At 35.5% G+C, this 72,089-nt stretch overlaps 1 protein-coding gene across 1 annotated transcript; it reads right to left on the bottom strand.

Moving 5' to 3' along the window:
* Positions 1-20,644: 20,644 nt before the first annotated feature.
* On the bottom strand, positions 20,645-65,410 carry LOC131039591 (uncharacterized). Its single transcript, XM_057972381.2, has 10 exons — positions 65,021-65,410; positions 64,771-64,934; positions 31,381-31,565; positions 30,416-30,700; positions 30,191-30,249; positions 30,017-30,053; positions 29,830-29,901; positions 21,831-22,155; positions 21,361-21,732; positions 20,645-21,250 (listed from the first exon to the last, which is right to left on the bottom strand). The coding sequence occupies exons 1-10, from the start codon at positions 65,136-65,138 to the stop codon at positions 21,236-21,238; spliced, it is 1,632 nt and encodes a 543-aa protein (XP_057828364.1). The 5' UTR covers positions 65,139-65,410; the 3' UTR covers positions 20,645-21,235.
* Positions 65,411-72,089: the final 6,679 nt, after the last annotated feature.

Below are 72,089 nucleotides of genomic sequence, written 5' to 3'. Positions count from 1 at the left end.
TCTATTTGAGGCTATTTTTTCGTGGTGTGGGAGTCACATTACTTTGTAGCTATGCTTATCCGTTTTTTACTTTCCACATAGCGAGTTGAAATCTATATGAATATTGGTAACTGTGTTCAAATTGAATACTTCACATATGTATGCCCTAGCAGTAGCTCTGATTAGGTCCACATTGATTAAAATATTTGGGACTCTGAGTCTTCCTAGGTCCAAATTCCAGATATTTGAGATTAGTCTAACAAAAGTTCTCTTGTAATTAAAATCAAATAGGTCCCAACCTTGGCAAGGAATGGTTGCATCCCTTTCAAACCTGTCCCTATCAAATAACCTTTTTGATAGAATACCAAACCCATGTACATGCTTCATACTTTTAATATATATTAGCAACCAAGCCAAGATATCTTCCTCTAATCCCAACTTCATTTTTTTAGCTTGAGACAATGTTTGACTCATTTTAAGATTTGTTGAGACAACCAGGGTTTCAACCAATTAACTATGTAGTTGGGGCTCAATTCTATTTTTGAAATCACACAAAACTCAAGAAACCCTAATTTGATCTTTAGATATTAAAAACATTGCCAACAAAAGAAGATAAGAAATTTTTTACCCATTCTTTTATGTGTTGAAACACTAACTTTCAACTCCAATTACCCAATTCCTTTGCATAGATCAATTTTGATGTTATCAAGGAGTGAGTAGAATGCAATTGATAAAAAAAACCTAAAACAATTTGGTAGATATGGATCATTTATTACACTAATTGTGTATATAAGAAAATCGAGTGTTTGTAGATAATCATACTTCATTTAATCTAGACCATCGATCTTGGAGGGTGAGTGCTAATCAATGGTTCTCGTGTCTCCAATTTTACAATGAAAATACATTAAAATCTTGATTGGCCAAATAACGTTGTGTTGAAAATATGCTTTGCAATATAATTTTGTTACCTGTAAAATTCATTCCAGGTCATGGGGGGCACGCTTTCTATCAAGCCTTCAGACGAGGATGCTAAGTTGTCATGTCTTTATATTGTGGATGACAAATGTCAGTAGAGTGCATTAGCATATTTTTGAATGGCTCCTTTTATAACTTGTGTTGCAAAGAATTTTTTTGTTGCAATGAGGGCACAACATGTCACACTTAGTCACTTTTCTACATTCTCCTCAAAAACCCTATAGGATTTCAAGCCCAATCCATGTCATCTCCACATGTCGTAGCATGTAACCTCAAGATTCAATGAAAAAGGTGACCTCAAGACTACCAAATAGACACAATAACTCTTGTCTATATAGCCATTGAAATACACATTTGACTATATTTATTAATAACTAAAAATTAAAAAAAACTATTATTTTTTAATTAATTAATATAATTAAATGTGCAATTTGATGGCTGCATAGACATTGTTAGCGCAATAAACATAAGCATCAAGTATCCTAGGGCGCAAGATAGAGTAGAGTTCCTCTAGGAGGGAGCCAAGCTAGTTGGATGATCTTTCATGAGCCTTAATATATTATTGAAGAAGAAAGATGAGAATTTTGAGTAAGATTTTTTTGAGGAAATAAGTAGATGCTTCCAAAGTAAATATAAGGCACTTAAAGTATAATTATCCACTAGATTCATAATGCCACCAAGAAGTAGGATCCACAAGTTCAAGGTATAGAGAAATATATAACAAAGGCTAAGATAAAGCTTGCCAAGATTAGATTGGATTTCAAAATTTCTAAAGGAGAAAGTGTAACCAAGCAAATTACCATTGAATTTCTATTAAAGATAAAGAGACTAATGAGTAAGTTACTTTCATATATTTAGAAAATGAGTTGGGAGCCATGAAGATAACAAATTGTGCATATTGAAATATACCTTCCACACTCTAAATCCAATGAAATGCAAAAAAACTCAGAGAAAATTTATAACCTAGAGTGGAGTTTAGAGGAAGCTAAATAGGAGTTTAAGCAACTTAATTCCAAAATCAAAGAACTCAACCTTTCCATGGGATCTATTGAGCTCATTCATGTCCTCTAAAGATGTCACTAAAAATAAATTGACTAGAGAGTGCTTATCTTCACTATAGCACTCAATTTCATTAACTATGTTCAAACTTTTCATCCCATGGTGTAGCAGATAGATACAATAGAGTTGACTCTTGCACTAATTCTCAATAACTTGCATATCTTTAACACATGGATCTATAATGTGGACACCATCAAATTGATCATTGTCAATATTTTAAAATAATCTATAGCTACCTAATAAATAAATGATGTCATGGATTAGGACAAAATGTTGTAACAATGCAAGGCAAAGTTAAGAGTCATGGTGAATGCAATAATAGAGATTAATGTATATGTGATGATTCTGATCCAACATAGTCTCCCCTCTCCCATGAATTAAAACAACAAAGTGTTATCTCTAGGCTCCTTATTGGAGAGAATAGTATGCAAGGCCTAAATGAGTTAGAAATAGATGGTTTGTCCCTTACATTAATAATAAACTAGAGAATAGACATGAGCTAGGTAACTCTCAACTTAGGAACCCTTATTCAAGATGTTACCTTATAATCTTAGCAAGTATCCTATAAACATATGTTGATGATGAAGTTAGGTAACTACCCCTAGGAAGCAATTTGCAAAAAAAAAAAAAAAAATTGTTGATAATGAAGTGGGTACTTAGGCTATTCACTAGGATCAACCTTCCTAGTGATGAACAATGGGACAAGCATATGGATTGTTGAATCCATCTCTAGTTAAGTAGCTATCCTATAACTCTTAAAAAAATAAAAGTTTTTGTTTTTGTTTACTAACTCAAACCTAATTGATATCATTTATAGATTTCATTTCTTCTATAAGTTAAAGAATATTTCAATGGATAAGGTAGATAAACCTTGACTTTGTATTTGATCAATAAAGATGTTCTATGAGATTCACAAGCCTCCCCACTGTCTTCTAGTTTCACTATTTCAAGAGCTTGGCTTTTTTGAGAAATTGTCCCAAAAATGTGACTTCTAATGCTCAAACTCATCTTGCAACATGAGGTAGTGCAATATAACTATATAGAAAAACATATGCCTTAATAGACCCCATCTGTTGGTTTTTTTTTATTCAAATTGTAATTTAATCAAATACCATGTGGCACACTCTTAATGGATTCCAAGAAATTGACATCGTATCTTCTAAGTTAGTGTTAGATGGCACAAAGTAACACGATTGAAGCAGAAAGTGTAAAGTAAAGATTATTGATAATGATTGATGGGCCACAATGAGATTAAAATAATCTAATATTATCATTAAACTATTAATTTATTACAATATGCGACATAGCATTTTATTAATTATTATTTGATTCTTATTCTTTTTTCAAAGTTAGTTTGTTGATACTTTCATCTCACATATTTTTTAAGTGTGAAGTACAAACTCTACTAGGGTTGGAGAGACTAACAAGACATTTGATAACATATTTAAATAAATAAAACATATACTTCATAATAGAGACAAAAAATTTAGATTATATAAGGAGCATATCAAATCCATTGTGATATAACAATTAAACATGATGACCACCGCATTTCATATGGCAACCTGTGTTCTAAATCCGAAATAGTGTGTTCTAAAACATGTGCAAGCGTCTCTTAATGATGAAGTGCAAGAAGGGCTGATGAAGGCTCTTTAAAAGATATATAGTGATAAAGAGGCGACTTTACTTTGAACATAGTGAATTGTCTGTTATGGGACTTTTTCAATTGAAAGAATTTGTAATAAAGGAATATATAAATTTCAAAGTAATTAAGAAACATTATTATAATGAAAGGGTGTGACTTTTCTAACCACCCTTGGGGTATTATTAAAAACCCATAAATTAATAGAAATGGGGGATGAGGCACAGGAGAAGAATACATAGAAGGATAAATTGAAAGGAGCACAAGAGAGGGGATAGTTAAGGTCTAGTGGTTGGGCATTGGGCATTGGAGAAGGGGCATACAGTGTGTGTCCAACTCGGGATACAACGTACACTCGAGAGTGTCCTGGCCAAGGCTGTGTGTATTTCATGTCGTGAAGGCATGTGGGGTTCTGTGTAAGAACCGTGTTTATTTCATGTTGTGAAGGCATGTGGGGTTCTATGTAAGAATCGTGTCCTCATGGAGTGCTCCCTTGCCTGAAAACCCTAGGCCTGTAACTAATCTTTTGCATGCCAGAAAGCAGTTTCTCCTTGATTTACAAATATGTATTTATCAATTTTGTTTATAGTCATTGCCCTAATGTTTCACTGTTGCATATTTATATTTTTTAATGTTTTACTATTTGAATTATTGATCTAATTGATGTTTATAAAAGTTCCTTCTTGAATATATTTTTTGCATAAATATATTGTTGTGTTTTTAATGTTTATTTAATATAATTTGTGAGTAACTTATCTATTATTACATTAAGTAAATTAAATGATTAATAAATTACCTTACTTTTAAAACTATTTACATTGGGTGAAAAAGTGAATTACGTTTGGTATCAGAGCCAAACAATGGGATTTACATAAATGATAGGATTAATATATCTTAAAAATTTTACTTATAACCATATGATAAATTTTACCTTGAAGAGAAATCACAATTTAAATTTGCCAAACTTTGTTTTTTTTTTATTAGTAAGGGGCTGAAGCCAAGATTTTTATTAATCATAATTTAAAGCTTACAATACTACACTCGTGCGGGCGCCGGTAGGAAAGAGTGGAGGCGAGAAAACCTCCGACCTTACCCGGGACAATAGTCCATAAAGTTTCTAGAGTTATTACAAATAACAAATTTTGAACAATACAAAAGCACCCCGGGCTGAGAGTGAACATATGGGAAGATATTTTCTTTCCCTTACAAGCCCTTATTACCATTTACAATTGACATTGTTCTCCTTGTGCCCTGAGATTGACCATTGGTTGCATGTTATTTATAGCCTATTTAGTACAATTGTCATCCTTTCACTTGTTAAAGATGGCCTCGCTTCTCTTGCAAGGTTAGTTTTAAAAACACTTGCCAAACTTTGTTAGTACCATTTAATTTTCTATTTCAGAAAAAAAAAAATTGTCTTCCCTACTAGGATTATTCCACAGCAAATGGGACTGTCAATCCGAAACCTCACACAGAGAGATGAAAACAGAAAATGATTTATCGAGAAGACTTAGGCCTCGATGAACTTCAAAAGGGACTAATCGGAAGCACTATTTCCATCAATAGAAGGTATGTCAAAGAAACCAAAGAAGATTTCATCGATGAAGCAAGGTTGTCAAGGGGGCTGCGGTATTGGTAGGACATGTAAAGATTTCACTGAAGGAGATAGTTCTACCGAAATAATGAGATCGAAGAAACTGGGGAAGGTTTCATTGATAGGAATTTTCGAGAGAAGAAGGGTGTTGAAGAGATACTAAAGATATTGAACGACAATGATAGTTTCATCGAAAGACAAAAGGTCGATAAAACATGAGAGATATTTCTTCGAAAACATTCCATCGATAAAAACCATAGTCGAAGGAAGATATTATTCTTTTACCGACATAAGGAATTTCATCAATGTCAATGCAAGAGTTGTATAATGAGGAGCCTGTATCAATAAACTTAAGGATCGATAAGATGGTTGTGAATTCTTATCGAAAATAGGATTTCGATGAACCGATGGAGGATTTCATCGATACGAACACATGAGGAAAATCTTTCGATGAATATAAGGAGATCGATGAAGCCACATAGCTTATTGACGATAACGATGGTTTCATCGAAACAAAGGTAACAAAGGTACACACTAACCTCTCACCAAAATGATTAGTTTTACCGAAATGGTACACGTGTTGTATCGAAGAAGCCTATCGATGTTTCATCGATGAGATGATTTATCAAGGAGACTTAGGCCTCGATGAACTTCAAAAGGGACTTATCAATTTTCATCGATAGAGGGTATGTTGAAGAAACCAAAGCAGGCTTCATCGATGAAGCAAGGTTGTCGAAGAAACTACGGTATTGGTAGGACATGTAAAGAATTCACTAAAGGAGATAGTTCTACTGAAACAATGAGATCGAAGAAACTGGGGAAGGTTTCATCGATAGGATTTTTTGAGAGAAGAATGGTGTCGAAGAGATACTTAAGTTATTGACCGACAGTGATAGTTCCATCGAAAGACAAAAGGTTGATAAAACATAAGAGATTATTCATTGAAAACATACCATCGGTAAAAACAAAAAGTTGAAGGAAGATATTATTCTTTCACCGACATAAGGAATTTCATCGATGCCAATGCAAAAGCTAGATAATGAGGAACCATTATCAATAAACTTAAAGATCGATAAGACGGTTGGGATTCCTATCGAAAAACAGGGTTTCGATGAACCGAAGGAGGATTACATCGAAACGGACACGTAAGGTAAAGCTTTCGATAAAAATAAGGAGATCGATGAAACCACAAAGCTCATTTACGATAACGATGGTTTCATCGAAACAAAGGTAACATCGATGAAACAAAGGTGCACACTAACCTCTCACCGAAATGTCTAATTTTACCGAAATGGTACACCTGTTGTTTCGAAGACATGCCATCAGTAAAAACAAAAGGTCGAAGGAAGATATTCATCTTTCATCGACATAAGGAATTTCATCGACGCTAAAGCAAAATTTGAATAATGAGGATCCATAATCGATAAACTTAAAGATCGAAAGGTGGTTGTGAAACGCAGCAACAAAAGGATATCTATCAAAAACAGGGTTTCGATGAACCGATGGAGCATTACATCAATGAACACGTAAGGTAAAAATTTCGGTGAAAATGAGGAGATCGATGAAACCACAAGGCTCATTGACGAAAACGACGGTTTCATCGAAACAAAGGTAACTTTGATGAAACATGACATTTCGAAGGGAGATAAAGTGACACCATCGAAGTGTATGACTCTAAGAAATTATGAAAATGGGAAAAGGCATATATACCTTCAGGTAAATGAAGAGATGGATAAGTCCCAGATAATCCATGAAGGATCCCGGGCTGCAAGAATGTGGGATAAAGCCTACATATATATATATATATATATATATATATATATATATATATATATATATATATATATATATATATATATATATATATATATATATGTCGATGAGAGGCTGAATATGAGGATGGATGAGTTTTAATGATTATACCTGATAATGGGTTGAGCCTAACTACCCGAGTTAAAGTCTGCGAGACCAAATATATGGGCATATTTAAACTAAATGTTTGTCTGAGTATCTATTCAAAAATACAGGGGCAGGAAGAGGAGAAAATAAGGGGGTTAAAATAGAGTCTTGGTAAGAGAAACATAAGGGGATGAAAGGAGAAACATGCTAATGATCACTCAGGATACAAAAACCAAAGAGGGGATTTCCTTAAGGTGGCACAGACAGGAGATTGATGCCATCGGCTCCCGAGTTGACCAACTCATCCGCTCTTTTATTGCCCTCCCTATAAATATGATTGACTGTGAACCTATCAAAATCTCTGCATAAGTCAAGAGCTTTTGACAACAAAGTATTTAGTCTCTAATGAGGCATACTACCTTTCCTAAGAGCATTGACAATTATAGCCAAATCTCCTTCAATTTCCAAGTTCTTAACTCCTAGTTTCCTACATAAATGCAGACCCTCCACCCGGGCTGTAAGTTCCGCCCAATTGTTGGTGTTGATGCCAACCAGAGAGGCAAGGGTTGCAAGTTCCTTTCCTTCCCAATTATGAACAACGCATCCTATCCCTGCTTGCCTTGGGTTTCCACGGGAAGCCCCATCAAAGTTTAGCTTCACCCAGCCTGCGCCTAGGGGTTGCCATCTACATGCATCCCTTGAATGAAGACTTGCAATAGGACCCTCTCCTACAAAGGGAGGAAAGGACAAGCCTTCCCAACGTCTTTTCATCTTTTCATCCCAATAAGTGATAGAGGCATTCTTCAATGTGCCTAATGACAGTCGGTTGTTCAAGAGCTCAGTGATAGCTGACTCTATCATGTTAATGATTCTGGGAACCTCTAAATTTTCATTCTTAAAGAGATGCCTATTTCTCTCCTTCCATAGTTACCACATAATGGAAGAAGGAACAGTTGTCCATAGACCTTCAAAGAGACAGCCACGCCTAAGGAGAGGCCATGCCTTGAGCATTCCAAAGATGGTGTGGGGGAAGGCCGCAAACCATTCAAGTTTGCTAGTGAACCAGATCCAACATTTGTGAGAAAAGGGGCAGTTAAGGAGGATATGATTGGTGTCTTCCTCGTCTGCCTCGCAAAGAGGACATCTACTAGGGCCCTCATACCCCATTCTTCTAAATTTGTCCGCAGTTAGGAGCTTGTTCTGAACCGCAAGCCAGGAGAAGATACCTGCCTTAGGCAGACAATATTTATCCCAGCAAAGTTTCAAGGGAAGCTCAGTCATAGGTCTTAAAAATGATTTGGAGATGAGAGATTACCCATCCTTGGAGTTGTATTCTCCTCTCAGGGAGCCATCCTAGACGAGCTTGTCCTCATTCTGACCTAAGGCAATGTTCCTTGATTTAAGAAATGCCATAAGTTTTTGTTTATCCCTTACCGGGATATCCTCATCTTCCTTCTCGATCCACTGCCAACCAGCCCCATCCTCTGAAGGGGAGATATAGTTTTTTAATAGGGGTCCTCTATGAGATTCAAGAAGGATACGTGTAGCACCAAAGTCATGGATATTATCAATGGCCTTATATCCACCCCATGAATCTGACCAGAAAAGGGCTTTATCCCTAGACCCCAGGTTCCAAGTAAGTCTGTCTGAGATAATCCTCCTGCAGTCTAACATAAAATTCCATAGGCAGGACCCTCTGGGATGGTTGGTTTCTCTGAAGATTTGGATAGGATTCTCTCCATTAAGGTATTTGTGGTGCAGCAAGCGAGCCCATTTGAGGTGGGGGGTTCTGAACATCCTCCAAACCAACTTGGCACCCAAGGCTTTGCCCTGATCACGAAGGTTTTTAATGCCAATTCCTCCTTCTTTAGGTTTGCATATCTTGCCCTAGGATATTAGTGATATTTTACGATTATCATTAGCACCTTGCCAAATGAAAGTCCTGAGATGCTTATTGAGCTCTGCAAGTTTAGAAGAAGATAAATGTTGACATGAGAGCTGGTAAATGGGCATAGCTGACAAGACCGATCTAACCAAGGTTTCTCTACCTGCAGATGAGAGCCATTTTCCTTTCCAAGTGTTAATCCTAGACTTGATTTTATCCACCAAGTTGTCCAATAATTTTGAGGGTCTTCGACCCTTGTCAAGGGGAATGCCTAGGTATTTGTAAGGAAGAGTTCCTTCACTAATCTCCAGGACATTGTTGATCACTTTCCCTAAGGAGGGATCTATGTTGAACATAACAACTACAGACTTGGCCAGATTCACCTCGTGACCCAAGGCTAGCATATAGGAATTAAGGATACCTTTGAAGGTGCTCGCTTCCCTTACACTTCCCTGCCCAAAAAGCATCGTGTCATCGACAAATTGTTGGTGGGTAAAGGGAGGGAGGCCGCTGGTAATGGGGATTCCTTGGATCCCACCTTCCTCTTTGGCTTTAGAGATGGATCTACCTAGGGCTTCAGCCATGATGATGAAGAGGAAGGGGGACATAGGATCTCCTTGCCTGAGCCCTCTTGAGCTGCTGAAGAAGGCTTCTAGGGAACCATTAACCAAGACCGAGAATTTGGGGGTGGATATACATTCAAAGATTCGGTTGATCCAGGATTTGGAAAATCCAAAGGCCTCCAAGCATTTGCATAGGAAGCGCCAATCAACTTTGTCGTAAGCTTTGCTTATGTCTAATTTGACTAGCATACTTGGGGCCATGTTGAGCTGGACCAAATGAATGGCCTCTTGGGCTATAATAACCCCATCATAGATTGATCTATCTGCTATAAAGCCAGTTTGTTCTTCACTAATGATAATGGGGAGAAGATTCTGGAGTCTAGCTGCTAGGGTTTTGGTTAATAGTTTGTACATAGTGTTGTATAGAGCTATTGGTCTAAAGTCATTAAAGCTTTCAGGATTCTCTTTTTTGGGGATGAGAGCTAAGAAGGTATTGTTGATTTCTTTGAGAATCTTACCAGAGTTCCTAATACTTTCTAAGGTGTTCGTGATCTCTGTCCCCATAAAACCCCAACATTTTTGGAAAAAGCTGGTGGGGAAGCCATCCGGGCCTGGGGCCTTGTCAGGATTCATCTTCATAAGGACAGATTTAACCTCCTCCTCAGAGAATTTCTTTGACAGGATTTTGTTGTGGGCATTGTCAATGAGTTTTGGAAGATTTTTGGTAATATTGAGTTGGCCTCTGAGGTTGGAGCCTTCAATATTATTTAAGATTTTATCAAAAAACCTTGCTGCCTCAGAGGCTACATCATCTGGTTCAGACAAGATGGAACCCTGGCAATTCTTAATTTTAGAAATTCGATTGACCCATCGCCTCTGCTTAGTACTATCGTGGAAAAACTTAGTATTTCTGTCCCCATCACTCAACCAAGTCTCCCTCGATTTTTGTTTCCAAAATATCTCTTCATTTGAGAGTGTCTTTTCATACTCAAAGAGTAGAGCCTTTTCTTTGAGGAAGAGATGTTCATCCATCCCCTTCTCAAGAACCTCAATGTTAACATTCTTAAGATCATTTTCTATTAGGAGTTTTTTATCAAAAATATTTCCAAAATTAGTCCTATTCCATTCTAAGAGCTTCCTTTCGATAAGCTTTAACCTGCTTGTGATAATAAACATCTTCAAACCAGAGAAAATAGAGCTTTTCCACCAGTTCTCAGTTAAGTTTAAAAAGTTATCATCTCTGAACCACATGTTCTCAAATTTGAAGGGACACTTTTTAGGGGAGTGGTCAGGTAATAAGATTAGTTGGAGTGGAAAATGATCGGACCCTGCTAAAGAGAGGAGTTCTGCATTCGGGGTAAAGTTAAGCTCCGAGAGCCCTCCATGGATAAAGAGCCTGTCTAGTTTCTCCGCAATGTTACAGAAACCAGGCCTTTTGTTGTTCCAGGTGAAGGCATTATCTGTCGTCTGGATTTCCAATAGGGAGTTCCTATTAATCCAATGATTGAAATCTACAGCCGCTAGAGGAAGTTTGTTGCTACCTCCTCTTTTTTCTGCTACCTTAGTGATGGCATTGAAATCTCCCCCAATGATGCATACATCATTTGGGAAACTACTGAGGAAAGACTCCAGTTCCACCCACACCCTATCCTTATCCCTATTTTGGATGGGACCGTAAACATTAATCAATTTCAATCTTAGGTTATTTCTATAACTTACTACTTCTCCTCTCATCCAATTTTTCTTAATCTCTAAAGGTGTAAACGAGATGAATCTAGAGTCCCAAATGATGGCTAAGCCCCCTGAGGCCCTTGTTGCAGGGGAGTGCTTTAGCTGTCTTACGCCTAGTTTTTTCTCAAAAAGGGCTATCTCAAAGGAGTTCATTTTGGTTTCTTGGATTAACATTATATCTGGTTTAGAATCAGAGATGCAGAGCTTTAAAATGCGTTGTTTGTTAGGGGCGTTCAGACCCCTACCATTCCAAGTTAAGATTTTCATGGCTCTGTGGGGAGGAACTTCCCCTCCCCTGCATTAAAAAGATTAGATATTTTAGACCGACCCTTGGCTTCTCCATCCTTTGATCTTAGTTCAGCAAGGGATCTCCTACCTCTTCTCTTACTGTGTTTAGCACAATCAGGAGAGTCTTTGCTTCTATCAGAGCTGAGGATGCCTAGAAAATTAGGGTTATCATTTTCTAAGTTATCTAATGCTACAAAGAGTTCATCTATTTCTAAGTCAACTCCAGTTACATCCACTAGATTTTTGACAAAGAGATCCCTTTGTCTTTCCAACTCCTCATCATCATAGATTTCATCAACCAATAGGTCCATGAGGTCGTTTACTATTTCTTCCCCTACAAAATTGGCAATGATATTAACTTTCCTAGCGACTCGATCATTCTCAGATTCTACAATTGGATCAGAAACAACCTTTAGGGATGGAGGGTAAACCTCTGCCTCCTCAAGGCCCTCCATACTTGAGACTAGAGAGATTGGTTGATCCTGTAAGGATGCCAATCCTGGATCCAGGGAAAGCCTAACCAGCTCTGCTGGTTGCTCTGAGGCAATTAGTTCCATTGAAGGGGGAGACCCCAAGGGACCAGCCAATCTGGTGGAATGAGAGAGCTAGATGATGACATATTTGTCAAGCCAAGCTGCTTTTTCTGGGGGATAACCTCATTGATTTCACCATCTTCCAGATCTCTATCCCCAAGAAGAGAGTCAACTATAGGTGATTTATAGTTGGTAGTGAAGGAAGAGGGGAGCAAGAGGTCTTAACAAGGGAGCTATGAGGATATAGGTTCGAGGTAAGACGATTAGGGTTAATATCAATCTTATATCCCTCTAGGGTAAAACCCCCTCCTTCCACGAAACTGAATGGAGCGCCATTAGACTTGAGTAATGATACTAGGAAAGGTTTCTCAGAGGGAATCTTCCTTGGCATAGAAACTTCGAAAGGGCCATTATAAAAGGGTAATTCTAGGATTAAACAAGATTTATCACATTTCAGAGTTATAGGCTCTAACGATTTAATGTTGATATTCATATTGACGATCAAGAGCTGGTTAAAGAAGCTTAGGGCTGATTTTTTGACTTCTACGAATTTACCTATTTTGTTGCCTATTATTCTTAAAAAGTCGTTATTGCGCAATTCTATAGGGAATTTATCAAGTGAAATTGCTCTATTAACCATACATGAATTGAATTGAGATGGGAGAAAGAGAGGTTGCCATTCCCAGCAAATGAACCCTAGACCTTTAAATTTTAATATATCCTCATTAAGTAATGAATTTCTGAGATTCTGATTACCACATTCAATAGCTATGAAATTATCAGGAAGGATGTCAATTTTTACCTGGTTATTGAAGGAAGATGACACCCAGTTAGCAATTTGTTTCGACGGGATCCCCCAGCCTTTCCACCGAGCAAAGATCATTCTATCGTTGCAGTGCATTTGATACCTAGCATGGGTATAATTATCAATTTCAATGACTAACCTGTTAGGAGTAGCTGGGGAATTTGAAGGTGGATCCGACATAGGGTGCTTATGACGGCCAGAGGTTTCCTTATCCTTTGATAATTTACCCAGGGATTTTCATGGAGGAATGAAGTGAGTAGAGGAACTCTTTGGCTGGATAGGTTTTACAAAACCCTCCTCTCGACAGTGATTGGAAATCCTTTTGAGACCGTTTGGTTGCCCTAATGCCCTTTTGTGGCTAACCACATGTCAATCCTGATCCTAGCCCTTGTAAAGAGGAGGGGGAGCCCTAGCCGCATTACCCAGAGAGTATTTTGTTTTTGCAAAGAAGGCCTCTTGATCGCCGGTCCATGAAATGACCCTACCAAAATCCTTAGTCCCAGAGTTGTTAGCCAAAACCACGAATCGATTAGCAGGACCTCTGTAAATTCCCCGCGGTGGATAAGAGCACTCAAAAGAGGATGTCGATGAATGGATGCTAAGAGTCGGTCTAGGGTTCCCTTGTTTTCCATACCAACCAAAGGCTCCTGCGACAGATGCAGGGTTTAATTTTTGAGATTTCGAGACCTCAATACTGATTGGAGGACCCTTAGGAACCCTAACCGCCTCCTTGCATCTTTTATTCAAAGAAACCGGAATGAAATTTGCCCCTGTAGCGCAGGTATTTAAGGCTTCAAATTTGTTTGCAGACCCCACCTTATTACAATGGGTGAGATTTTGAGGTTGACTAGTTTGCCCAGGTGAGCGCTTGGCGAATACAAGAGATTTCTTCTGCCTCGTTCCTTTCAAATTTGCAGTCAAGTTTTTTAGTAATCCACTTTTCGTGGATGCGAATTTTTGCAGAGCCATTTTTTTTCCTTTGTTACCCCCAATACTATGTTAATTCCAAGAATATCATTTTTATTTGCCAAACTTTGTTAGCATGGTAAATTGATGAATTAAATATTTTCAATTAATAATTCAAAAAAAAAAGATTGAACAGAAAGAAACTTGAATTTTTTTTTCTTTTTTCTTTTTACCTACAATCATCTCATAAACAAAACATTGAAACTAAATATTAAATTTGCAACCCTATTGGTATGGTAAGTTGGAATGGTCGGAGAGATAAAATTTACTTTGTGTTTTTAATTGAAAATTCGCCTCCAGCCATAGAAAAATAAAATAAAATTCCTTCTATTGAATTTGTTTCTAGTCTTTGTCATAAAATCATTTTGTGTATATTCGCAATCATATCATTCCATGAGATGGAATCTCTTTGAGGCATGTGAAACATTTGAAATTATAACGTAGTAGTAATCTACCCTTTATAGTGACAGGAGATTTTGAAAGCAACTATAGTATGAATGAATCTTTATCTTCTAGCCTGATAAAATTTATTTCCATTTAGGGTTCTTTGTTCTAAAATTTGTTTGAAATCAATAGCGACTTCTGGTTGCTCTTTAATGAGACTTTTTAACTACTACATAAATGTCCCTTGATAATTTATTTATTCACCACCTTAAATATCTAAGATCTTGGTATATAGGAAGGAGCAATGAAGAAATATTATAAATAGGTAAGAATGATGAAATCCATCAATATTTTCTATTGTGTTAGTTTTTTTTCGAATGAATGTAGTCCAATAAAAATCCACATTTGAGCATACTGTGATCTGCTCACCTCACAGAATATTTGATGTGCTGATTAGCAAATGAAATTCATTGGAGTCTTATGTGTAAAACTAAGACAAACACAAATGAGCTTGGAATAGAATAATAAGTCATATTAAATTGATTAAATGAACACCAGACAAAATTTCTTGCCTAAAGTCTAGAACAAATTCAAAATCGCAACCAATATTTCATCTAAGAAATAGCTATTCAAACATTGGTACATTCCTTGCTTCGTGAGTCACGAACTCACCATTAACACTTTAATTTAAAATTTTATAAAAATTAAGTTGCACATGTCGAAACTGCCTTGAAGCCAAAATAGAAGTTATTTATTTGACTGGGTGTTCACATGACAAAGATAATAGTATGATATTTGTATGCTTGAATGGAGCATAAATGGAGTTGATCATTGATGCAATTGGTGCTATGAGAAGGAAAAAAATTTTAAAAAAAATCCTTCCTTTTTTTGTGCGTAGTCTAGTCTTGTTTGTGGCTTAATTGAACAATGTGGCTAGAAATTATTGAATTAATTGGCCAACAAAATATATGTGTGCAACCTGAACCATTCCTTAAATTTATTGAAGACATGGCCACATTATCATAGCAAAATATTAGATTTGTGCAGCCTGAATCGTGCCTTAAATTTATTGAAGATATGCCAACATTATCATAGCAAAATATTAGGTGTGTGCAGCCCGAACCGTGCCTTAAATTTATTGAAAGATATGCCAACATTATCATAGCAAAATATTATTATTATTATTCACCTCATGTTTAGCATTACCCAACATATAGTTAAAAAGTTCCTATCATTAAATATGAATTTAATTTTGTCACCTTTTAGGGATTGATACTAGAGGAGGGGATGTACGAGCGTCAATAGGATGAGAACTCTATATATGAGGATTTAGAATTAATAATTATTCTTCACTATGGTTTTGAATCTCTGCATACAAAGCTATGACATGTCAAGTAGAATGGAAACAAAGACAGGAAGTGAATTGATAAGGAATAAATGACTGTGGAAGTGTGTCTTACCTCATTGAGTCTGTGCCTAAAGTGGGGTAGTATTTAAAATAATAATAATAATAATAATAAATTTATCAAGCTCAAATTTACTTACATTAGCATTAATTTATCAAACTTTTAGGCAAACTAATCCAATGATTTTAAAATAATGATTATAGACAATAGATAAGCATCTAGAAATGTATAAGATGATGAAGGGTTTCGTAATGCTATTATTGTTCAATGACGATACTATGATAGTGTGCAAATAGAAAAGGGAACGGTCATAAGTACAATAACATAAGTGAAAAGGTTGATGTGGGATTTAATTTGAATTTTTAAATTTTTAAATTTTAAGTTCAAGTTTTCATGTAGAGGCAACTGGGTGTAATTCCACACATGCAAATCTTATCTAGTTTAGCAAATGGAAGATTTGAATCAATTTTTATGGATGAGTGATGATAGCTAAAAATAATAATAATAAATTATACAAGTTTGAAAATTTCACCTATATATATTTTTACTCCATATTGATGTATATGTGTATTATTATGAAGATATATAAATCCGACAATCAACATGGAAAACATTTAAGAATACAAAGATGGAAAACAAGTGGAGAACAAGTGTTGTACCCTTCTAAAATGAGTGTTTTGTTGGAAATTTGTAAAAGATAAAATAATGTTATAAAGAGAACATATTACACGATAAGAAAATAAATACAACTTGCTTGAAGAATACCCTTAATAAAATACAATTAAAATCAAGAAAGAGATTATGTCCAAGATAAATATGATAGGTATTTTCAACTATGTGAAAATATGGAAGGAGAGTTTAAGGTTCTTACTATTCAAAATGGTTGATTAAACTTTCTTTAGTATGGAAGTATCTATGAAACTATCATGCCAACACATAACCCATTAATGAAACATTAATGGCATATATAAAGCCCCCTTAATTGATTGTATATAAAGGGTGCATGAAGTTGTAGTAGTGGATAATGTAAACATGGTAACATTTATGAAAGTATAAATCACTAGGCAAAGTAAATAGTCCTACCCAAATTGAAATTAGAAATTGTATCTTCTTAGTAGATGCTCCACATTTTGCAAACCCCTTTTTTTTTGTATAAGGTATATACATGAAGCTATAGGTTACATCATGGGCCCATAACCCTTAGGTCACAGGATCACTTTTCTCCTAAAATTAGTCAAATATTTTTCTATTAGAGTACATTGGTTAAAATGATATAATAGTTTACTAGATTTAGAATTAAAATGTTTCTCGTACTCTTAGACATGAGGACATGTGTATTTTTTACAAGGGGAGAAACCACCTCTAAAATTTCAAATACTCATCGATCTTTCGTAGTGACGAGAAAATAAAAATTAAATTTTTTTTTAAAAAAAGGCTATGAAAAAAATATATATATAAGCAAGGTCTTGGCTTATCTTCACAAGTTATAATCCATCTCAAGGTTAATAATATTTTGGTAGATAATAGTTATATACTCAAATTAAAAAAATATTGTACTACATTTTGAAAGAAATGGGAAAAGCAACAAATAAAGTGTGTATGGTATCTTTGAATCATAAATCTTACTAGGGATCACTACTATATAGTTTTCTTGTAAATTTTACCATGAATTTCCTATAAAACAACAATCTTTAACCATCATCAGAAGATACCAATATCCTTGTCAAGTGTCATCTCATCAAACATGGGTGTATATAAATCATCATTGTTATAGATAAATTAACTTTTAAAACCAACTTTCATCCTTCGATTAAAATAAAGGAATGATTAAACCTAATATTATGTTTTAATAATTTGATTTTTTTTAAATATTTTTAAGATGCTTGGTAAGATTACTATATTTTAATTTATTTTGTACTTTTTTATTGGACTTGATCAACCCAATAACTTTGTACATGTTTTCCGTTTGATATATGAAGGATATTCATGTAGGCTAGAATGCGTGAATATTGTCATATCGTTTTGGAATGTATGTTGAGTATATAGATTGTATTTTTATAAATTATGGGTGACCATATATATAAGACATGCATGGTAAGTGTTGTGTGCTCCCAAAAGGAGCTACATGAATGAGTAAAATGATTAAACACAAAAACTATAATAAGTTCTCCAAATGCATGATATTTAAAGATGGAACAAAAAACATATTTAAAAGAAGCTTTGTGAATTAAATGATGAAAAGAATGTAGGTAAATTAAAATATAAATAGAAAAATAATCAAGTATGCAAATATTCAGTTAATGACTACATGTTTCTCTTTGAATTGTGATGCAGATGCATCTCTTTCTATCGAGGACAATAGCTAAATTACAAGGGGAGAAATGTTATGTGACTTTTTCCCGTGAAAGAATTTGTAATAAAGGAATATATAAATTTCAAAGTAATTAAGAAACATTATTATAATGAAAGGGTGCGACTTTTGTAACCACCCTTGGGGTATTATTAAAAACCCGTAAATTAATAGAGAATGGGGGAGGAGGCATAGGAGAATAATACAGAGAAGGATAAATTGAAAGGAGCACAAGAGAGGGGATAGTTAAGGTCTGGTGGTTGGGCATTGAGCATTGGAGAAGGGGCATATAGTGTGTGTCCAACTCAGGATATAGTGTACGCCTGGGAGTGTCCTGGCCAGGGCTGTGTGCATTTCATGTCATGAAGGCATGTGGGGTTTTGTGTAAGAACCATGTTTATTTCATGTCGTGAAGGCATGTGGGGTTTTATGTAAGAACCGTGTCTTCCTGGAGTGCTCCCTTGCCTGAAAACCCTAGGCCTGTAAATAATCCTTTGCATGCCAGAAAGCAGTTTCTCGCAATTTCTCCTAGATTTACAAATATGTATTTATCAATTTTGTGTATAGTCATTGCCCTAATGTTTCACTATTGCATATTATTATTATTAATGTTTTACTATTTGAATTATTGATCTAATTGATGTTTATAAAAGTTCCTTCTTGTATATATTTTTTGCATAAATATATTATGTTTTTAATGTTTATTTAATATAATTTGTGAGTAACTTATCTATTATTACATTAATTAAATTAAATGATTAATAAATTACCTTACTTTTAAAACTATTTACATTGGGTAAAAAAGTGAATTACATTGTCTATCACTATTTGTCATTCGTTTGAGGCAAGAAGAAATAAAACTATATTAACTCAAACCAATTGGCATACTAGATGTTGGACATGATATGATTAAAAAGAAGCAAAGCAAAGGATTTTTCTCATTCATTTTGTTTCACCAATCACTAGTTCTATTGCAAAGAAGAATTGGATAGCTTTCATTTAGTCAATCCAATGAAATAGGTTGCTCTCAACAAGTAAAGAAGTTAGCATTCAAACACAATGCCTTACAATTTCTAATCAATGAAGTCTTCAATATTGCCAAAATTCAATTGCATATCAAAATGTTCATCCCAAAAATGTCACACAAATTGATGAGGCACAACGGATAATGGATAATGTTCTATTGAATGAGACAACTGACATTGGTTCAAACTCATACATCCATTTTGTTGCAATGCTAGCTACTAAATATTGGGAATAATTATAGATTTTTTTATTTTTGTCATTTTGTAATTGAAACTTAAATCTTTTAATAATTTATATGCACATTAATAATTAAAACAATGAACACTAGTGTAAAGGGTTTCAAAACCCCTTCGAAACTTGATTTTTTCTTTAATAAAAAACAATAAAGGATTAAAGCATCGACATTTTGTTAATTTGTGTTGCCTATCATATAAAATCTCATTTCAACTATTTTTAAGTAATTGTCCCCTACCATCAAAAAGCTTTTGTCAAAATTTGATCATTTCAAATTTCAAAGCTATATAGTAAGCATGATTAAATTGGCTCTTAGAACATACAAATCGACATAAGGGAATCTATTTTACCTAGATAAGGGCCTATATTCAATAGATATCCATTAATTGTTTTAAGTTCATTTGAATTGGTCCATACAAACATAGTAATTTACATTTCTTGTGTTATTTTTCTATGCAATTTCTTCAATTTGATAGCTACTAATTTCTTGATCTTTTACAAGACATCTTCAATGATCTTTTGGGTGGTAACCATCATTTTTAGTTAGAAAATACTATGTTATAAGGGAGAGGGCCTTATAAATGTGCACCCCTAACTTCATGCTTCTCAAAATCTTATGTGAACTTTTCAAAATTTTCTCAATTTTATATAGCAACTTACTTGTCAAGTCCCCTACTTTAAAATTTTCATTTCAAGTCCACATTGTCAAATATGATGCCAAATCAGCATGCATTATTGTGAAGATGTCCCAATAGTTCCAAATTGTGATAAGACCAATGGTGCACACTAAGTCATGTTTACTTGTGCATTGATGTGATATCACATGATTGATTATTTTTTGAATTTTACAAGTACTTTTTTGGGGATAAGCATTGACATGACATTTTAAGGGCACCATTATTGATCTTATTTTGTCCAAGTACCATTACATGTATTGGTACCCACTCACCTATTGATCCCTCTAAACATTGTAGCATTCTTTACTATTGAGAAAAGTTTTGTGGCAAAACATGTCTATCATATTTTCTCCTCTTTTTTAAAAGATTAAAAAAAATTAGAAATATGGCTTATACAAATCTTACAGACAGAGGCTACCATACAATTCCTTTCAACAACCACACTATAAATCAATAATGAGAGAGCAAGACACACATTATACAAGCATCTAACAAAGACTACACAACAAATAATGATATATACTCCAAAAATTTTAATATAATTGTATCATAACGGAGAGAAACAACATCAATTATTTCTACGTTTCAGACAGTACAGATTGACTGCAAATACATTGAAATTCATTTATAATGTACAGACACGTGCTATAATAAAAACCATCTCACTTACTAGATTTTTTAATTTTTTTTTAGTGTCAACTGAAGGTCTTCAAAAGCGAAGAATGTATACACGTGCTACCATCAACATCAGTCAAGAAATCCAAGAATACGGTCTTCTCAGATGACCTGACCTTACACTGTAAAATTAAAAAAACAAATAAGGTGAATCATTTGCCTATACCCAGGTAGTTTCCTCCATTGAAGGTGCTCAGCTATGCACAGGTGCTTCTCTATTTTAAATACACTGAGATACTAAAACAAGCTTCTCTGGATTTACTCTAATTTACGGCTTGTCAGATGACCTTACACTGTAAACCAGGGTCCGGCTCAAAAACCAATCTGGTGAGTCACTTGACTATAGATCCATGGTGTCTTCCCGCATTGTAGAAAATCTTCTGTGCATTGATGCATGTCTATTTTAATTACACCGAACCAGAAAAAAAGTACTATGAATTTACTCTAATTTATTGGGGATGCACGACTTCAAGCTTCTAAATGAGTTGCGACAATAATCATATAGCACATGAATTTCTTCAAGGGAAGCACGATGCCTCCCCATTAATTGAGAGGAAGTAGATTTCACTCTTGGATACCCTACAAAGCATCAATGAAGCATCAGGAGCGAAGGAAATATTACATATACAGCCTGTAAGGAACTGTCAAGGAAATCAGGTATTGGTAAAACATCCACAACAAATTCATACCGGCTTAGCTTCTCTCTCTTCCTTGTCAGCTGATAATTGGTTATCAAGATACTCCTTTCTGTGTTTACGTTGTTTGCTGTATATGACCCAGAATATTATTGAAAACATTACACCAGCTGAGATGATTACCAATCCTACGTAGACCCACTTAAGATGTTTGCGAAGACCAGGGCAGTCTTCTCTGGATATGGTACTGAATGTATCCCTCACAAACGTACAGTCCTCCAGGTTTACAAGAAATGGAGTATAGTGGTACAACCCATAGCTGATATTTACTGCTGTTACCAGTTGACTGTAAATACTTGGTGTTATCCTGCCAGTTGTTACACAAATTCCAGACGACGAAACATTGCAGGTGTAATTTTGCCAAACCTACAATTGCAAATAGAAATAACATCAGACATCTAAATCAAGCATCTTATCAATTTTTTAGAACCTAAATAGTACTTAGCAATAGCCATTGCAGTTACCTGTGGTGCATCTGTGAAATTTACTTCTCCAGCATTGCATCGCCGATCAGACAGCTGTGAATTGTAAGGATTGCAAAGGGTGGGCACTAAAGGACCGGATTGGTTATAATAAACAAAACCAGCATTTGGAGGAAAGTTTCTATTGGCAAAATTATTTAGCACGTTGTTGACAACATCCACTACTTTGCCAGTTACTTCCTTGCTTTGGTTTAAAGACTGATTTGCAGTTGCAGGATCCACGCAAGGAAGAATTTCATCAAGGGCTGTGTTTGCGTAAGGGTGTGCAACCCACTCTTCCATTGCAACACAAGTATCTGACACCGAACTGGAACCCAAAAACAAATTAGAACTTAGTCAACGACCATTGCTTACAAAAGTTAAGCCAAACTCCAGTAAAGTATTTTCCAGTAAATGAAATCATAAAATAAGTAAATGTCCATTCCTATTTCTTATAATTATAAATTCTACACAGCATCTGTTCAGAGGCCAAGTCTGGCCACAACAATTCATTTTGTAAGTAGTTAAAATCGCTTCTTATTAAGTTCTTCATAGAAGCAAACAAGTTTAAAAAATACTCAATATTTAGGTGTGTATCATCCTAGTCGCCTTTTTTCTAAGAGATAAGAGATAAATTGGCTGGTAATGGTAAAACTGACAAAAACAAGATTAAATCAGCCGCAGAATTCCCCAGTTAATAAATTCATTTTGTTCCAAAACAACATGCTCCTCTAGCACTTCATGTCTTCTAGAACTCTACTCCAGGCCTTCACGTCAAAAAAACATCGTTAAAAAATGAATCAACTGAGTATGTTACTTGAGAAATCATAATAGTCTCTTTGTTGTGCTTTATATGACGAACAGCAAGAACTAAAGCAAACATGTTTATGTCAACTAGTGAATTCCTTAGCCACTTAAAACAGCCAGTTTTTCATCAAGCATGCTCATCTAAAACTTCATATCTTCCGCAACATGCGTTGAAGGCATCAAATACAAATAAAGATCTGTCAAGAAGGTATCTAGCCTAACAAGTTTGCTGTGAAGAGTATAAGTAAGAATTTAAGGCAATTGCAAGTGCTGAGGTTGATAAGCAAGCTAAGGCTTATAACTTTACAGAATTATGGCAATGTTCCAGTGTATCGGGGGCCAAATGCAAATGATACTGGTAAATTATGGCCTAAGAAGTTAGAACACCTAAATTTTAGAAAAATACAGTTGCGTTAATTATGGTTTACCTTCCGTTTCTCCATCCAAAGGGGTGTGTGCAAAGGATGTGTGCTTGGTGAAAATCATAAGGAGACATTTGAGAAAAAAAAGGCTTTGTCAAAGGAAATACATCTAGGGTTTTTGTAGTGTTATACTAAAATTAATAAAAGTTACATATTATCAGAAAATAATGGCATTGAACAAAGGATGAACAAGAATTTAGCTAAGTTACTAGTTCACTTCCCTGCAGGCCTAGATTTCAATTCACTCTGGATACGATTACAGGGTTCAGTTCACACTGAGTGTGTTCTGGGTTCTGTATTTGCATTCCAGAATGTACCTGCGGAGATTCCATTGGTTTTTCCATAGTAAAGATAAATGCAGAACCCAAACATAGAATCCATTAGTTTTTCCATAGTAAAGATAGCAATTGCATTTTCCATTTAAGGGTGTCTTTTTCCATTCATGTACTCCAGATGACAAATAATTTTCTCAGGTGTATAAATGCAGGGATGGCCGGCATGAAAATTCTTTCGGCAGCATTTAGTTTCAAATTCATTGTCTCTTTCTGTGAAACAGAATTGACCTTCAATCTTTTCAAATTCTATAACTAATTGAAGTTCATTAAAAGTCCGCTACCTCACAAGCTAGGCAACAATATTCATAACCTACAGACCCTTTGTTTTTTCCTAAGAATTACTACTGCATTTCAATACTTCTCAAAAGTTAAGTTCTTGGTCTCTAACGTCCAATGTATGTTAACTTTTGCATTCTAAATGTGTGCTTCCTGCTAGTGGTTGAAGTCTTTGTAGTCTGCATGGGATATATATTTATAGTTTTATTTATTATATGCACGTTATGTGATTATCTGAACTTAATTCCTGTTTTTAGCCTAAAATATGTATATATTCATGATTATTATATGTTTTTGTATGGATGTACCCAACCCCTTCAAAAAAACTGTCATACCAGCATACCCAAACCCAAACCTGTAACTTCAGAATTTAGTAGAGATGGTTTGATGCATACTACATACAGACCAAAGATATGCATAGTAGCCTTGAGGTAACACAATCTGTTGCAAGAATATTCTTGATAGGCTTCCTACTAAGGATGTTCACGGCAAGACACCATAAAAGAAATGGTGCAGTACAAAAGGAAGAAACTTGATCATAAAGTCATAAAGGAGTGATGATAGTCTTCTTTATGGAGTCCCAAGCATACTGATGATGGGATACTGATCAGAACTAGATCAATATTTGAAGTGTGTCATCTTCAATGAGATGCTATATTTGCGGATTCCCTGATGTACAATGAGATTTCTATTATCCAAGTCAAGAATTCAAACAAGGGTGATGCATTAAGTTCCAATTTAGGAAGAGTGAAGGATTCTTCAAGACGCGATAAGATTACCTCAAGAGAGGATGCATCAATTCAGACCATGCATGAAAGAGATGTGGATGAACACTCCATTTTCTAAAGATGTTCCCACTTGTAAGTCTGAAGATTCCCACTACCATTAAGGAACCAACAGGAAATAGTCTTAGATACAAAAATGAGGGGCAAAGAGGCTTTGGAGCAAAAACATAGGCTGCTCACTTCTAGATTTGGGCACACAAATGATTAGTTTTCAAAGTTGCTGGGCTTGCTCAAGATACTGAAAGTGTCATCTCTGGGGGGAATGGGAGCTAAGGGGTAAAGGGCCTGTGTAGGCCCCTTCCTTTAGAAGATCAGCTTGAATGTCACCTCCCTTTGACCCAACCAAATTGAAATTTAGGATGGGGAGGAAGAGATGTTGTGGAGGGAAGTTGTGATGAACCCTTGCTGGTTCAATCCTTCAACCTGCTGTAATTTATTGTTCTTTTTTTGTGGTTTAAATATTAGAGATAGTCTTTCAGAAATAGACAAAAGTTGCAGAAGGGTTTCTTTAATTCTCAACACATATTGAAAGAATACATGAAATTAATCAACTGAAGCAATAAACTGGAGAATTTAGAAGCATACCCGTAGGTCTTTAGCCAATAAATTGAATTAAAAGAATTCAATCAGCAACTTACAAAGTTCTGATTTTTTATTCTGAAACAATTCAGATCTGCTCTTTGTTGTCGGGAATAATCATTATGTTATGTTGTCATATTATGTTTATGTTGTCGTTGGTAATAATGAGTTACGGCGGTCAATTAGTTAGACGTCCCGAAGGGCAATTAGACGCGATGGTTGGTCGCACCCCTTTGGGTATTATATATTGCATACCTTTCCTTTGTAGTGGCATCATGATAGTCGTATCTGGGTTTAATGTTATAAGCACTTGATGTACATAGACTGTTGAATTAATACAGAGACTAGTTATTTAATATATTTCCATTATGTTCTGTGCATTTACTTTCTGCATTTAATCGTTTACCCGTATGTGGCAAACACTCTTATTTAATACTCAGGCACCCAAATAGTGGAAGATGGCGCCAATAAATGAGCAAGCTATGTGTTTGGGAAAAGCAACCTCCAAACCACAAAAAAATTAACAGCAAAACAATAAATAGGAAACCTACAACAAATCTGCCTTGTAAGAAGCCAAATCTGCCCCAATTTAATTCAATTTGACTTCTGAATGAAGCCAACCAAACTGCAACAATTCGATTGATCTTTCACAATCTCAAAGCTACTGAATTCTGAAGAATGCACGCTCTCCAAAACAGGTCCAAACCTTAGCCACCATAGCACTAGCCACCATAGCCAAGTGCTCAGAAGAAATGTCAAATGCTCAATATCAATGAATGAGGTTTAATTTCAACTTGGCTGCCTAAATACCCAAAAAGTATGATTTTTGGCAATTAGGTTTTTAAAAATCATAACTTGCTTTTAGGGTTCCCAACTTAACCCTAAAAGCAACACCCAACTTGAATTCTGAAGAAAGCACGCTCTCCAAAACAGGTCCAAACCCTAGCCACCATAGCCAAGTGCTCGGAAGGAATGTCAAATGCTCAATATCAATGAATGAGGTTTAATTTCATCTTGGCTGCCTAAATACTCAAAAAGTACGATTTTTGGCAATTAGGTTTTAAAAAATCATAACTTGCTTTTAGGGTTCCCAAATTAACCCTAAAAGCAACGCCCAACTTAGGAGATATTAAATTTTTACTTAAATAAATTTAAGTGATACACTTCGTGGTTTTATTTTAATATTTCATTAAAAATTAGATGCCTGTGGGAATCACTTAAAAATTCATACCTCCCTCATTTTTGCTCAAAAATTGAATTTGTCAGAAGCTGGGGGCACAATTTGCCATGCCAATGAAAATAGGACCGTGTCTATTTTAAGACAGTTTTCCCCTAAAAATTAGGAAATCCTTATATAATGTCAGAAACTGATGAAACGAAGACCAAAACTGAACTCAACACTGAACTAGAACAAATCGACAAACCAATCTTCAAGATACTGCATCATTGACCCCCTTATCCATACCCTGTTAGCCTACAAGGGTCCAAAAATAGGCTAACTCCTCAAACCTCTGTCCCTGACTAGGATGGGGACATTACAAAAGTGGATGTTAGAATGTTAAAACTCATCTCCTTGTGTTTCTCTGAGTTAGTAATTATAGTTGAAATAACAACTACCAAACTGGTTAGCACTTGCTTCAAACAACATCTCTACCGAAAAGGAATAGAACCTTTGAAATTTCCATTTAGAGCCATGTTAGTTGGTTGAATGCATGGATGACCTTGATCTTTTGTAATGGTCAATCTGTTTATGGTCATTGAATCATTATAACGATTGGCCATCCATTTCTCGCATGGTAGCATGTCATTACTGCCCCTCCAGCTAAAATGTATTTGTTATTTGTACTTATGGTCCCCAAACCAATGTTCATGAATCAGTATCTCAACTAGTTGATCCCTCACTTGTCCATCAACACCACCAAATTCAATTATAGGGCAAATGTTAAAATAAGGAAAACCCAATCCACTTGAATCCCTTTTGAGTTATTGATGCTTTTCATATACCATTAGGTTTGGTGCTAATAACCCTACAAGTATAACTTAACATTTATTATACAGGGGTTGTGCCTTATTGGATCGGAGTCTTGGGCTACCTTGTGTCAGAAGCTTACCTGGCATATAAAATAGAGGTTGTGCCAAAAAAAAATTCAAACAATTTCAATTATAAAATTTTATTATGGTGTATAACTTAACATTTATTATACAGGGGTTGTGCCTTATTGGATCGGAGTCTTGGGCTACCTTGTGTCAGAAGCTTACCTGGCATATAAAATAGAGGTGCCAAAAAAAAATTCAAACAATTTCAATTATAAATTTTTATTATGGTGATTCTTCTCTATGGTATCTCTTGACACCTGCAGCCTTCACATATTGCTTTAATATATGCTACTGCTCTTGACACCTGCAGCCTTCACATATTGCTTTAATATATGCTACTGGAGTTAAATATTTTCTTTTTGTGGAACTCTGTCAATTATTTCACACAATGCATGTGTAAAACCTTAAACGACAATGCTAAAATGATTAAAACTTGTATATAAACAGGCAATGCCATCAACCTTAACATAAAACAACCTCAGCATATAACATTTATAACAAGTTCAAATCTGATTGATCAAGACTCAAACTTGCTAATGCGTGAAAACTCACCTTTTTTTTTGTCACTAGCTCCTTTGCCAATATTAACTTGTACATCAATTTCAAAAATTGCACAAAATATGCACCCAGACAGTGCCAAAGTTGAATTTTGTGCACACATCAACAGAACCAAGCTTGATACTAACCCCAAACCCAATCCAAACTTCTTCAGACATAACCACGCTCTCCATCAATGCAACCCAATCCAAACTTTCTCATCTGACACTAAAACATAAGTATGTCGATTTAACACTGTTCCATCCTTTCAGTGCCTAGTCTCAATGACTAAATTCAGTTGGAAAAATGGTCCAGCACTTATGTGACAACAACCATCTGTAATAACTAGGATATTTATGTTATATGAATACAACAGCAGAAGATTTAAGTATCTAACCATAAGTGACAGATTTGAATCAATGAGTGTAAACATCATGTTTTTTATGTCGAACTCTGATGAGCCAATACTTTCCATTTCCATCTAACATAGAGATGTGATGGGAAACTTTAAAGGCTCCATGAGGAAGCATAGATCATAACGTCAAATATTGATCACAGATAAAAGAAGTGTGTTGAATTCCAATGAGAAGATATGAAGAAGCACATAGAAATTAACTAGAATTTAGGACATATCAATGAAGAAAGAGAAACGTGATCTAGGAAGTAGAGCCTAAACTAAATGACAAAGTTAAAAAGCAAAAGAAGCAGGGAAGAGCAAATGTTCACAGGTCTAATACTATTGCTATTGTTTATGATCGTACAATGGCTAAGAATCAGTGCTAACAATAATGCTACACTACAAAAAAGACAAAGTGGATGGAACTTCGATATCCAAATCAACCTAAGACCCTCTATATGACACGGGAGCATTGCGAGTACAAAAAATGTTATATGCTTTCTTAGGGTACCAACTTAACTTGTGCACGCTGTTTTATTTGTCAGCAGCTGTTTTACTGGATTGGTGCACTCATGTTTGAAAGGTGCAGGATCTCTTGAGCTTCACGCAAGCTGCTCTGTCATGTGTCCCATCCCACAACCCTCATGCTTTGTGTGCAGCATTTCTGCACTACACATATCTCTCAATGTAGACACCTTCAAAAAGTTAATAAATGTCACAATGTCTGAATACAGTAGTCAGTGTCTGCGTATTTTTTGTCAAATGGCATTGATTGGATTTTCTAGTAGTTTGTCAAGCCTAGAATGTCAGGGAAGCATAAGATTCAAATTTATTAAGGAATGGAATGAATATTCTTCTTGCAGTCTACGCACATTTGAATATTGCAGATTTTGATTTCCTCCCGGGTGTAAATATTTTTGGTGGATGACTGCATCAGTCCTCAACCTAAATGCAGATTAAATTTTCTAATTGTGACTTTATTTATTGGAGATGTCCTGTCATTTGTAAGGGTGAATTAGCAAGTGATAAGAGTTTTGGGTAGAGCTTTGTAATTGGGCATTACAATGTATTGCAAAGAGTCTCTGCATATATTTCTCAAGGGTTTTGGGCAGCATACGAGGAATGGGCTTCACATATTGGTCGCCCATTGTATTTCTTTCATTTCTGCAATTGAAATCATTAAGTTTTTCATTCAATCTACATTGCTCTTCCTCGTTTCACCTTCTGTCATGTGCTCTGCATACCCTTTTGTCAGTTGTTCATTTGACCCACATTCAATTGCTGCACCACTATATCATCATGATTATCACAAGGAAAGAATTAAATCCTAGACAATGGATCAAAAAATTGTGCAAAGCTAACTAAGGATTTCACATTATAAGTGGGGAAAATTCATGTTTAGTTTGACAAGCAAATACCTACATAAACAAGACAGAACAAAATTTTCTCAAAATCAAAGCAAACACACCACTTGAACACACAAAAGAAACATTAATCAATTAAACCAAAGTAAAAAACATATGAGAAAGGGGAGAGGAAGGGTGAGAGGAAAGCGGAAAGGGGGGTAGGGAGAAGGTGAGTGCAGGGAATAAGAGGAAGTGAGAAATTAAACATATAGAATAAAATCAAACTTATATTATACAGAATGCTTAAATTTTTATTGGTTACTCGTGAATGATAAAAAGCAAATAATTTTCAGGAACCCATCAAATGTTACAGGTGCTCAGGCAAGCATAGTAAAAACTTAACAAGACAAAATTAACTTACTTGCTGAGAAAACAAAATACGCCAGAAAGGATGAACGTTGCTGCCACGAGAAACCATGCAACTAGAACCAGTCTGAGGAATATAATAGAAAGATATATTCAACTCAGGAACAAGAAAAAATATCTCATTCAACTAACTTAACAATTGCATCAGAGAAATCACTTGAACCTTCTAAAAGATAACTTACATGTAAACTAAAAGTTTAAGTCCAAGAATAGAGAAGACTGTCAACCAGCAATGTAGAAATAAATTAGCTTCAAAACATCAAGAAAAGAAAAAGGGTACAAATGAAACACACTATGAATCAAATTTATATAAATGCATTTATATGAACAGTGAAAAAGAAAGGAGGGAAATATACCAAGCCCAAGGAAAACCAGAAACAACATAGCCCCAGCAACCACAATCAAGATGACTCGCCTACATCAAATTCAGATCCTTTAGTGACAAAGTAAGTGTAACATAAACAAAAGATAATGTGGCCTAACTAATCTCAATGCACTTCCCAAACAAAAGCATTGACATGTTAGAAGATTGAATAACTCTGTGAAATAACTTAAAAACAGTGCCACAGAAGGTTACTTACACAATGTCAAGAACATTGTCTATTTTCCGAGAATTGTCTTCTGTTTTGGACTCCAGATTATTTGCTTCAGTTCTCAACTTTCTATTCAAATCATCAATCTTTTGTTGCTCACCAATAGGGAGAAAAATTTGATCTACGCCTGTAGTTTTTGCAAGGGCCAGATAGTCTGTCACATTTCTAAGGTTCTGAACTGTCAATTTCGATTGATCAACAACATAATCCAATGTCTCAGATATGTTGCGATGAAACTTATCTTGTTTCACATAAAGCAAGACACTTCCAGCTCTGCAACAAGCAAACAAATATCTTCATGTCCCTAAATAGTGAATACTGATATTCAAATACATCAGAAAAGTAGACAAACTTCAAGCCCCATGACACCACAGAAAGAAATGAGTTTTTAGTCATGCATTTTAGGGATGAAAAGCATGTGGTCCTCGTATGCTCAAGCCACAACCTTATCCTCAAGAATTGAAAACAATAAAAAACCTCTTCATCCAACATAAGTAAAAATTGGTAATTTTTAGTGCTAAGATCCTGTGCCCACAAGAAGATCTAGAAAAAGAATAAGTACCAAAAGATATTAAGTATCACTCCGGACTAGGAAAAACTTGTAGTGAAACATTTTAAGCTTAATTAACAGCTATCTCCATTTGAAATTAAAATATATAAATCACACATCTAATAAATGAGAAGAATACAGAGTATAATGCAGGTGCTTATCAATTTTATCTGCTAAGTCAATTTAGCAACATTTTATTTAAAATTTAAGGATAAGATTCAAATTCAGAAATTACTAAAAGATTGACAATTAGCAATAAATAAGCTCATATACTCTTTTCCTCTCCACTGATCAAGACAAAACATTTGTAAAATAAAACCTTATGATAAACTTGGAACATGGTAATCGCCAAACATCTAATTTTTCATTTCCATATATTAAAGAGAAGGTAGAACATACGTACATTCCTGCACAGGTGAAAATTATGAGGAGGCTAAGTGAAATGGTGTAGGTCTTGTTGTGAAGTTTAACATTCACCTTCCGTCCACAGCAAAAGTGATTGATGAGCAACACAAACAACACAAACCCAAACGCAATAAACCACAGAGCCCCAATCACGAACAATGGAATACCTGTAAATCCAACAGACTGCCCACATATCTTTATCAATACAAAGATCGAGTATATGTCACCATTTGCACAGTCAACCATATATACACATAAACACTACTTGGCCACTTACAAGCAACAGAACACCTGCTGTCATAACAGACTGCTCAAGTCTGTGTGTGTGTTAGAATTCTAATAATCAAATCCATGCATTTACATTGTATACATTGAATATATGTCAACATTTGCACAACTAAATAACACACACACACACACATTAAACTTCTATATATATGCATACTTAAACTACTTTGCTGATCACAAACAAAGGAACACCATAAATCCAACAGACCACCCAAAGATGCATATTGATCAGCATTCTTAGTATACATATGAATATACACAGACTGAATATGCGTCAACATGTGCACAGCTACTAGCCATGCCATACAAACAGATTGAATATATATCACTGTTTGCACAGCCAAATCTACACACAATAAACATTTGAACATAAAACATATTTAAGAACTTCTAAAAAGTGGGAATTGGTAGTTTTATAGCTTAAATTTATAAACATAAACATATAAAACCATAGTTTTTTTTACCTTGCAACAAGGCTCAGGAATAAACAGGGCCTTCCCAGTCCAGCTACACAGTGACAGTACCATATAATATAATATAATTATATCTCGTATCATTTGAACATCAGTGTCAGTTCAAGCTATTAAAAGTCAGTATGCAAGCATTAAAGCTTACAGCTATATGCATACACTTTGAAATTGAATATCTATCACCATTGCCACAACTAAGAAGCATAGACACTGTCCATAAAATAGATGTTTAAACTACTTCTGACAAGTGTATATTAGTATTGACAATAATTGCAGCCAAATATATAGACTTATATACATCATTGTTTGCAAGATGAAGGTAAGCTCACAAAAAATTTACTATCATTTTTTTTTGTCAAGAGACTTTTTTGGTGTTTTGCATCTCCCATCACTCATATATTGCAGGACGGACAACCTCAACTAGAGTTACTGCATTGCATTATCATCATTTAGGTGCCCTAGGCATACCTTAGGTTCTATTATCACTACACCTAAACACCTATTGACATCATGATAGCATACTTCAATCTTAATTCAAAGCTGACATCATAGGCAATGAAGTAGATTATTGTCATTTCTCACTTAGACAAAGCTGACATCACCATATTTTATTTTTGTCCCAAGGCTACGTAACCTTTTATATGACTTAATCCTTGGATCATTTATGCAGGAACAAATTACCGAATTATCTTTAGCCTTTCAAACTATGCAGACCAGATTATGTCCTTCTAAACTCTCCTCTTAGGAGGACAAGGAGTGCTTTACCCAAAAATATTGCATTAGCATAGGATTCTGCTAGAATCAAGATTGGAGTTATATGCAATAATGCAGTTTATGGCATACCTTAGGTTCTATATCACTACACCTAAACACCTATTGACATCATGAGAGCACACTTCAATCTTAATTCAAGTCCTATGTTTCCATTAAGATAATTATGGCCAGCATCCCAAGTCATAGGCAATAAAGTAGATTAATGTCATTTCTCACCTAGACAAAGCTGACATCACCATATTTTATTTTTGTCCCAAGTAGGTACCCTTTTATATGACTTAATCCTTGGATCATTTCTGCAGGAATAAATTACCGAATTATCTTTAGCCTTTCAAACTATGCAGACCAAATTATGTCCTTCTAAACTCTCCTCTTAGGAGGACAAGGAGTGCTTTACCCAAAAATATTGCATTAGCATAGGATTCTGCTAGAATCAAGATTGGAGTTTTATGAAAAAGTGCTAATGTGGCTTGCTAGGGTACATTTTCTCTTCCAAATGTTCAACCAAACCAAACCCATGGAAAGCTCACAATTGGAAGCTTGACACAAAGGGAGAGATCTCTTGGATATTTGTTATCTGAATTGCTTGACATGATGCCTTAAACTGCATTCTTAAACTGCATTATTGCATATGTTAGTGCTTTCTAAGTGTGGTACATGTTGCATACTATTGCCTTGTGTTTACCTTGAATGGATTATTGTCGACACATAATGCCTATTTGCTGCCCAAATGGCCTTTTCGATCCTATAAGTGTAATTTAAGAAAGGCCTTCCAACATTTCCAATATAGAGTCCATTATCTTATAGCCTCTCTTTGATTGTGTTGTAAATAGAAATTTTCTATTATTCGTGCAAATTCTGATAAACCTATGTAAAACCCTGAACCCTAGAGTCCCTCGTTAATTATGTTGCTTTATTTTCTAATCAGCCAATGACTTGTTCAGCTCATTCCTCATTTTTTAGTTGTCCACTTGAAGCCTTTCTATTTGTTAGTTGACCAGCCCCTATTTTCCGAATGACTAGTTATAAGCAATTACATGTGTTCCTTACAAAATGACTTAAGTTGCCTTCCTGGAGCCCATTTCATGGTCCCCACCTTCATCATGTTGGCATCCACATGCCATGATTTTATTGCATCGCACAACTCCTTTCTATTTCATGTTCTTGTTTAGTGAGCTCTCCAGAACTACGATCATGCACCATGCTGCCGCGTGTCCCTCTCAATATTTAGTTGTATGTCAACAATGTGCCACGGTGGTCCTAAATGGTGCCCTCTCATTGGTATCGCATAAATAAAAATTATCACATATTTTCAAAAGAATCAAAGCTTGAACTTGTGACTATGCACTTTGTTGACATGTTGTGGTGACACGTCATGGGCCCGAGCAATTTCTTCAAATTGATTGAAGTTACCAATAAACGAGTCTGATCCGCATGGCACTATATCAAGTGTTCGCTTCACATTGCAAGTTCTATAACATCAAGCTTCTCCAAACTACGATGGTATGCAATTGTAACACCTATCACTATCAATGCCACAAGGTGCCAAGTTGCCAACTATGTATCATCATCTGATTGGTCTAATTTCATCAATGTATCACAACTTCGTAACAAAGGAAACTCAAGTAAAAGATTGTGATCACTATTGATCCTTCACATGCCACCCAAAAATCAATGTCCACATAAGGTGCCAACTATGTATCATCGTCTGATTGGTCTAATTTCATCAATGTATCACAACTTCGTAACAAAGGAAACTCAAGTAAAAGATTGTGATCACTATTGATCCTTCACATGCCACCCAAAAATCAATGATCCACATTCAAACCAGAGCAACAAATAGCCAAAAACACCCTATTCACACATAAGAGCTTTAATGCCAAAAATGGATTGATATATATTGGATCTTCTCATATCTTTACATCAAACACATTCATTTGAGTTTGCAAGAGTTCCTAAAGGCGTTTGGTGAGAAGAAGTTGTGTAATTTGAGGTTGTCCAATGTTTGTAACCAAAACCTAGGGTTTCCTGGAAGAGAACAAGTACGTGTTTAATTCCCCTACTAATATGCTCAATTATGGCCAAATTTATATGCTTTCATTTGTTAAGGGTATATATAATAATTTGAGAATGTTGAAGGGGTCGTCGTCTATTTGATTCTAGAACCCTTCACCATTTCCTAAACCCTAGTTATGCCAAAAACCCTATAAATGAGTTCAAGTTCCCAACCATCTAAATCTAGGAGAGGGTTGGATGAGGATATTTTGGCCCAAGTCCCAAGTTCATCAAGAAAATTAATGCATGCTCAAAAGACAGGAATTTTATTGGATCATCTAAGGGACAAGTAAAGTGTTAGGGATGCAATAATCCTTACGAACGGGTGGAATTTGTTTGAGTTTTGCTACAAAAAGAGATTCTACTAGGCAACCTATTTCAAATGTTTGGAGTCTGCACCTCGGAAAAAATGGTGGTTACCAATATCTTTGTGAATGTGGATTTAATCAGAGTATTAGTTGGCAAGCATGATTCAAAGAACAGAGTAATTTTGAATTACAAGGGTGAGGTTCTAGTAAGATTAGACAATGAGTATCTACCAATTGGCTTCAATTCCCTATGCAATGAATATCAGAAGAACAAGATCAGTTAGAGGGTTTACTTGTTGGCTCATTATAGACCTAGTGGAATAAATGGGCACTTGATATAGTTTGCTCAGAATAAGGTCAAGCATTATAATGTTGACATCTTTGAAGATTACTTTGTCAAGATGTACTATGCATTGTGACAAGTCTTGGGATTTGATGTGAAACCTCAAGTACCTATTGACTTAATGCTTTTAGTAGCAAATATACAAAATTTTGATATCAATACAAAATTTGATTATGCCACCTACATCATAGAAAAGATGCACAAGTAGGTGGTGGCCATCAAAATCAACAAACAAGTTGTATGCTTCAAATGGTATTCCCTTCTATGTCAAATTTTCTTGTTCAATGAAAGAAGCATTTGGGACAAACCTTTGATGTTGAGGTTTTTTTATTATCAAGGTATCTCATATCCCACTGCCAATTCAGATGTGGAGACACATTTGAGATATGCAATATCCAAATTCTAAGTATGTTGTGTTTGAAGAATGTTTTGTGCAGCCAATTTCTAAGGCCTAAGGAAAGACAACTAGGGAAAGATGGGTTTGGATTGCCTTAAGGCAACATCCAAACCCATTTAGGACTGGGTCCTATCTTTAAGGGGTAGCGTGGCCCCAAGACAGGTCCAGCCTCATCCTTCACGCTACACCAAAAAGGACTCACGACACAAAATATAAATTGGCGCCAAAAAGGATTGAGGCCGACTTTGGTCAAAAGATCCATATAAATAAAGTTAAAGTGCAAACACAATTCAATCATCAATGCAATCAGCGAATTAGCTCTGCTAATAAAAGTGCGAATTTATCCCAAGGATTGTGCGAACTTGTCAAGGATTGTGCGAACTTGTCCAAGAGGATATAGGCCTCTTTTGGTGCAGACTTGAAGTGCTTAGAAGTGCAGATCTGACATACAAAAGGATCAGATCTGGAGAAGCAAGCTAAGTATTGTATTTGTGCAATTAAGAGAGAATATATAATCTGACCTGTGGGTCTTTAATGCTGGGTTTTTCCTCCTTGGAGGTTTTCCCAGAGTATTTGCGTTTTGTCTCTTGTTTACTTGTTTCATTTCTGAGTTAACTGAATTATGGTTTAATAAAATATTACAAATCTGATTAACAAACTAGGGCATAATTAAAAGACATAAATCTGATTACTGATCTAGGGCACAAAATTAACAATATGCAATATCCAAATTCTAAGTATGTTGTGTTTGAAGAATGTTTTGTGCAGCCAATTTCTAAGGCCTACGGAAAGACAACTTGAATTAGAAATTGAGCATAAGATTATATGATTCAACAATGCAACCTCATATTTTCCCAAGATTTGTATCCAGCAAACATATAGGATGATTTTGAACACTCATAAAGAATATGATCCTGAGCACTTCATCAATCAAATTAGGATGAATGCGAAATCAAACTTCTATTGAAGACTTTATGAGGAATTGCATCTCAGATGAGGATGTCAAAATCAAAAAGGCAAAATGGAGTGCAATTTTTAAGGGTGACGAACAAAGGAAGGAAAATACAAATTATCTAGCAGCATACCATGAAGTTGAGGGATCAAAATTATGTTCAATAATGTATCCACCCTTGCATACAAGCCTCCTGTTGAATCACAAAGAAAAGTAGAAGAGACAATCTCATAAAGAAGATCAACACGCCATAGCAGCATTTATTGCCCAAAGAGAAAGCCAGTAGTTCCAACAATGCCACAACAAATGTAACCAATTGGAGAACCTGCAGTTGCACTTCATTAACACAAAGGAGATTGGAGAGAACCTGAAGGAGAGGAGGAAGTGAACTAAATCGTTCCCTCTCTTCAAAGGGTGCATTTTTTAGATGTCCTACAAGGTAGATTGGTAGTCAATCTTAGGAGTGGGGGAGGTCAAGCAAATGAGGTCAAAGCTTTAGCCTACAACCAGTTCGTGTCAAATGATGAGTTTGTGAAATCCAAGGAATTCAAGGATTTCATATTGAGAGAAAAGAGAAGAATTTCAATAGAAAATGAATTAAGCCGAATGGGAAGCAGATCCTAAGGAAATGGAAGAAACAACGAAGCAAATCATGAAAGAAGTTCACTTTCATGTCAACAATATCACTCTTGAGGAAGCCAGAAGGTTGGTGCAAGAAAGTGGGCTGTTTCTTTTACTTGATTGGGATATATCTTCGGCCATAGCACTAGACACCATTAGAAGGCAAGACAATGAAGAAGTCTTTGTCATAGAAGAACAAGCAAAGAAAGCTTATTTTGTTTCAATTCTAGCACAAAATCTGATACCTTAGCTCCTCAGGCAGCTTCTTTTAAGGCGTCGTTAAATATTACATTGTTCAATGAGGCAGCTACAAAGAAACTTCAAGCAAAGTTTGAAAGGCTGCATAGCGACCACAAGTTGCTCCAAGAATACAACAAGGACAATTCTTTGTTGTTGTCCTCCCAAAGTATTGCTGAACCACCTATCATCCCTCCATCAAACTCGATAAAAATACTTATATTCGAGTAGAGATGCATTATCTCTTAATATAAAAGAGCTTGGAGAATAATTGAAAGAGGTAAATAATGATGAAAATAAGAAGGTTGTCAACTTGGCGGATGACCTAATTGGAAACATTTAGTACATGAACTTTACAAGTGTGCCAAATTTGATCCCAACATTCTAGGTGGGTTGGCAAAGACAAATGAGGTTATTAGTTTGTTAGGAGAAATCTCAACGTACCAATCTAGGTTGAAGTGGCAATTTAAGGGCAAGTTGAAATTATTTGAGACTATGGAGAAATGAATAAATCCCAACATCTTGGATAATCACAAAATTGTCAGGCCATTAAATCAATAGAAAGGTGAATTTGGCATTGCCATCCCTTCATTGTGTTCATTCGTATGTGCAAGTGCACATCCCGATTCAAGGTTCTTGAACAATACAATGGATGAGCTAATTGAGTTGGAATCCAGCCTTGACAATTTTGATAAGGAGGATAAAATAATTTTGGATGTTAAGTATAGTGCCTACACTGGTAAGATTACAAAGGTAGTATCTTTTCAATGGCCTTCAGAAGAGGTCTATGCATCCTGGTTGAAGAAATATAATGAATAAAGGTCAATATAAGCTTCAATCAATCATTAGATTTCCACATCTACTTCCAAATTGGACAAATGACATAACAAGTGGGAAGTTTGGTCTACATCAGCATTTTGGAGTGACCACAAATTTTTTGATGCAAATTTTATCTTCATTTGACTATCTTAGCTGCAAGTTTGGACTTCTAACAAACTCAATCAACTTTCCGTTCAAACTGTAAAGGGAATATTGTTCCATAAAGAGTTCCTTAACCGTTATGTTCCAACAAAAAAGTGTGTCAAATGCAAAATGAGACACATGTCATGTGACTTGGTTCAAGAGATTGTGTGTTCTCGTTTCTATTTAAGTGGGAGTGACCCTAATTGTAAAGAGTTCTGGGAAATAAAGTTTTGGGCGGTCTTAGTCTAGATTTGTCTTTGTCTTAGGCTATAGAGAAGCATAGTCTATAAATGAAGTTTTTTTTTGTTAACATCAATGTTCATTTCAATTGCAATATACGAAAAACATGCTTCAATTGTAATCACCTCCAGTTTGTAATGAAATATTTTCTTATGAATAAAATGATCAAGGATTGTTGAGTTCATCTTTGCATTTTGTGGAACAAATATTATTGTGAATTGATTATGTTCAAGTAATGGAGTAAATGCTTTTCATGAGATACTAGGAGTGTTGCATTATATAAGGATTATTGAGTAGAATTACTTTAAATGACATTCGTAGGATGTTTCATTGTAAGATAGTGATATCAATCATCCATTAAAATGAGTTGAAATTATTCTAAGGAAACATTTATGTGATTATTTGACTATAGAGATTTGGATGGGAACCGTTTTGAATAGATTAATTCCTCTCAAAAACCCAAGGTAATTTCTCAAAGTGAAAATCTCAAAAATATCTAAGTTATTCATAGTTATTTTTCAATCCCAGGCTTGGATCTAAAGTATACAATGAATTTAGCATGTTATTCATAATTATTTTGCAATATCATGCTTGGATCTAAGTTATTTCTCAAAGTAAAAATCTCAAATATATTTAAGTTATTCATGTTGCATCTTATGAATCTTTCTCATAATGTATGAGAATTTATCTACTAAGAAAGTATATGTTTGAAAATTGTTGGCAATCTTTGACACTATTATAAGGGATACCCACCTTGGTTGGCAAAGCCTAAAGTGCAGAGGGAATAGAATTCCCTATTTGTTGGCCAATCTCCTAACGTTCTTGATCGTTAGACATTGCTATTCTTTAGAGGATATTTAAAAATATAAGTAATATCCAATCTCGAATCATCCAAAATATAAGTAATATCCAATCTCCCATTTTGATGAACTCCCATGAACCTACTCACACTTTAGTAGGGTCAAATATTTCCCAAAATTTAGGGACTATCCAATCACTTACATTCTAGTGAACCTAAAAATGGATCCTTCTCTCCATCTAGTGGGATCTTCTTACACTTATTTCAATTTTTTTTACTCAAGTCCAACCCTTCCTATCTTCCTAAGGCATCTCTAGCAAATGTGTAACCTCTTTGATTCTTGAATCTCTCATATCCCTACAATGGAGCACATAAACATAGGTTCAACCCAAGCTAATATTGCAAAGTCTAACTTTATTCAGGTTCAACCTGATGCTTCCCTTGGATACAACATGGTTGAAGCCCCATTAACAAGATAGGTAGAACTCCGACCAAAACCATCAATGTGACACTAGGTGATCAAGAAGTTGAACCTATTCATGCAAACAAGTCAAAACAATAGTTCAAAACTCGAACTCAAAGTCGATTCACCAGCCCAAATTTTGCGTTGAACTTGAGACTCGACAAAAAACTTGACACAGACTCCACAAAAACAAACCTCATAATTACACACAAAAAAGAAATTAATGCATTTAGAGAACAAAAAATCTAATTTGACTACCAATTTGTCATAATTCAAACATCACACATCATATGATCCTCAAACTCTCAAAATTTGAAATTTCATAATTTCAAAGTTGAACAATACACTATAATACAACAACATTATAAATAATAAACGTATGACAGCATTATAACTGTTTACACATGATAATGTGTCAAAATTTTAAAAAACAACTACATACAATCTACATTTTCATCTTTCGTCTCCTAGTATAACTTAATTTTTCAAGCCTTGAGCTAGAAAGTAAGTCAGAATCAAAATGATGATAGATTGTTTCTTCAAAAGTGTCTATTTTCCTTCATTGCATCCAATTCTATTTCTTCTATTTGATGAATCGATCAACTTTGAATCCTTAAAAACTCTCTTTTCACCTCATTCCGGAAATAATTTTACAAGAGATAAAAAGTTGAGGAATAAAGTAATTTTTGAATATCTCATCAAGTGGAAAAACTTGCCTTTGAAAAACCAAGATTCTTAAGCATCTTAGTCTACAAATTCTTGAGGACACGCATTATTTGGGTGGGGAGGATTGTGATGTTCCCAAATCAAGCCATGAGGCTTAATGGTGCATTGGCTGTCCTTTACTCGGTTTACCCAAGTGGAAGTGGATGTAGAGCATTATTGAGCAAGTGTGGAGTCTTTGGCTTGTATTCTATTCTATTCTATTCTTAAGTTGTGGTCATGTCTTTTTATGCAACTTAAGTCGTGGGCACGTCTTTTATGCAACTTAAGTGACTCCTAGCCTAAAGACTTCAGGTGTCCTTTTTAAGTTTAATGACGTAAGTGACATGTACATTAAGTGATTTTAATAAGCACGTGCCAAACAAGCCAAGGGGGCATGGGATTTCAAGGAGCCTATTGGCTCATATTTAGGGATTTTATTTGGAGCATTTAACTGGGTAATAGATCAATGGTTGAGGTCAAATCATCCTTTTGGGAGTCATTATACAACATTCTAGGGTTCTTTTGGAGCTCATTATATTATCAATCTTTTATCTATTGGTGCTGCAAACTTTGGCTTAAGGTCTGAAACCCTTCAGTATCCCTGGTTTCAGAGAGACATAAGGGCTCCCCCTAGTCAAAAGGATGTGTTTCCGTGGAAGAGCTTTGGTTTGTTATGCTAAGGCTGCAATTCTCTATCAGGCTTGGAGGCAAATTTGGAGGTGAGATTTAGGGTACAAGTTCAAATTTGGATAATTTAGAGTGCTTTTCAATAACTTTTCTACAATAAAACATACTCAGAAATTTATAAATATTAGCAAAAAAATCAGATCAATAATATAAATATAAATCTAAGTTAGTCGAAGGATTTCTTATCAACAAATAAAATTTCAAAATTATTTGTGCCCTATTTTTGGAGATATTGTTGTTTTTTAGATTAGCCCTATTTAAGGATATTACAGTGGTATCAGATCTGCAAGTCTTGGCAGCCTGTTTGGGTTCATTGTGTGCATGGAAAGGGTGGTCACAACCTGGAAAAATTGGAGGGAATAAAGGCTGGTAGTGATCAACCACTATCAACAAGTGAAGAGGAGGCAAAACAAATGTTTGTAGAAATGTTAAGACAGTTACAGAACACCAATCTTTATTTGAGGAAAAATGCCTCTCATAATACAGCAAATTTAAGAGATCTGGTGCATGTGGATACAGAGAAAGAAGCAGAGTTGCACAACACATGGAACACTCTACTAGCTCAAACCTTCAGTTTTAGCACAATCTAGACCTTTCATGCCTACCTTTATACAAGAGGATGAGCCTATACAGGAGGAACCCATGGAGAACAATGAGGATGTTGAAATTTTCGCTAATATCAAGCTTTCGGGGCAGATTTTCAATCAACTGTCTCTTTTAGAGACTACTTGGAGGTCACCAAACGTAGAAAGCCAAAGCAGAAACAATGGAAGCAATGGAAGCAAAATTATGGGCTGCAGAAAAGGTTGGGACATCTATCCTTGCTGAGTTTTTAAGGATCATCCAAGGGTACAACTAAAGCTTGGATTCAGAAATTGGATGCTTACCTTGTCTTGAAACGGATGGAGGGAGACTGATGCCATCAAATTTGCTAACCTTCACCTTGAAGGAGCAGCACATGAGTGGTGGTATCATGGGTTAGTGACACAGATCATGGTGTTGATAGTTTCTTATGATCAGTTTTGCATGACATAGATGGAGCGATTTGACCACAAGAATTCAAAAGAGCGATTTGACCACAAGGCTTCAAAGGCACACTCTATACAGTTGGCTCAATTGAGATGGGTTGGGACACCTGATGCATACACTTTCAGAGTTTTAGCGGTTGTCAATAATGCTTTTTGATGTGACCGAGAGAAGGTTGATCTTTTGGTTCATAGAGGGTTTGTCAAAACTTCTCATGGGTTTGGTCAAAGCTTTTGATCCACTATCCTTGCAGGACGCTACTAAGTGTGCAAGGAACATGGAGCTACTTATACCACAAGCTAGATTTCCTATTGAGTTTCCACAAAGACCCTTATCACAAGTTTGCCACAAAGACAACAAGAAACCAAAGTTTACTAGAGAAACTAGTGAGAAGTCTAGGCTAGTTGGCGGTGCATCTCATAATTCAAGGGGTGAGTTGAGAGGAAAGAGGCTTTGTTTTGACTAGCACGAACCTTGGGTACCTGGACATAAGTGTAGAAGTGGGGGCAGGGGCAGGGCCCACTAGATTGATGTCTTCGAGGAACCTAGTGATTCCAGCAAAATCATTCGCTCAGGTCATCGAATGTAAGTCCCCTTGTGATTCTAGCAAAATCACATCATACCGCAAGAGCTTATCCATACGTAGAGAACCTACAATCAAAACCTTGGAGCTACTCTGATTGATCCTTCTGTGAGATCTTCAGCATTCGGGAAAAGCTTTATTCAAGAGAGGTTAAGGTACCTTTAGGTATTTTATTTTGTGTTTGGTTGTGTACAAAAGACACATCAACAAATTGAAAAGAGGTTATCTACATATTACAAGGAAATGTTGGCCATCATGCATGCACTTGAAAAGTTTCGTCAATATATTGTGGGCAGCAAGTTTATAGTGAGGACTAGTCATAATAGCCTCTCAACTGCATGGAAGCAATAATCGTTTGGGGAATTAATCGGCAAAACAAAAGTATAAGATTTTTTGGGGAAAAAATCGGATTTACAAAAAAACATAAAAAATTGTAGAAAAAAATCAAAAACTATTTTTTAAAAATATTTTAGGGCATTTCCATAGCATAGAGATATTGTAGGCAAATAAAATAGAGATCAATAGAAATCAATATCACAAAAAACCAAAACAAAGAAATTTTTGCTATATGGCTGCAATACAAGATATAAAGGAAAGGAATCAAATGCATCCAGCTTCATATGCTTAATATATGAAGCTTGATAATGTTCTTACGCAGAATTTAATAGTAATATTAATATAGACTGCAATACAGTCATACTTAATTACATATTTAATCATAATGCATTAAAAGTTAGTGTACTCATAGCCCATTCCTTAATCATCCATTATTGCCCCTCATGAGGATAGGTTGGATTTGTCAGGGAGAGACTGAGCAATACCTCACAAGATAGGTAAGCCCAAGATGGGATATGGACAGAGACTTGAAACCTTGAGCGAGCCTACTTGTAGACTGGTTTCCAAGCACCCTATGACAAGTAATTCCCCATCCTCTGTTAGAATTGATGATTAGGAAAGAAGTAATGATTGGGGCTTAAGTATAGTAACTGTCAAATGTATTATGAATACTAATTGTTCCTTAATTTTAATAATCTGATTTAAGACATAATAATGTATAGTATACACATTAAATACAGTATTATACTTTTGTGTATAATCATAACAGTGTATACAGTATTACACTTTTGTATACATAGAAAAATATAATTTATCATTTTTTGAATACACAAAATACACAAAAGTAATAATCTAATTTATTACAGAAAATTATACATAGAAATGTTGGTATTTTGGATATGTTGATATGGTTTTGTCATTGATGTCAACACTTATCAACACTTGTCAGCTTATCAGCACTTGGAGATTTGGTTATGTGGTCCAGCAAGAACTAGAAGCTTACAAGGAGATAGGTATTTTATGCTAATCATTGATGACTATTCTAGAATGTGTTGGGTTACTTTTTTCAGGGAGAAATCTGAAACATTTGGGAAATTCAAACTATTCAAGGTAATGGTAGAGAATGAAACTGGCAAGAAAATCAAATGTCTGAGATCAGATCAAGGAGGTGAATTCACATCTAAGGAATTTAATACATTTTGTGAAGTGAATCTATCTTGAAGAAGAAGTTTATATTGAACAACCTGATGGATTTTCTTTGACAGATGACAAAGATATGGTTTGCAGGTTAAGGAAAGCTTTGTATGGACTAAAGCAAGCTCCTAGAGCTTGGTATGCTAGAATGGATAAATATCTTTTGCAAATTGGTTTTTCTAAAGGTAATGCTGACAGCAACTTACACTACAAAGTGGCTAATGATGACATCTTGGTTATAGAAGTTTTTGTTGATGATATAATCTTTGGAGGAGAAGATGGATTATGTAAAGACTTTTCTAATGAAATGCAGCAAGAATTTAAAATGTCTATGATTGGAGAGATAAAATTCTTTTTAGGATTGCAGATTTCACAGACTAATAAAGGTATATTCTTGATTCAATCTAAGTACTTGAAGGAGTTACTAAAGAAATTTGGCATGGAGAACTCTAAACCGATAAGCACAATGACTACAACTGATAAATTATCATTACGGGATGAATCAACACCTGTTAATCCGACTAGGTACAAGTCTATGATAAGAGGTTTACTGTATTTGACACAAACAAGACCTGATATTATGAATGCAGTATGTATTGTTTCAAGATTTCAAAGTAATCCTAAAGAAAATCATGAATCAGCAGTAAAAAGGATTTTCCAGTACTTACAAGGCATACAAATCTTGGCTTATGGTATCCTAGAGATGAAAAATTTGATTTATGTGCATAAGATGACAGAAAAAGCACAACTGGTGGAGCATTTTTTCTTGGTAGCAGATTAATTTCTTGGTTGAGTAAGAAACAAAGTTGCACATCTTTATCAACAACAGAATCAAAATATGTTGCAGCAGCAACTAATTGCACACAAGTATTATGGATCAAGCAAATGTTGAAGGACATAAAGGTAAAATGCAAGGAACCTATAACTATTTACTGTAATAATACGGCAGCAATTGATATATCTAAGAACCCGGTACTTCACTCAAAAACTAAACATGTTTCTATCAAATTAAATTTTCTAAAAGAGAATGTTGAAGCAAAAGAAGTGAAATTGGTTTATGTGAATACTAAAGAGCAGATTGCAGATATTTTTACTAAGCCTTTGCCTAAAGAGACTTTTGAATATCTCAGAGAGTAGCTTGGGGTTATACCCCCACCGGTAGAGACTTAAACAGTTGATGTTTGTCATCAACCGGTAGAATTAACAGAGAAATCTTTTATTCCGGCTTTGATGAGGAGAGCTACTTCTCAGGGGCAGTAGTTGGTATTTTGTATTTGAATCTAGTATTTGTATTGCTTTGGCATTTGATGTCAAAGGGGGAGAGATTGATATGGAAAAACACATTATTCCTGAGGAGAGATTGTTGGAGAGATTGATTGCTCTCTGTATCTGTATTTTGATTTCTAGTTATGATCTCTTTGGGAGATTGTTGGTTTTTCCATCTTATGTTGCCATCAATGCCAAAGGGGGAGATTGTTGGTATTTTGGATATGTTGATATGGTTTTGTCATTGATGTCAACACTTGTCAACTTATCAGCACTTGGAAATTTGGTTATGTTCACCGACAAGCAAGTGACTTATGCACAATCACCGGTATTTGGTTCACCGGCAATTGGAATCACTTGAAGACTACTTGGTTATGTCAAAGACATTGTTTCGAGTTTCGACACAGATTACCCTCTATATCTGTATTTTGATTACAGATTACTCTCTGTATCTGTATTTTGATTTCTAGTTATGATCTCTTTGGGAAATTGTTGGTTTTTCCATCTTATGTTGCCATCAATGCCAAAGGGGGAGATTGTTGGTATTTTGGATATGTTGATATGGTTTTGTCATTGATGTCAACACTTGTCAACTTATCAGCACTTGGAAATTTGGTTATGTTCACCGGCAAGCAAGTGACTTATGCACAGTCACCGGTATTTGGTTCACCAGCACTTGGAATCACTTGAAGACTACTTGGTTATGTCAAAGACATTGTTTCGAGTTTCGACATTTTGTCTTGGTGATTTGTTCATTGGTTTATTCGAGTTTGCATATTTGTTGTAACCGGCAAATAGGTCCAAGATATACACCAGCAGGCATATCTATTCCAGATCAGCACAGCACGTCATGGAGATGATTTGTTATTATTGTAAATGCATTGAGCCGACATCATACATCGGATATTGTTTCATTTGTAATTGATTTTATTGTAACATCTTTTAGTGAGCTGACCTACTCAATTGGTCTTAGGTTATGGTATAAATGTAAGATCTCATTTGTGAGATTGATATATGCAAGGATAGAGATTGTAATAAGGTATATGTGAATATTAACAGAGCTATACACGCAGACATCATTCAAGATTGAAGGAAGGTTTGAAGAAAGCATATCAGAGCTAAACCGGTACTGAATCCAACATATGGAGATGCTACTTTGAGCAGTACATTATCATTGGATCTAATCATCCAATTGTAGTCACTGTGACTCCCCTTTTGTGATTGAGCAGTGAGCTCTAAGCGCTTGGCCTTTTTGCATGTGTAGACCCCTTATTGTACACACATACTATCTGCAGTAGTATCATCTGATTGTGGGTAAGGCTTCCCACCGTGGTTTTTCCCCTTGCAGGGTTTCCACGTACAAATATTGGTGTTATGTGTTGTGGATGTTATTGTCTTTTTGTTTCATGCATTAATCTTTACCCGTACTGCAATTAACTGATAAACAGTCTACCGACATAAAATTTGGTTTACCGGTATTATAAGTTTTGGTTAAGTTAATTTTGGTTTGCATTTATTAGACAACTGATTCACCCCCCCCCCCCCCCCTCCCTCTCAATTGTCTCCTGGACCTAACAAGAAAATTCTTTTTGTCTATAATAAATTATATACACAGAAGCTGTGTATATAATTTATTATAGACGAAAAGGATTTTCTATGCTGTTTATATAATTTATTAGAGACAAAAAGAATTTTCTATGTATAATTTTCTGTAATAAATCAAATTATTACTTTAAAAAATGTATAATTTTTTGTGTATATCCGAACAGTATTCATGCATTTAAAAAATGGCATCGAAATTTATATGAATCTTCGTAAAAAAGAACCTGAGAAATTTTCGTAAAAAAAACCTGGCAATGGCATGCGACCTGGCTCTTCTTCCTGTTGAGCTCTTCTTCCCGTTGTCCACATTTTGCCTCTGAAACCCTTCACGCAGCAAACTTACAAAAAATAATCACCGTTTTTCTAGTTATCATCCTCAAACAAATGGTCAAACAGATATTGTAAATAAATGGCTTGAAGGCTGCTTGAAAAATTATGCTTTGGGGCAGCAAAAAGAATGAGCAAAGTGGTTACAATTGGCAAAATTCTATTACAAAACTACACATGACCCCTTTAAAGTTTTATATGGTTATTGCCTTACACGAGTAGCAGAGTTGGCTTCGGTTTTGGGTTTGCTCCCCATTGGTCTTAAGTTCGACTCTGAGGCTCGAGCATACCCGATGCCTATGGTTGGTGAGTGATTGCGAGCATCCCCAAAGGACTAGGCTCGCCTCAATTTGCCCCTTCTTGGCCCCAACTTGGCAATAAGTCCAAGGCAAGGCAGGTTGGGCATTGGGTTGGGTCGCAAGGATACCTCCAAGTTACCAAAAAAAGCTTTATATAGTTATGAAGCTTAAACATTTGTGGATTTGGTTTTTTTAATTCTAGAGCTCCAAAATCTCTTAAGTGGGCCAAAACGAATCAAGATATCCTTAAGACACTGAAGGATAATATTCAGGATGCACAAGATCAGCAAAAGAAATATGCTGATAGCCATAGTGTTGAGAGGTCTTTTGAGGTGGGAGACATGGTATTTTTACGTCTTCAACCTTATAGACAATCCTCATTGAAAGTAAGTGGAGCGAAAAAACTTAAACCAGATTTTTATGGTGAAGTAGCATGAGTTGGAGATGCCATCTACAAGCAAAATCCACAATGTCTTCCATGTGTCATGCCTCAAAAAGGCTCTTGGACAGCAAGTGATTCCTTCTACAAAATTGCCCCCTATGAATGAAGAAGGTATATTGATACTCATTCCAAAAATATTTTTTTGCAAGAGAGAAAAAGTTGAGGAATAAAGTAATTTCTGAATATCTCATCAAGTGGAAAAACTTGCCTTGAGATGAAACATGGGAAGGAGAGGAGATTCTTAAGCATCCTAGTCTACAAATTCTTGAGGACAAGCATTATTTGGGTAAGGAGGATTGTGATGTTCCCAAATCAAGCCACAAGGCTTAACAGGGCATTGGTTGTCCTTTCCTTGAATTGTTGGAGGACATAGAGCATTATTGGGTAAGTGTGAGTCTTTGGCTTGTATTCTATTCTATTCTTAAGTTGTGGGCATACCTTTTTATGCAACTTAAGTGACTCCTAGCCTAAAGACTTAAGTTGGCCCCCTTTTTATGTTTAATGACTTAAGTGACATGTTACTTTAAATGAAATTAATGAACATGTACCAAAAAGGCAAAGGGGGTATGGGATTTCAAAGAGCCTATGCTCATTTTAGGGATTTTATTTGGAGCATTGGATTGAGTTGGTAATGGATCAATGGTTTAGGTTAAATCATCCTTCATTCTTCTAAAGCTCATTATGTTATCAGTCTTTTATCTACTGCTGCTGCAATCTTTAGCTAAAGGCCTGAAACCCTTGAGTAACCCTGATTTTGGAGAGACATAAGGACTCCCCACTAGTCAGAAGGGTGTGTATGTATGGAAGGGTTTTGGCCTGTGATGCCCTAGCACATCATTTTCAAGGCTACAATTCTCTATGAAGTTTGGAGGCCAATTTGAAGGTGAGATTCAGAGTAGAGGTTCAGATTTGAATAATTTATTAATTTACAGCAATATCTTCATATTTTTTAGCAACATTGAAGATAGCAACAGAAAGGACAAGTGGGACAGACCTAGTGCTAGTTTTTTTAGAGTTTTGGCAAGAACAGCTAGGGTATGGAGACATTTCTGAGGTATTTATGTCTAAATCTGCATACTTCTAATTTCTAAACATCTTATCTCAGAAAAATAAAAGATAATCAATGTAAACCATTTCTGAAATTTCTGGGCAGAATTAGATTACTTTCCTATAACTTTTTTATACTCCAAAATAATCAGAAATTTATTTCTATTAGCAGAAAAATCAGATCAATAATCTGAATATAAATCTGAGTTTGTTGAAGGATTTCTTATCTAAAAGTAAAATTTCAGAACTTTCTATGCCCTATTTTTGGAATATTGTTGTTTTCTATTACCCCTACGCTCAATGTCTAAGAATGCAAAAGTTCATGAACATTGGACAAAAAAGACCATGAACTAAAGTTTTGCTCAATGTCTATAAAGATTGTTGCCTAGTTCATGAGGTATAGGACTTGTAATGAACTTCAATGAGTTCCAAAAATTGAAAAGACTGAAAGTTATAAGAAGATATAAATGCAGTTTGAACCAAATACTGTGAAAAGTGTTTTCATGCCTGCCGTCCCCTTAATTATACACCTAAGAAAATTAAACACAGTTACCAAGTGTCATATCCCCTGTATATTATTGCTCATAATTATGACTGAATACTTAATAAAAGCATCACACTCAACAACATAATCCTATTATTACACCACCAAGGGTTTTGCAAGCAGCCAACAACCAATATCAGTTCAGGATTCAACTAGAAATTTTACAACCAAAATCAGATACGATTTGAACAAAATATAAATATATCAATCCAAAATTTATGCATTGTTAGACAACCTGGTTTAGGAACATAATATACTACAGTTTACTGCATGGTACAGTTATAACAGCTAGTAATAAGGCTTTTCAGAGTACAAACAGAACCGAAAACCTCTCACTAGATGCTGTTGTTTCAGAGTAATGGAGTGTACTGGGTGGTCAGCTGCTTAGACTGTATCCTTGCAGGCTGCAAACCCTATGAAAGCAGTGTGCTGCAACTGTTATGACACTAATTCTGATCGTTGTACTGCCTGTTGAAATTCCTGAAGTTTTGAGCAATTCTGGAGTTAGAATCGCCTATAGAAATTCTAAGGTTTTTGTTCCCAATTTGCACTTGAGATGTTCAGGAGTTTTTACTTTTTGTCCTGTGGATTGGATGTACGAGTGTTCAAACTTCAAAATGAGGACTTGAAGAAATAGGAACTAAATGAATGCTTCTGCAGGCCTCCACTTGTCCAAATAAACTCTTCGATCCCTAGGGTGGTGATTCCTAAGGCCACAACCTCCTTTCACCCCTTTATTTTTTTAATATGGTATCAGATATATGTGGTGACCACCTTTTGGGCCAAGATTTTGATATTATGGTTATGACCATGTGGCGACCACCTTTTGGCCCACAATTTTAGTATTATATCAGATATGACAGGCTGTCAACTTTTTACTTTTTTAATTCTTTTATTATTATTTTTATCTTTTAGCTACCTAAAATATTTACAATATTTTGAAATTTCTCTTGCCAGCTCATTGGGAACGGTAACATGATACCAAGGCTGCAGCTTGCTCAAATAGAGACCAACAAGAGTTCTAGAAAGATCCACCAAAATAAAGCCAAACGCACATCAATAGTCATCAGTGCCATGGCAGCTGACATATTTATCATCTGGAATACATGAATGGAAAAAGACACTCTGAAACGGAAAATGTGGTTACTATCTTTACTATGGAAAAACCCATGGATTCTCCAGGGGTGCATTTTGGTTTCTCCAATTGCAGAGCCCATAATGTGAGCACAGAAAACTGTACTCCATACCCATATCCAAAGCAAATCAAACCAGAATCAAGGGCTGCAAGGGAGCAAACCAATAAGTAAGATATTTTCTCTTGTGCCCTTGACTTGAAATCATTGCATCAATTTATACTTGATTTGTTCTTTGTTTCAACCAATTTGATAGGTTTATTGACTGAATTTGAAAGGTAAGTTACTATTTCTTTTTTTTATTTAGGTTTTTGCTTTTTTTCTTGTGTTTTTCACTTTTAGGATTTCAATGACAATCTTTCATTTTCTATCATCTTGTTAAAATTCAGCATATGATATGCACCATTCTACACATTTGTGTTTGAACAGACTTCAACAATCTTAGTCTCCAATCAAACCCAGAGCTGAAGTGCCTTAACCTACATACACAAACTTCTAAAAGTACAAAAAAATAATTAAAAACTAGACTCAGAAAATATACACTTATCTGTCTAAATATTTTACTATTAAGCATTTTTGCTTTGCAAGTCTGATACAAACTAATGCACAACTTCTTTTTAGATGTCCTTAACAACAAAGAAAACTATCAAAACATATATCATTGTTATCTGCACCTAATAAAGCGGAAAACTAAAAATGTGTCTAGAGTCCACTCAGCGTAAACTAAAATTTCAATGATTGTTGTCTACCCGAAACAAAGCAGCAGCACCTACGAACAGTCTGCAATCAGAACCACAAATATACTAATAAAAGCACCTGAACTTAGAACAAAATCTACCACCTAGACAGCAGTTACTAAAACTAAAAATAAGTTCTCTCATCTGATTTCCCAGCGACCAGAAAACAAAATAAATCACTGACACCATTTAAGTTACCCCTTAAAAAACTCATACTCCCTCTTAATGAGGAAGGTGTTTTCCATCAATCCAAACTTCATTCTCAATAGATCAAACTTCCTTTTGACAAGAGGCTTGTCAAAATATCTGCAACCTGATCATATGAAACAAACACCTCAACTAAAGATTGTCTTCATTCGTTTTATGTGCTTTCAATTTGTTTTCTGATTTGGTTGTGGAGATAGCATAACAGAACTATCTAACTTGGTATGCAAGTAAAAGTTAAACTGAACAATATGCTAAACCACTGAAAACTGCAAAAGATTGGACAGCAAATAATAACACAGAGTAGGGCAAGAGAGCACAATTCTAACCTTCATTCATAGCAAAGTAATCAAGTCTTCGGATAGAAGCATAGGTCTGTGCATTATTTCTTCATATGTTGGTGCAAGCATTTAAAACATTCTGCAGTGATAAGACCATACAAAAGTAGAATTTAGTGTGAAATGTGGTGAATCTAATCCAGAAAACTGTTCTACAATGGAAGATTATCATGCCACAAAGGAAAATGTGCACATTGTCCCTCAAGCCACGCCCAGTTAAGGAGGAGCAGTGCTGACCCAGGCTTAATCTGATCTATTTTTCTGTAACTCCAACGTTCTAGTAGAAGGAATGCAGCTAACAAAGGAACTCCAAATACTGAAGTTGACCCCCCTTAATGAACACATCCAACTCATGCAACCCTCTATTTGTCAACGCAAACTATCACATCTTGCATCTGCAATTATTTCTCACAGGCTACCCTTACCATTTTGCGCAATCACAAGTATTTATTTGCCCAAGGTTAAGCTCCTTCAATGTCCCTCTATCACCATGATCAAAATTCTTCTACTAACAAACAGCATTCGAACTTGGCGTCCAAAACCACATGAAATATTCAAACAAAGCAAACTATCACATCTTGCCTTTCATTTCCAAAGGTCCAAAATGAAGGAGGAATATCGCCTTGTAAAGGTCTGCAATTATTTCTCACAGATTGCCCTTACTAGTTCGCGCAATCACAAGTATTTATTTGCCCAAGGTTAAGCTCCTTCAACATCCCTCTATCCCACGCAATCACAAGTAGTTTTGAACTTGGGGTCCAAAACTACAGGAAATATTCAAACAAAGTAACCCACACTGAAATGAATGCTTCAATCTCAATCGGCCAATACCAAAAAAGCTTAACACCTTCAATGAACCCTAACTCTTCCAACAAATTCTTGTTTCATAACATGGCGTCCTGTTGTGACCATTTCACACATCGCCCCATTAAAACGGGGACCCCCTCTTTTTGCTTTCGTTTTGCCTGTTCTTCTCTCTGCTTTTAGGATTTTGAGTAAGTGAGTGAGTCGTCTGGACTAGGGTTAGGCCTTAGGAGTTTCCTTTTGATATTTTCAAGCCGAAGTCCAGCCAAATTTTGAAAGATTATTAAGCATCCTTCCGAAGATTGCAATTTTGAAATAGGATGAGCCTGCCAAGAAGTCAAGTATGTCTCAGGATGGGTCCAGTTAAGATTTTGAGCACAAATTCAAGTTAGGTCTAAGGGTTAGCATTTTGTGATTAAATTATACATTTTGTCTGGGCAAACTTTAACCAAATTACGGAAACAAGGTAACCGATTCCTGGACTTGAAGACGACCTAACCCTGCATGATGAAGTGATCTGAAGACCTAAATTTTTGATATTTTGGCTTATAAGGACAAAATCGCTCCTGTCCCTCTCTCAGGGACTAGGGCGAAAGTGATATTTGGTGCATCTTGGTTATTGACTTGTTTTAATTGTTTTATGCAGGGTCGCCAGGAGATACAATTGGACGTGAATCGAAGATTTTGAAGATTTTGATGACTCAAAAATGACAAGTTTTTAAAGTTTAAGCCCAAATCGCTCCTATCCTTCGCTGAAGGACCAAGGCCAAATGGCTTACTTAGATCGTTTTGGGCCTCATTTGATCAAACTGAAGCATCAAGGACGCAATGAAGGATGAAATGAGCATGAAGGAGTATCCAGACTTAGTCGTTGGCAATGAAAGATTGAACTTTTGGCCCAGCAAGGACAAATCGCTCCTGTCCCCCACCCAGGGACCAGAGCGATTTTCTTCAAAGAGCACCTTCTTGGACATTTTTGGATTTGGACTTTTGTTCATAGCTTGCAAAATGATGGTATCTTCCCCAGCAAAGGAAATTTGAGATGAAAATTATAAAGATTTGACCTTGAGGACCAAAATCGCTCCTGTCCCTCACTGAAGGACCGGAGCTTGTTTTTCAAGATTGCACTGTTCTTGCGGGATCAAGACAATTTTATGATTGGAAGAGATCAAGGAGGGCATGTCTTGTCCATTGAATATAATTTGAGTAATCGACAAGCAAGAAAATATGCTAAGATGACAAAATCGCTCCTGTCCCTCACTGAAGGACCGGAGCTTGAATTCCAAGTTTGCCTTATCCTTGCAAGATTTAAATAATTTCGCGATTCGAGGAGGACAAGGAAAGTGTGTTTTGCTCATTGAATATAACTTGAAAGGACCACAATGAAGAAAATCAACCCAAGTTGCAATAGGCGCTCCTGTCCCTCACCAAGGGACCAGAGCGATTCTTAAAGGAAGCTCCTGTCCCTCTCCCAGGGACCAGAGCGATTTTCTCAAGAGACAAGTTTTTTGGCGAAGGAAGAACAAGTTTTACGTTTGAGATGAGAAAAGGAAGGCATAATCGCTCCATTGAAGATAATCTTGAAAGATTGCAAAACACAAGTGGAGCCTATAATGGCCAAGGCGCTCCTGTCCCTCACCCAGGGACCAGGGCGAAAAACACATTATCAAGTCTTTTCCTCCAAATTCGGATGAATCCAGGCCAAGGCACAGGATGGCGATGTTATTTAAAGCGCTACAAGGAACAACGAAGTTGCAAAGACCACAAGACTTGATAAAAAGGGCTATGGCGCTCTTGTCCTTCACTCAAGGACCAAGGCGATTTTCATAAAAACAATCATTCCCTTCCAAAGCCACACCAAAGCAAGGTCGTACAAAGTCAAAAATGTCTTTCGAAGGACGATGAACAAGGAACCAATCTTAAAAATTGACTAACTAAAGCACAAATGCAAAATTCGCTCCTGTCCTTCACTGAAGGACCAGGGCGAAAATCCTAAGAAGGTCAATTTTGCCTTGAGAAAGCAAGCAAAACATGCATAGAGCGAGAGATGATAATCATTGCCTACCTCACATCATGAATTGGCGATTTGGAAAATGAAGTCCAAAGATAAATGGTAGAGCGCTCCTGTCCCTCACCAAGGGACCAGAGCGAAATCTTCAAGTATGCCTAGTTTTAGAATGCCACTTTTGTTTCCAACACTCAAGATGGAGTAAGCAATGACGTTTTTGCCTTGAAGGATATTGAAAGTCAATATGATCATGAATGTGTGCAATAATGCAAAAATCGCTCCTGTCCTTCACTGGAGGACCAGGGCGAAAATCCTTGGAAGAGCTCATTTTGTCTTGAGAGGGCGAGTTAGGTATGCATAGAACAAACAAGGAAGATCATTGATTGCCCTGCAACATGAATTGGCGATTGGAAAAGACAAGGACCAAGGGCAAAAGGTGGGATCGCTCCTGTCCCTCACCAAGGGACTAGGGCGAAAATATTTTAAGATACACTCCTTCCAAAGATGGAATAAATCAAACTCAAGATTCCAAGCGAAAAGGCCATTTTGGACGTCCAAGATAAGACTTTGAATATGAAAAACAAGAAATATAAGGCCAAAATGAAGGGGCGCTCCTGTCCCTCTCCCAGGGACCAGAGCGATGTTGATAGATGTCCCTTATTCCTCCCATGCTTAGGCGCCAATATTTTTCAAATTACATTAAAATGCCAAATTCGCTAAAAACGTGAAAAAATTAATTAAGTTGGCATTTAATAAGTTCGCATGGGCATTTAATAATTAATTTAGGCCTTTTAAAAAAATCGAAATTTTAATTGCAAAGGCATTTAAATTAACTATTATTAAATTAAATAAAAAGAGAGCGCTTGGGATATTATTTTTAATATTTTATAAAGGTCGGCCTCCTCTTTTATTTAATTTTTATTTATTTTTGCCTATTTTCCAAGTCGGCCTATGGGCAATTGCAAAAGTAAGCGCCTATATAAGTGAGGTATGTTGAAGCATTTTAATCTATCATTCAATCATTTGTTCAAATGCGATTTTGAAGAAGCAATAGAGGTGCGAATTTCAATCCAAGAAGGAGTGCGAACTTTGTTGGAGGTTAGAGGTGGAGCGAGTTTTCCTCAAGGCGTTGAAGACCCAAAGGGTGGTGAAGTTGATGAAGGAGGCGCATTTGCTAGAAGACTTCGATCTTCATTTTGCCTAGCGAATTTCTTAATTTTTGCATCTTTTTTAGAGCTAGTTCTCAAAGAGAGGTATGGCAAGATATCCCTTGTTCAAATTTTGAAATTTTAAATTTCCAATTGCATAGTCATATTTAGGAAATGATAATTCAAAGATTTATCATGAAGTTTCCTAAATTTAAAACTTAAATCCAGTCTATATTTCTACGTTCCAAGGTATATTGCTCATTATGAAATGTTGTGTAGATATCAAGATGGCGACCCCGAAGATAGGAGCATCCACTAGTCGTCCAGCCCTCATGAAGGAAGATCAAAGGAATGAAGAAATGGAGACCAAGATCGTGTCAAAGTGGAGCAACATTGGAGATACCAACCTGGGAAACTTCAGTGTGAAGAAGTTTCGAGAGGTCCCTTGCATTGGAAATCCATCACCTGTCGCAAGGAGAATAATTGAGAGTGGCATTATCAAGGTGGCCGACTTCCCTCCAGCAATCCAGTGCCATGAGCTGATGATCGAGTGTGCCCGCCATTATGACCCACAGTCAAGATCGATCGTGTCCAAGGAAGGAAACACTTTGGCTTATCTTTCAGAGGAGGCTATCAGTGAAGCACTCCATCTACCAGAACATAAAGATATGATTTACAAAAGCTTGGAAGGAGCTAGATCCATGTACGAAGATGATCCAGACACTTGCTTGAGCATCATCAACAAGAATTGGTTACTCAAAAGTCGTCCTCGCCTAAGCAAGATTCCCAACACACCACATAGGATCGACTTCCAGGAGGAGTACAGAGATTTGATAACCTTACTCAATCGAGTTACAGGGGCTCCTCAAGCCTTCTATTTTGAGAAGTGGATGTTCTTCTTCATCCAAGTGATAGTTCAAGGAAAAGGAACAATTCATTGGGCTAGAATGATTAGCCATTGCTTGGACGTGCAGTTAAGAAGATTGAAGGCTACCAAGTCATTCCACATGAGCTCGTACATCATGTATGCCTTGATCAGGAGTTTTGAATATGCAGGACTACCTCACAGAGGAGCGATTGGAAGAGGCCCTGGAGAAGTCAGAGTTTGTGACTCTTATATACACTTGCATCATCCACCTGGGAGTAATTACAAGTTAGTCAATGATACCTTCACAATGAACATCACCAGGACACTGCAAGGTGGGATTCACAATCGGCTATCTCAAGAGGCACAGGAACTTGTAAAGAGGTATGGTGCTTGGTTTATCCAATTCCAGAAGTTTACATATATTAGAGTTCATGGGTGTCCTTCACCTCCATATATGTTGCCGAGATATCCGACAGACAGGATAGTACTACTTGAGGTAACTAGGCAACTGGCAGCTTATGCGAAGGCATTCAGACATAGGCATGGAAATGGAATTCTTGTACCTATCATACTAGGAAATTCAGTTGAGGTATGTCCTAATGCTCCAGCTTTAGATGATGCAGAAAGAGAGTTGGCCTTATATTCATTTTCATTCTTTTCATTGAGGGAGAATTTTGATCCTTATGGGTATATAGAAGAGACAGTTGGTAGAAAATACAAGCATGAATGTCAGGTAGAGGACTTTTGGATGAATCTCTCAGATGATTTAGAAGTGAAAAGAAAGATGCATTCCAGATTGCCTTTAGATTTCATCAGGAAATGCAAAGTTTACAGAGTGGCCGATCAAGCTCAGGACAGTGGCAGGCACCTCCAGTCATCCTATGATAGAGAGGACAAGGCAGTAAAGATAGATTGGAATGAACCTGAGGTTGTGGACTTAAAAGCTTTGATGGCCCCAGTTTTGTCCTGTACTCGCAGATGGGTTGATGTGCAACATCAAAAGTTGAGAGAGCAGAACATACCTATGACTTTTACTTTGGAGGAAAGATCGGAAGAAGGAGGAGCAAGCGTAAGTGAAGGCCATCCTCATCCTAGAAGCACAAGCGAAGGCAATCCTCACCCCAGAAGCGTAAGTGAAGGCAATCCTCATCCTAGAGGTGCGAAGAGGAAGGAAAGACCTGAGAAAAGAGAATCTTCCAAAAGGAAGCAAGAGGCTAATCGAGATCGCTCATCCGGCACATCTTCTCGACAAGAGAAGAGGACACTTGAAGTGGAGGAATCTACGGAATCAATGGTTCAGAATGATAAACATGAAGAAGGACAGGCATCTCAACGTTCATCAAGTCAATCTCCCCAGGTCAATGAGCTACATGAAGACAAGAATGACGATGAAGCGACATCTCCTCTCCGGAAAGAAGAGCCATTACCTAAAGAAATACAAGTTAGAGAGACAAGGTCCGCCATTCCAGATTGGTTGAAGGAGAGACTAACGAGGGTGATTGTGATCGAAGACGAAGATAATGTGATTGATTTAGATAACCTTGTTGGAAATTCTCAGGGAGTAACAGAAAAGAAGAAGGCCACCAAAATGTCCAAGATGATCAGAGATGAGACAGGGTCCAGGAAGTTGCAGATAGCTACACCGGCAGTGGACAAGTACGAGGGTGAAATCCTTGCAGAAGAATATGATGTAGAAACCGTTGAGCTTGGTCCACTCACCACCGAGCAGGCAATGGATGAGGCAACTGATTCATTTGAGGCACTTAAAGATAAACTTAAGGAAGAAGTGGAAAAGAATAGAAAACTTGAGAGAGAGGTCGGTGCTTGGAGAGGCTACTTTAGCCACCTCAGTCAGCCTTTGGGACGTCAGGATCCAGCAGTATCTCCTGTGCAAGCACTTCCCCTTGAATCAGTTGGTGAGGCAGAGAGAGTTAAGAGCTTGGTCCAGCTTATGAGCTCTTGGATTGACAAATCCCATACAGTTGTCGTTGAGTTTGCAACAAGAATGATGCAGACCATCCATCGAGCTATCCAGGTCCTTGAGATCATCCATAACCTAATGATAACAGTGGCCGCCTTTGCTCATACTAAAGATGTTATCATTCCTGTTCTTCAAGTAATCAGGCAAACACCAAGGAAGACCTTGGCACAAGAAAAGATAATGGATGGAGGAGTTCATAATTTACTCCAGTGGTCTACTTTACTCCAGATGAAGGAAGTTCTTTTCGAGGACACCAGCACCAGATGCAATCAAGTGGAGGAGGTCATCCATCCAATCCAGGACAAGGTGTTTGGGGTTTTATGTACTATTCTTGGCAGAAGAATCGAAGTTGAGACAGATGTGGATCTTCAAGAGTTGGAAGAAAGGGTCAAGATCATCTTTTGCAAAGATGAGAATGTTATTACAGATGAGCAAAGAGATCAAATGTTTGCTACTATGCTCCTGATTGAGAAAATCAAGGAACTCGAACCTGAATGGGACGCAGCTCTTCTCAAGGCCTTTGATCAGATTATTCACTTGGAGGAACGAATGAGGAATCTTCCCGAGATTCCTATTTCTGAGATTGAAGGAATCGTGTCCAGATTCATTGCATATGCTAAAAAGGAGCATTGGAAAGGGAATAAGATTCTAGAAGAGAGGTTGTTATAGATGACATGGCACCTTAATTATCATTGGTCTATGTTTCCTAGATTTTTGTGCCAAATTAAATATTTGGCTATGCATTTAATATTGTTCAATAAAAAGGGAACTTTTGTAATAAAACCCTAATTAGGGTTTAGGTGTCAGAATCTCAGCCGTTGATCTTCTTTTGATCTGGGCCGTTCATTGTAATTGAGGATGCTATATATACCCTCATTCATTTTCATTTTGTATTTTTAGAGATAGTTAGCAATAAGAAATAGTTAGAAGTTTAGAGCTTTTGGAGAGAAGAAAGTTATTTTGTAGCAAGATTTTGTTTTGAAGAAAGAACTTCAAGCAATTGTTGTCTATTTTGGCTTTGAGATCAATAAAATATTGAAGTTATGGTGTTTTATTGCAATTCTTGTGGCTATCTTCATGGTTGTTTACTTTCTTGAATCATTCTCAGTCAAAGTAGTATTTAAGTTTGAAGGACTTAGTGTTGGGCTTGATCTTTGGTGAGATTCACGTTCCAAACCACTAGCTTCTTACTGATTGTAAGAACGCCTTGTGTGGTCAACTGGAGAGACTTGAATTACTTAAACCTTCAATCATCATTGAGCTTTGGATATGTGCCTTTGTGGTAGTGTCCATGATCCTTGATGAATTGAAAAATCATTTGTTACCTTAGAAGATCGCATCAATTTCAGTTAGGTTGTTATTTCATGGCAATATTGAAATTGGTAGAATCTTGCCAAGTCTAGCCTACATTAGGTCATTCTTAGGATTAGATTAGAATTTATCCCTTGCAAACCCTACCTTTTGATCTTTTTGAGGATTTGTTAGTTTAGAGAAATCTTGTTCCTACAACTCGGAGGACGTAAGGCCCCTTGATGAAACAGCATTCACAACGACCACTGGTGCTTATCCACACATACAGACCCTACATAAAAGAACATTGGAGTCACCCTGATTGATCCTTTTTTGCGACATCTTCAGCAATCAGAGGCTTTATTCAAGAGAGGATAAGGTACCCTTGGGTATTTTATTCTGTGTATGATTGTGTACAAAATACACGTCAACACGTCCCAACATAACTTCCTGACAAACTCTTCAAAACCTTTAAACACTGAAATTTGTCTTAGAATAAGACTTCACAAATTTCCAAACCTCAACCTTTGAATACAACTGCGAAATCTGAGAGCCTCCACCAATTCACCAGCTAAAGAGGAATCTTTCACCACCAAAACTGACCTTCTCAAGAAGGTTTTCGTTTTCCAGAAGCTAAAGATTAACCAAGTTCTACCTCCCAAACCACAAGGGTTTCAATTAGAGAAAATAGGATAAACTGCATATGAGCGCTAAAACCCCATTTTATAACCTTTTTTCCACGACCTTTCTAGAAAACACAATATTAAATCATTTTATTAATTAAACAAGCCTTATGTCCCTGGAAAGTGATTTAATTATTCTTGGCACATAACATCACTTTATCAGTGTTCCAACATTTAAAACTTTATATTCTCAATCCAACAAGCTATTATAGTAAGGTGCCCATTAAATTATTTTAATTAAAATAGCAACCTTAGTAAAACTAATTAAAATATAACTTAATATTACACCTGAGTTGCAGGAATGAGTGAAAAGCATCGAAATCCAAAACTAACTGGAGTGATACAAATGATGAATATTAAGAATCAGACCCAACCGAGTGACTTACTATAATACACGCTCTTTCTAAGAATCTTGAAAAACACACTAGAAGTCACGAGTTCGCAGCAGATGGCTAAGCCTTTGAAATAGACGAATAATGGTCACAGGTTTGAATTCTCGGATTCAATTGCTGCATGAATCAAGGAAACTCAAGTGATCAGAGGTTATACAGGCTGCATTATTAGGATCCAGCAAATTGGATTCCAGCTAGTGCCATTCCTCCATGCCCAAAAAATCAGATTTCTAACCACTAGAAGATTCTAAGCATCACACTCAACAATCTATCACAAGTCCTTGTGTATCTCACAAGCCTCTATAGATTCAACCATTGAAACTTGAGCATCGCACCCACCAAAACTCTCTAACAACTCCCTCTCACGAGCAGTGGTTGTTTCAATCCATAGAGACCTAGAAGATTTTAGTACGTTGAATTACATGTATAGATGAAGCACTTGTCGTGTATCTCACAAGCCTCTATAGATTCAACCATTGAAACTTGAGCATCGCACCCACCAAAACTCTCTAACAACTCCCTCTCACGAGCAGTGGTTGTTTCAATCCATAGAGACCTAGAAGATTTTAGTACGTTGAATTACATGTATAGATGAAGCACTTGTCATGTACTTGGCAAGTCAACAAGTATTTACCGATTTTTTTGCTCGATGATTTTTTCTGCCAAAAACTGACAAATTTTACTCGTGAAATTTTGGTGGAAAACTCGCCAAGCTTTTGGCACAAAAACTTGGTGAGCTTATGGCAAAAAAATGTCTACAACAATAAAAAATGCCCAAACACGTCAAGAAATTCCCAGCACCCCCTCAATCGTTGGGTTTTTCTCACATCTAACACCTTGTGTAGCTTGCCACCTCTGCCCATCAAACCCATTTGGGTTTCCACTCCCAAACCCCCAATTGTTATTGGGATCTCTTGTCATATAAAAAATTTGATTACAATGAGGGGGTCTAGGAGTGGAGACCAGAATCGCGAACTTATACAACTAATTTTATCACTATCATAATTTCATTCATCAATGATAAATTATCATACTGTCAGTATCAAATATTCAAATGTGATTATTAGAAATTTAGAACCTTTCCCAAAGTTTTCACAAAACCAAGGAAAAGGAAGATGTAACATGTTGTAATATGCAATTTATGAATTATGATGAATCATGATGATATTCAAGAATATCATCAAAAATTCATAACAGTTGTTATCTAACTTCTGATTTCTTGTCAGAAATAATCACTAAAATTAGGGTCTCATTTCTTCTAATTTCTGCACCACCAGAACACCATCTAATTGACCCCTTAAAAAATCTATTTTATTTTCCTCCGTTTTAATTATTTAGTTTAAGGTTGATTTTTTTTCTTTTTGCTATAGTTTCAAACGTTGTGGATAGTCCGCAAGTAACTGTAGTAGTGACAAGAAGGACACCACTTGGAGGCATGGCACACTAGGTCCAGAGGCAGTCAATAGTGGTTTGCAATTATTGTTGCTTAAGGATGAGAGAAGGCATCAATCACCTCAACTATCACCTTGCAAGAATCTTTGGCCAAGATGTGCAGCGATTATACAAGAAATGGAGGTTGTCCTTGATTTGAATGAGAAGGAATTAGTAAAAAAGAAAGAAACTGAAGCAATTGAACCTGAATTTAATTCTCCTCATGACATAAAATTGCAGCACTACATTTCAAGTGAGGTTATGGGAGTAAACAAATTAAGTTATTAATATAGTCGCCACAAGATCTAGGTATGGAGATGGTAAATCTCCTAGTGACTATCAAATATAGGGATATTCATGTTTGAACTGCTAACAAGTAGGTATTTAGGGATTTCAAAATATGCAAAGAAGCAAAGAAGCATGCACATAATTCCAGCAAATAGTTACTGGCGATTTCAATATTTACAGGTACAGAGAGGTAGGAGATGTATAAATATCATGGTACTTGGATACCATTTGAAGTCAGAGTACAAGAGTTAATGAACAAGAATATGGCTATATTATATATAAATAGAGTTACCCGGCGATGTGTATACAGGGTTGTGAACCCAGTTCCTGTTCCTATACTGAGGAGCACTACGTTTGAGATGAAGTTATGGGAATAAAGCTATTTATATATGAATATAGTCTCCACATGATCGCGGTATGGAAACGGTGAATCTCCAAGTGACTGTCAATATAGGGGCAGTCGTGTTTAAAATTGAATAAACTGCTAACGAGAAGGCATTTTGGAATTTCGAAGCCCGCAGACATATGCAGATGCATATACACATTGTGTATCTATTATTTCCAAAGCAAATAAGTATGACCAAACACATACACATTGTATATCTATTATTTCCAAAGCAAAGAAACACGCGCATACAAACGCACATATATAATGTCATCTGCATTTGCAAATCTATAAGCATATATATACGTGTGTAGGCTTAACCTCCTTCTATCAATTGCTCATTTAAGACATCAATATACAGCATATATACGTTGTATATATGCCATTTCCGGAACAAAATGGCACATACACAGAGGCATATGCATATACACGATGTATAGCTAAGGTATCAGTTCCAGAAAAAACCAGCAAACATATACAAGTTTGCACAGACAACATATAGACAAAAGCAGGTGCATAATAGAGCTATTTTTTAAGAGGGTATTCAAGATTTTAAAACAAGCATGTTTGTGTAAACATATGTTTCATCTTTTAACAATAGCTACTATACAAATTAATCATCCATCAAAATTGTCCAACACCAAGAAGCGCATACACACAGGTGTAAATACTAAAATATGCGCGCTTGCACTAAATCTAACAAGTGGGTATTAAAAATTTCAACACTCACAGCCCAATAATTCTTGTTAGAGATGTTCCAGCCCCCTCCATAGTGCTTGAAATGATCAAGTGGGTCACGTCTATGCGTCCGCCTCAGTGCTAATATTAGCGAACTGTTCTTCTCCACAATAGCAGGCGCCGCGGCAGGCACAGACGACTCCAAATATTTCACACCTAATAAGAACAAAACATCTTCTCTCATTAACTCTTCCAAAACATTTTTGCTTGTTTGTCACCAGAAAAGCGTCTGTAACTCTCACCATGATAAATACTCGTTTCCTCTTCCACCGCAAATGCACTGTGAAAACTAAATAGAAGCGTCACCAAGAGCATACACATTGAATATACTTCGAACTGGTGCTGTTTCATGGAGGCCATTCTAATTTGCTTTCCACTGGTTGAGCGAGATGGGTATTACTATTCCTTTGGACTCAGGTCTTCTTATATGTACCTTCCAATCTCAACATTCATTAGATCTTATGAATGATAAGAGTGGAAGCGAACCAGCTGTACTGCTGATACTTGACACGTACCAGTATTTAAAAATATCCATTTTTTATTTACTCGTTAGGGACGCGGATGAATGTCATCTATCCTACTATGCGTACTCCGACTACCGAAACGCTAATGTGGATCGTTTTCCGATCTTCCGATTAGGTGAAACAAATTGGAGAATATATTCTTAATGTGTATATGCCATTGTTTGCTTGGGAAATTGTGAATTCGTAAATCAAATTGGACATATACTTAATGGATATATAATTGGTTGCTTGGAAGGTTGTGGTTTCGTGAATTATCAGACTACTGCTTCTCAGTACTACGATTTTAAATTTTGAACCGCCTGCTGTTTAACAGGTGTTATCTGTACTCAAAGTTTTACTGCTTATCCATTGAAAATTTCAATTATAATTAAAATTTCCCTGTCTTAGCGGGCCGGAAGATGCATTTACCGCATAAATCGGCGCATGCTGTATTTTAAAACGGACGGTTTATGCCATTTTACCAACAGAGAGAATATAATTATCTGTCCATATTCAATATATTATAGGGGCTTGCAGTTGTCCCATGTTGTGCTGTAACAGGTTAATTCATAGAAAAAAGTTGTGATTTAAGTAGGTATTGTCGATAATATGTTTTTAATTTTAATATGTTTTTAATTTTGACTAGTACTTGTTTTATGTGGAGCTGAAAAGGGTTAGGGGGAAGGAAATAAGTGTTTATAAATATGTGATGCATACATATATCAATAAAATATTTTTAAATTTTGAATATGTTTAAATATATTTTTAATTTGGGTTATATTTTTAATTTGGTTTATGTGGAGGTGTAAGGATTTTGTCGATTAAATTTTTGTTTTTTTTGTTTGTTTGGTTAGTTTGGGTCATTTCCAATCAACATATTCAACTAAGAAGACACTCAATTTAGAAGTCACAATGAAGTCCAAGAGCTTGAGAACCTTATGGGCTTGCCATTAGAGCACAACCTCATTGACAATTGTCAATAAATATTTGATTTATGTAGCTATTAGTAATATGTTTCTAAGTTTTGGGCATTTTAAAAAGATATTTTAAATTTTGCCTAGTATGTGTTCTACGTGGAGGTGTAAAGGGTTTACCGATAAAAATTATTATTATTTATAAATATTTGATTTATGTAGGTATTAATAATATGTTTCTATGTTTTAAGTATATTTAAATATATTTTTTATTTTGAGTGAGAGCTTTTAATGATATATGTGAGTAATAATCTTAGTTGTCACATGTAGATAGGCTATACCCATGATGACACCCTTTAGGAGGGGAATGGGCCTGAGAAGAGGGAGACAGAGGAACTCTAGGAATGGCACAAGGGACATTACCCTAGCAATCCAATGACACTTGTAAGTGGGCCACCTCAAGTGTAAATTTATTTGTTTGCACTTGAATTTGTAGTTTTAGCATATAACAATCAACATAATAGTTAGAAAAAATAGTAAAATTAATAGCTTTATATATGTTGACTAAAAACTTCACCATAAAAGCAAGTCAAACCTATGCGAATTCATGGGAGATGCAAGGTCAATCCCCTAAAAGAATTATATGTCAAGAAAAGGGTTCTATTGTACGACTTAAAAAAAGGTCATGTACTCTAGGTCAAATCAAAAAATATATTTGAGAGACTCTTGATGTCTACAAAAAGGACACAAAGGTCACATATTACCAAATGGGATAACCTAGAGTCAAAGGAGAGACCTTGAAAAATAAAACACCAAGCAAAGTGAGTTGATTTTGGTTTCAAAACTACCAATCTTATGTTGTAAATTTACATTGTCAAATAGAAAAAAGTGACTACAAATGTCATTCTTTTTTTATAGTGATTGTTGATGGTATTTAGTATATGATAGTTGAAAAGTGTTTTCATATTTATTTATTTATTTATTAGATAAAATATATATGTGCAATATTATTAATTAGCCCTTTAATTCGAAAAATAAGATACATATTTATAATAATAGTAAATTAAACATAAGATATGCATATTAGGTATAGATTTATAAATGCAATTGAATAGATTTTTTATTATAGAATAAATTAAAAAGAGCTAGTCATTACATATCTTACCATTCAATTGACATCATTAAATCAATTATTTGTTGAGAGTATATTTCCTTCAAGCTATCTTTAGCTATGATGAAGGCCTCTACAATTTGTAAAACCTTATCTTTAATGTTCTTACTTAGTAAATTTACTCAAAATTAAATATCTATATGTAAACAATTTAAAGTCTTTAATACAAATTTCTAAGGCTTTATATATAATAAATATTAAAACATGGGATTAGTTAAATTGAAGTCCATGGTTGTGATATACTATGGTGAAAATGTCAATCTTTGTAGACTAACATTCTCAATAATTGAATGACAAGTTGTTATTCCATTTGTCTTGCAAAAAATAATAATTGTCAAAATAAATATTTTATATCCTTTATGAAATACATACATGCGTGTATTTGTCGTGTGGTTGGAGAGTCCAACACATTAGAAATGTATTATTATCACTTAAGTAAATATGACCTATTGCACAATTTAACAATATTTGTAGATGTATAAGATGCAAATTCAATCTAAAGACTTCTAAGTATATTTTAAAGATCTTGGACTACCTTCCATAGAGCTTTGAGTGCATTCCATGTTTAATTATTTTCGAACTTTCTATTATGAATATTTAAGAGATAAAAAGTGGTTTAAAACAAGAGTGTAATAGGAAGATCACCCTTAATTGGCATGATAATCTATATAACTATAATGTACCATTCCATACACAACCATCCATAATACTAATTACTTAAATTTAATATTCTACTACAAATAAAGTGGCCAGTAATAAATAAAGTGATCAAAATAATGCACATTGATAGATGGGAACTAGAGGGGACAATTTTTTCTAGATTTTACGATCCCCATAAGCCTAGTTGGATGTATTCTTGACACCTCATTCTCCTCTAATATGTTGTTGTTGTTTTTTACTTGTGAGCATTTGTGAATGCATCCCAGTATTAATTATTGAAATCAAATTTTCAGATTGGAAAAGAGAGGATTGGTGGAGCTCTGCAACCAAGGAAGCACACGAACGGTCCTTGGCGGCAGGTCGGCTCTCCGCCCAGGGGCTCCCAGACCTAGTGGGAGGCCCCCGCATGTGGACGTGTAAAGATTTTTTCGATTAAATTTATTTATTTTTTGTTTGTTTGGTTAGTTTTGGTCATTTTCAATCAACATATTCAACTAAGAAGACACTCAACTTAGAAGTCACAATGAAGTCCAAGAGCTTGAGAACCTTATGGGCTTGCCATTAGAGCAGAACCCCATTGACAATTGTCAATAAATATTTGATTTATGTAGTTGTTAGTAGTATATTTCTAAGTTTTGGGCATGTTTAAAAAGATACTTTAAATTTTGCCTAGTATGTGTTCTACATGGAGGTGTAAAGGGTTTACCGATAGAAATAATAATTATTTATAAATATTTTGATTTATGTAGGTATTAATAATATGTTTCTATGTTTTAAGTATATTTAAATATATTTTTTATTTTGAGTGAGAGCTTTTAATGATATATGTGAGTAATATACTCTTAGTTGCCACATGTAGATAGGCTATACCCATGATGATATCCTTTAGGAGGGGAACAGGCCTGAGAAGAGGGAAACAAAGGAACTCTAGGAACAACACAAGGAACATTACCCTAGCGATCCAATGACACTTGTAAGTGGGCCACCTCAAGTGTAACTTTATTTGTTTGCACTTGAATTTGTGGTTTTAGCATATAGCAAAAAATGACAATCAACATAACAATTAGAAAAAATAGTAAAATTAATAGCTTTATATATGTTGAATAAAAACTCCACCATAAAAGAAAGTCAAACATATGTGAATTTATGGGAGATGCAAAGTCAATCCCCTAAAAGAATCATATGTCGAGAAAAGGGATCTAGCTTGAACGACTTAGAAAAAGGTCATGTACCCAAGTCCAAAAATGTTGAGCTCCAGGTCAAATCAAAATATATATTTGAGAGACTCTTGATGTCTACAAAAAGGACACCATAGCTCACATATTACCAAATGGGATAACCAGGAGTCAATGGAGAGACCTTGAAAAAGAAAACACCAAGCAAAGTGAGTTGATTTTGGTTTCAAAACTATCAATCTTACGTTGTGAAATTTACATTGTCAAATAGAAAAAAGTGACTACAAATGTCATTATTTTTTTATAGTGATTATTGATGGTATTTAGTATATGGCAGGGTGAAAAGTGTTTTCATATTTATTTATTTATTAGATAAAATATATATGTGCAATATTATTAATTAGCCTTTTAATTCGAAAAAATAAGATACATATTTATAATAAAAATGATGATTTGAAATTTGAATATTATAATATTATTTATAATAATAGTAAATTAAACTTAAGATATGCATATTAGGTATATATTTATAAATGCAATTGAATAGATTTTTTATTATAGAATAAATTAAAAAGAGTTGGTAATTACATATCTTACCATTCAATTGATATCATTAAATCAATTATTTGTTGAGAATATATTTCCTTCAAGTTATCTTTAGCTATGATGAAGGCCTCTACAATTTGTAAAACCTTATCTTTAATGTTCTTACTTAGTAAATTTACTCAAAATTAAATATCTATATGTAAACAATTTAAAGTCTTTAATACAAATTTCTAAGACTTTATATATAATAAATATTAAAACATAGGATTAGTTAAATTGAAGTCCATGGTTGTGATATACTATGATGAAAATGTCAATCTTTGTAGACTAATATATGTTTTTCATGAATGCAATATTAACAAAAATGAGACTAACATTCTCAATAATTGAATGACAAGTTGTTATTCCATTTGTCTTGCAAAAAATAATAATTGTCAAAATAAATATTTTATATCCTTTATGAAATACATACATGCTTGTATTTGTCATGTGGTTGGAGAGTCCAACACATTAGAAATGTATTAGTATCACTTAAGTAAATATGACCTATTGCACAATTTAACAATATTTGTAGATGTATAAGATGCAAATTCAATTTAGAGACTTCTAAGTATATTTTAAAGATCTTGGACTACCTTCCATATAGCTTTGAGTGCATTCCATGTTTAATTATTTTCGAACTTTCTATTGTGAATATTTAAGAGATAAAAAGTGGTTTAAAACAAGAGTGTAATGGGAAGATCACCCTTAATTGGCATGATAATCTATATAACTATAATGTACCATCCCATACACAACCATCCATAATACTAATTACTTCAATTTAATATTCTACTACAAATGAAGTGGATAGATGGGAACTAGAGGGGACAAATTTTCCTAGATTTTACGATCCCCATAAACCTAGTTGGATGTATTCTTGACACCTCATTCTCCTCTAATATGTTGTTGTTTTTTTACTTGTGAGCATTTGTGAATGCAACCCAGTATTATATGAATTGTTGAACTAAATAATTTAATTTACTTTAAAAAATTATATTATCTCTAATGATGGTTTTTTGACTAATTCAAGTTACTTATAAGTTCAAATGTAATTCATCTCGTAAGGGATAAATTTTATTCATTTGAGCTTGAAAAATGTAAACCATGCAAATTGAAGAGAAGGATGCCAAAGATGTATTTGTTTTGAAACCAACAAGCTACTCTAGTTGGGCTTTTATTCAAAGACTATATAGGCGCTTGTGGAATTAATTAATGATGGTGAGAGTCAAATAAAATAAGCCTAAAATACAATACAGTAAATAGGAGCATTTTTAAATGAGAAAGTGTAAGTGTTGCAATAAGATAGAATAATATGTGCAATGATTCAAAAAATGGTTGTTGCTCTTACATAAACAAATGTACAAATATTCATTTTTCTATTATTATAAATGTCATTTGGTGGAATCTCCCCCAAATCATGATTTCGTAGCAACTTGTGTGATTTATCTATAGTATATATTATACTATGGAAAGGACATCCTTTGACCAAACCAACATATTTATTTGCTCAATTCTTCTAGTTGTTGTAAATTTAACAATGTTTATAGATATCTTTTTATGAAATCTAAAGCATTAATAACCATTACCTATTTAGCTTTCCACTTTTGGTGGAATTTAGGACATGTTACTATATATAATTCATTTGGTCAAGTCTCAGAAAAAAAAAGAACTATCTTGTAATTTAGCCTAGAGTTTTTGTGTAGGGATAATGTTTATGTTTAGTTTTAGATGTTGGAATTAAAATGAAAGGTGATGCATGAATTCAAATGGTTGCCCTATAAAATGAATAGTGTGCATGTCTTGCAATAGTTTTTATTTGTATGATGTATTGTCGAACTGCTTTCATTAGAATCTATGTGTAGTAAATTGTATCCTTTTATAATTTCACACTTACTTTAGACCCGCTTTGGTGGTTGTGCCTAATGTATCTGATTATGTCTAATTGTGCTTGATTTTAGGACCGTTTCCAAAAAATTGGTGAAATTTCATACTGACGACCTTTGTTTTTGTTTTTTCTCAAACTGTTGGGACTAGGGTGCCTAGTGCCTTTGTCCAAATAGTTTAACCCCAATTTTTGAATTATAATAGTTAGCTTTGCAAGTAGCTAGAAATTGCTCCCTAATGTTAGCCCTCCACAAAATTAAATCCAAAAAGGTGTAAGTTGCATATAAATACAACTCCCTCTCTTATTGGAACTCTAAGTCTTGACATCTAGCAAATTTGACTCACACAATCAATCTTATTCAAGGAAATTGACCACGAGTCTACAATCAAGGAGTCAACCATTCAATTTTCAACAA

Source organism: Cryptomeria japonica, chromosome 5 (genome assembly GCF_030272615.1).
Source record: "Cryptomeria japonica chromosome 5, Sugi_1.0, whole genome shotgun sequence".
In the NCBI taxonomy this organism is placed as follows: Eukaryota; Viridiplantae; Streptophyta; class Pinopsida; order Cupressales; family Cupressaceae; genus Cryptomeria; species Cryptomeria japonica.
The sequence above is the reverse complement of the archived record's forward strand: the minus strand, read 5'-3'. Positions and strand labels throughout refer to the sequence as shown.

What these genes read in the sequence shown, in the direction of transcription:
- LOC131039591 (XM_057972381.2), bottom strand. Translation starts at nt 65,138, where the DNA reads ATGGCCTCCATGAAACAGCACCAGTTCGAAGTATATTCAATGTGTATG. An exon ending in ATTTTCACCTGTGCAGGAAT is followed by an intron (nt 30,701 to 31,380) that starts GTACGTATGTTC and finishes TGCTTGTTGCAG; the next exon opens with AGCTGGAAGTGTCTTGCTTT. An exon ending in GTATTTTGTTTTCTCAGCAA is followed by an intron (nt 22,156 to 29,829) that starts GTAAGTTAATTT and finishes TTTGGGTTCCAG; the next exon opens with TTCGGTGTCAGATACTTGTG.